General features: G+C 42.0%; 1 protein-coding gene across 3 annotated transcripts; it reads left to right on the top strand.

Moving 5' to 3' along the window:
* Positions 1-16,597: 16,597 nt before the first annotated feature.
* LOC308634928 (phosphatidylinositol 4,5-bisphosphate 3-kinase catalytic subunit delta isoform-like) lies at positions 16,598-27,104 on the top strand (the record flags this gene model as incomplete). 3 transcript variants are annotated; one of them, XM_081269129.1, is made up of 22 exons in its annotated part: positions 16,598-16,741; positions 18,216-18,444; positions 18,542-18,774; positions 19,178-19,357; positions 19,598-19,660; positions 20,043-20,132; positions 20,766-20,987; positions 21,627-21,723; positions 21,811-21,941; positions 22,324-22,374; positions 22,447-22,614; positions 22,701-22,822; positions 23,018-23,161; positions 23,311-23,410; positions 23,528-23,706; positions 23,806-23,918; positions 24,079-24,157; positions 24,627-24,794; positions 25,354-25,477; positions 25,649-25,794; positions 26,140-26,272; positions 26,888-27,104. In XM_081269129.1, the coding sequence occupies 22 exons, from the start codon at positions 16,598-16,600 to the stop codon at positions 27,023-27,025; spliced, it is 3,054 nt and encodes a 1,017-aa protein (XP_081125255.1). In that variant the 3' UTR covers positions 27,026-27,104. The 3 variants fall into 3 exon arrangements, with proteins under 3 accessions (XP_081125255.1, XP_081125254.1, XP_081125253.1); XM_081269128.1 differs by having other exon boundaries at positions 19,511-19,660; positions 22,450-22,614; XM_081269127.1 differs by having other exon boundaries at positions 19,511-19,660.
* Between the last annotated feature and the right edge of the window lie 44,985 nt (positions 27,105-72,089).

The following is a 72,089-nucleotide window of genomic DNA, read 5'->3' as shown; positions in this document are numbered from 1 at the left end:
CTTCACTTATCATCTCTCTGATGGAAGCTCAGCATACAGTGACTGCCAAAGCAGATTCCCTGGTTATGTATACAACTCTTTCCTGGTTTCTGTTGTTTGTGTTGCTCTAAGGGACCTTGAGTACATCATCCTCTCCCTATTTCTCTTATCTATTTTTGTGCTCTGGCCTCCAGACTAGTATTTAAGTTGTTTTTGAGAAGTCTGATAACACTCTGGTCGAAGAAGGTATTGGCCATGCCATCATTTGCAACTCACCAAGCTTCAGAATAAAGGCATAGTAGTAATAGCTACCTTAAGTTGGAACTTGGGTTTCCTCATTCACCATAGCCCAAGGTACTTTCTATTTTTCTTTCAAAGTCAAGGTCACATTTTTATTTGACTCTAAAATTGAATTTCATATCCAATACCTATGATTTAAGAATATGGGCTCTTAATAACAAAACCCTAAGGTCATAAAGTTCAGATACACTCTTGTGCTCGTTCCCTGCACAACTAGTGGGTCTTGTCCTTGAAGCTTCTCTCTCTACCAGTGTCAATCTTATTCGTGGTGGTCACAATAAACCTGGGTACCTGATTGCACTGTCCCAAATGGTAACAATAGTAACCATTTATTGATCACTTAGCTATTGCAACTCCTGAAGTTTTGCATTTCTGGTTTAATCCTCACACAACCTTATGAGATATATAATATATCATATTGCAGATAAGAAAACAGGTTAATTCTCAGTCAATAGTGCTTGACACATGGTTAATAACAAGTGTAAGCTGGGATTGTCACCACCTTTATTATGAAAGATTCATAGTCTTTCCCATTTTAGCAGCAACATAAACTGTCTTTTTCTTGTATGTCAGGTATGATTTGATTTGAAACCAAAGAGCCTGTTTTTTTTCTGTTAACTCATCCCTAGTATTTTTAATAATTATTGATCAGTGTAATTGATCAAGTGCTTACATATATACACAAATGTCTTCAGTAATCAAAGTTGACAAATTTTAAATTGAGCTAATATGCAGTAATATGTTTTCTAAAGTTGTTTTAATTACATAATTTGAATATTCTTCATTTATAACAAAACTCAATTATTTTAGGCACAATTTCCACAGTCTTAATATCATTGAAATAATTCAGAATCACCTTATATTAGTGATTGTCCCATATAAAACCTGCTCTATGTCCTTTACCACTTGTAGGACTGAATGGATGGTTTATCATAACTGCTGTTCCTACTCTTAGTCAATAAGTATTTGAAGATTCTCAGTTATGGAGAAGGATGCATCATAGTGTAATCATATCAGTAGGCCTCTACCTAGGATTAGGTTTGAAGAGTTGAGGTAATCTCATTTAGCAAGTATTTTAGAGAGCTCATTTTGCTTTACTAGTACCCTAACTTCCTTTAGAGAGATAAATGACACATGAAGCAGTCATGGTTGTCAGAGATTTACAGTTATTTGGAAAGTGATGCTCTTGTGAAAAGGTGTGATCATGTTCAGCATAGGAGATGATTGAGCTTAGAGTGCTGGTGAGTCCTTTGGAAAATAGGGTGAGGGGGGGAAACCTGCTGTTTACTGGAGCAATTCCTGGAGCCAAGCCTTGGGGAGGAAGTAGTGGGTGATAGGGTATTGTTAAGTCAGAATGAACAAAGGACTCTTTCGTCTGCAATATCAGGTATTTCAGTTTTATTGATATTCTAATCTGGAGTTGGAAAAATCTCAAATCTGCCTACTGGCTTTGCAACTTGATGTCATTATCTGGTAAACTAAACATTAAGGAATACTTCTTCTCATTTAAAATTTTGCAAACAAGGTGGCAATTCTATTGGGTATGGGGGTGCATGCTTCTTATCACAGTGATTCAGGAAACTAAGACAGGAGAATCGATAGTTTGAGGCCAGCCTCTGCAATTTAGCAAGACCCTATCTCAATGTAAAACAACAATAACAACAACAACAAAGGTTGGAGATGTAGCTAAGTGGTAGAACACTCCTTGATTCAATCCCCATTTCTGCAAAAAGAACAACATAAAAACAATTGGGAAGATCCTTGTTTATGTATATATCTTGTTTTTTCTTGTCCACTTTTCTAATTTCATTTTGGCATTTTTAGTCACCCATCCTCCCTTTGTATCTATTTAAATTTCTTTTTTCTGTATCCTGTAAGTGTTTCTCTCCCTCTCTTTTCACTCATTCCTTTTTCCACATTCCCTTTAGTTGGCTATAATCAGTATTCCTATTTCTTTTTTACTTGTCAATACCTGTGAAGTGATGTGGAATACACTGCCCTTTTTCTCATGGCATTTACTTTGCATTTTTCTCTTAATTTCTGCTTGTTGCATTCTTACCCCTCCCTTAAAGAACAGGTTAAGCTCCATCTCCTCCTTCAAACTTTGTGGCTTTGGTGGGATCTTCCTTGTGGCCATTTTCTCTGGATGGAAAAGGATCCCCTAATCCTGTGGTAGGTAGGTAGTAGGGAACTATTGAGATTTGGCACTTGAAGATGCACAATACTGGAGAACATTTAGGACAGTTGGAGAGAATCCCATACACTGGGAATGGGAAGGTGGAGGTGGTAGAAGGAAGAGTGCAAAGTTGACTCTACATAGAATCATTGAAGTCCCTGGAAGGAAAGCACTGCCCGGATGCTGCCTGTAATTTAAAACAGGATAGCAGAGATGATGTGAGTATGATGGAAAGTACTATGGGGGTGGAATTTAAACTTATAATTTAAAAATAACTAATTTTTTTATGCTTCAGGCATTATTTTAGTAAATTTTCTTATGGAAAAATTTTATATATATATAATTATCCATAAGGTTTGAACATAAAAGAGGCTTGGTAGATCACCAGCCTTCACACACTTTGCAAATGGCACCTTCTGTCTGGTTTTAAGGCACCAAGATCAGGATCATTGTGCATTGAGTCCCAAGTCCTGCTCCTGCTCTGGGTATTGGGATTTGAATAAAGAACTCCAAAGGCCCGGCCTTGAGCAACGGGTCTTGGAAGACTGAGTTACTTTGTTTGGTCAGCACTTTGCTTAGTTGAGGGTGTGAGCATTTGCTGGTGACACCAGAAGTGGGTGGGCTCTGGTCCCACACCTGCCGCAGGACACCTGCCCTGGGCCACATATCCTGGGCCATGTCCTTCCTCCAAAGCCCTCTTATTGCTTGCACCTCTCCCTTCAGGCCTGCCCCAGGCCCTGTGGTTTCCATCCCAACACTAATGTTGGCAACCTCTGGTCTCTCCAGGACCCAACTACTATGTGTAAGCATATCCAAGGAGACCAAACCCAGCCTCAGGCTCCGACACTTGGTAGAAATCACAACTGTGAGGATCTCTGTGGGTTCCCAGCACCCTCTTTCACATAATGCCCACTGTTGGGCTTTTTCAGCCCAGGATGTGTGGAACGGGAGAATGTGGACATCTGCTGTATAGAGGCTAGGGGAGGTTGGGGCATCCCCCAGAGTGGACACAACCCCACTGAGGATACCAACAGGTGCAGGAGGTCACAACTGGAGGCAGGAGGTTGCAACCACACTGTGATTGTCTGGACAAGTGCAATGTTCTCCTCTCCTACTCTGATCACATCCTTTTTGCCTACCAGGTGATAGAATCCCCAGAGTCTTGACCACTGCCCTTGATGGGATGAGCCAGGTCCTCAGCAATCTCAAGATAAGGATGCCTTGTTTGGGACAAGAGGGACCAAGCAGTTCTGCATGGGTCATCCCCTCTCCTACCTCAATTCTGGACCTAGCCTGCTCTGCTCAGTACCTCACTAGCATTTCCTACTAAACTTTTCCCTTGAACCTGGTGGGGTTAGAGGAGGGCAGACCTGGTCCAGAGACTGGGGCCAGCTCCCTGCCAGGAGATGTCTTTCCCCTGACCACACTCTTATGATTTCTTTCCTGGATCCTCATTTCCTGACCTGAATTCTTGAGGATGAATTCTTTTCTTGCCTTCTTTGTCTCTTCCTTTTCTTGGTTCCATCACATATTTTGCCGTGTCCTTCCTGTTCTAAAAGCACGTTCCTGTGATCCCTCTCATTTCCCTGTGCCCATTCTTATGTGTTTTGGTGCCATGGACAATGTGCTATTCTTGCAGGATCTGGCCAGGGGCAATGGGGAATAGAAAATAAAATACTCCCACATGCAGATTTTGAAGATTAATTGCTGGGATCAGTTGGAGTGCTTCTCTCTGATGGAGAAGCAGATACCCAGCAGTCTTTATTTATATATGTCTAATTTTCAGGTTAAAGACTACACAAGCCTTATTCTTTGTACTCAGACAGTAAATGGGCTAGAAACATTTATGCAGCTTTTCCACAGTTGCAATCCACAGTTGCAATGTGCCATGTTAAGGGCTTTGTGCAGTGCTCAAGAAAGTCCATTGTTTAAAGTGACAGTTAAATGGGCCACCTCAGAAATGGAACTTTGTGGTTGTCTAGCAGGAGAGTTCCTCTATGCCCAGGAGCTATGTGCCTGAGTTTAAGGTTGAGGCCGATAAGACTTTTGCACAGAGCCTCCTCATACAGGGCATTGCCATAGCAGCTAAGCATCCTGTGCCGTTGCACAGGAACATTCTCAGGCACCAGGCGTGCAACAGCCATGAGGTCATTAGAGACACCAAACTCAGACACTGCTCTCCATTCAGTGTCACTGCTCTCCACATTTGGGTATCTCCAACATTTCTCTCTCTCTCTGTTGATCAGCAGTGGCAGTTATTTGTTCCTTATCCCTTAGTACTGGCCTCCAATTCCTCCCCCAGAAATGTCTTGGCAAGTCCTGGCTATCCTCCTTCAATGTTGAGGGAAGGGATCATCCACTCCCACTTTCCTCTGCTCTTGCAGCAGGGTCCCTAGAGCATCCTTCCAGGAACTGGGCTGGCAGCCCAGAAGGCTCTAGCTTGGCCCCTGGGAAATGTGCTGGTTTAGCACATGCCTCTTCCAGTAGGTTTCTAATGTTCTGCTTGCATCTCATAGAGAAGCCCTGTTTTAGGGTTGTGGCTCTTAAGAAGCCCTCCCCAGCACACCTGCTGGGTCCAGGCTGACTGTGCAGGTAGCTGTGCCCAGGGCCAGGGTTGGGAGAAGGGACAGATTCTTCTGGAATTCACCCAGTTGGGTTGGAGCTCTGGTGTTTTGTCAGGTCTTTTCTTTCTTCCTCTGTTTCTTTCCACTCTTTGTGATCAGAGTATTTCCAGAAGTTCCCAAGGTGGAGGAAGTAACACCACAAATTCAGTGAGCAGGTGACCCCTCCCTCACATCCTTTCATTTCATCTCCAGCCCAACAGGAATGAATTTTCCTTTAGATTGGGCTTTGAAAACAGATCCACATGGTCAAATTCTCAAGTTTCTCAATCTACTTTCTGCAGCTATCAACCTGAATTAGAACCCAGGCATGGCTCTGATCAATTAGTTTCCTCTAAAAAAATAAATAAAATTAGCAAACAACTCTAAAAAATTCATCTGAGTCATCCGTATGACCCTGTTCCAGGGTCTGGAAATACCCCTGTGGTATGCTTTAGTACCACCAAAGTTAGCAGTGGATGGCACTGGCAAAGGCCGTGAGAAGGGCCAGTCATTCAACATGGGAGTGGCATGCAGGAAGGGAAACAGGGGTGAAGAAGTTGCAGTTAGGCTAAAGTCCTGTAAGAGCTTGCACTGGAGGTTTCTGAGATTCTGTTTTACATGTTATGTTTTTTTTTTCTTTTTTTCCCCAACAAATAAGCAGCTCAGAGTCAGGCAAGAGTGGGATGATGCTCAGTGCCACCAAAGCACATTTGAGCTGCCAGGCAGCAGGGATTTTGCTAGTGGTCTTTCATGGCTCATTCTGGAGAGGTAAGTTGGGGAAGAAAGCAGTGTTTGGGGGAAGGGAGGAGAAATATGTTTTTGCAGTTAATAATTTGGAGAAGGTCCAATCTCCCTGACACTCTAGCCAAAATAGGTCGTCTTCATAGGAATAGCAGTCCCAAAAGAAGAAAATGACCCGAACTTCGGCGAACAACTGAGGATGTAGACTAGCCTTTAGGCAAATTCTAAAGAGAAGGATGCAGCTGCCTGGAATGGATTTGTACCAAGGAGCTCCAGAGCCAGTTAGTGAGCTGCAGCCTTTGGATGAGGCAGGAGGATGACTTAAGCTGGAGAGTTTAAGACAAGCATGAGCAATGTAGTGAGACCCTTTCTCGAAAAACAAAATGAAACAAAATGCCTCCAGAAGTAGAAGTAACCTCACCAGACGGGAAAATGCTGCATACTGATCAAAGAACAGATTTACCATGGACTTTTTCAAAAGCAAAAGAAACACTAAAAGCTATACGAAAATGGATAGATGTTTCAAATTCCAAGGAAAATGAATTTCAAACTCGGAATTCTTTCATCATTTAAGTAAAATAGTACATTAGATACAGGTTTAGATGTGAATTTTCTTCGCTTTCTTTCTTTCTTCCTGTGTGTGTGTGTGTGTGTGTGTGTGTGTGTGAGAGAGAGAGAGAGAGAGAGAGAGAGAGAGAGAGAGAGAGAAGGGGGGGGAGGATTGATTGATTGATTCTGAGGATTGAATCAGGTTGTTTTACCTCTGAGCCACATCCCCCAGCCTTTTTTTATTTTATTTTTGAGACAGGGTCTCACTGAATTGCCCAGGCTGACCTCAAACTTGCATTTCACCCGTCTCAGCCTCCTGAGTTGCTGGATTACAAGTGTGCACCACTGTGCCCAGTTAGATGTGCATTTTCAAAAATTCCAACGCTCTTTGCATCTCTTTGCAAGGAAGCCTCAGGGGGATGTTCTCTACTAACATCAGAAAGTAAATGAGGAAAGAAGTGGATGCAGTTTCTCTAATTCTCATTAGGCCCAGCTGTTAAATGGCTTTCCATGCATAGTTCAGCTATTAGTATGTTGAATAGTCTTAGGAGAAGGCAGAAACAATAACACTATAGTAGGCTGTATTTATAACTAGATACATGGACCCGGATACTTATGAAGCAAAGAGGTTTATTGAGTTCACAGTTTTAGAACTTGAAAATTCAAGATGGGACAGCCCCATCAGTTTAACCTCTGGTGAGGGACTAATGGCAGATGGCATCATGGAAGAAGTGCCTGTAAGAGGGAGAGGGCACATCAGAAAGCTGCAGGCCACCATGAGGGGGAGGTGCTGCGCTCATATTTTGTAACACCTCTTTCCTGAGAACTCATTCCAGGAGAACAGCATTCCCTTCAAGGCAGCCCCACCATGAGTTAAGGGCCTCACACCAGGACTCACCTCCTTTTTGTTGGGGGTATTGGAGGTTGAACTCAGGAGCACTCTAGCACTGAGCCAAATCTCCAGCCCTTTATATTTTGAGAGAGGGTCTCACTAAGTTGCTGAGGCTGGCCTCAAATTTGTGACCCTCCTGCCTCTGCTTCCAGAGTAGCTGGGATTAGAGGCATGTGCCATTGCTCCCAGTTTAGGCCACACCACTTAATATCACCACAGAGTACCAGGATTTCAGCACATAAGTTTGGAATAGACTTTATCCATAGCAAATACCTACCCATCATGGTAACTGCAAAATTTTGGCCTCTCTTATAGCCAGGACTTGTAGCCTGACCCAATTGATGAGATGTGTCTGTGTTACATTAAGACAGTGAACACGGCTGAGGAGGGTGATCTATCCTTGGCTCTGGAGTGGCAGCATTAACACACTGCAAGGCTGAGATCCTGGCACAGAAGTGCCAGGGGTACAAACTGGAATCCAGAATCTGTATGAAATAGCAGCAGTTTTGACATGCACAGTGGTGTCCACTCAGTGCACCTGAGTTGTATGTCTTTTCTTGTTGCACTTTGTGTTTTTCCTGGACTTGGCAATTCTCCCAACTTTTTATTTACTTTGTCTTCATTTTACTAATTATGAATTTTTCCTCATACTCTTTTATTTTGTGTGGGGGAGGGGATCACTCAACCACATACCTACCACTTTTTGTATTTTATTTAGAGACTGGACTCTCTGAGTTACTTGGCATCTCACCAAAGCTGAGGCTGGCTTTGAACTCACCATCTTCCTGCCAAAGCCTCCTGAGCCTCTAGGATTACAGGCTGGCACCACTTTGCCCAGGTCTTCCACATACTCTTCAACAGGATCATGATTTTTTTTACAATGCAGCAGATATTTCATCATCTTTGAACTCCCTCCCTGCTTAATGAGTGAAAGTCCACTTTTGTTTATATTCTTCCAGTGTTGGGGATTGAACTCAGGGACACTGTACCACTGAGCTACATCTTAGTACTTATTACTTCTGTAATTTTGAGACAGGATCCCCCATATTTCTAAGGCTATCTTCAAACTTGTGATCCTCCTTCCTTAGCTTCCCCAGTAGCTGAGATTTCAGGTGTGTACCCTTGCGCCCAACTGTTACCACTTGATTCTTGGTTGCAAATAAAGCTGCTGACTCGGGGCTGGGAAGTAGCTCAGCCTCACATGCGTGAGACCACAAAACACAAGGCCTTGTGTTTAAGAATAATAGTACATCTAGCCTAGATATATCCTTTAGGGGGGCCCTGCACTATTTATTTCTCCTGACTTGTACTTCAGGTCAAGAAGTTGGTAAGGACAGCAGAAGTACAGCCTGCTGGGACATCTGCTCCTCTGCTTGTTGAAGTAGAGGATTCAGGTGTATTGGGCTTGTGGGCCAGAGTTCTTTCTTCCCCTGGTTAATCTCTCCCTTGTCTGCTTTTGCCTGGGGTTTTGCTGTCCTCTCCTGCTTCCATCCTGAACCCCCTTTCTTCCACTTCTCTTACTGCAGCCAAAGCCATCTTCCTTGTACAGGAACAAACAGGCCAAGTCTGACCCCTGCCTAAAATCCTCCCATGGGCTCCCGTTGCAGTTATAGCAAAGCCTGGAATCCTGGCTGTGGCACCAGGGCCCTGCAGGATCACATGCTTGCTGTCATCTCCCCATTCCCAGTCACCTGTCTTGGGGCCTTTGCACTCCCATCCTGCTGCCTGGAACCCTATGGTTACTCCCATGTCTTGGGTCTTTGTTAGCTTGTCTCTCATCAGGGCCTCACCTATTCAGTGTAACCTCCCCTGATGACCGTCTCCTGCCCACCCTTTCTCTTTTCCACATTCTAGGTATTTTCTTCTTTGAAATCATCTTGTTTATTCATTTCCTTCCTTTTAAAATTTGTCTGTTTCTATTAGACTACAACTTCTCTAGGAGAAGGGGTGGTGCCTGTGCAGCGCCTAGTGGGAAACTAGAAGGTGCTCACAGAAATGCCTGCTGAAGAACTGGGCCAAGGAGGGGGCCTCCTCCATCCCCCTACTCCTGGGGTCTCCAGGAGGCTGTGGTGGTTGAAAGGTCTTTGTGCTTTTTCTGGTAGACAGAGCCAGATGGCAGTTTCTGGGACCTTCCTGGCGAGTGTCTAGGAGTTCTGCTGGGAACTGGGCCCCCTGGCAAACACCTTCTGACCCTGAAGTGCCCACTCACTTGTCCACAGAGGTTGGACAATGGGAAAAGTGTCAATTTCAGTTAGGAAGGGCATCTTTATATTGAACCCAGGTCAAGGAGCCAGCCCAGACACTGCTGGCTCAGCATGGTGCAACAGGTTGGCCTCTGTGATCATTGGTCACATACCTCACAAGTACCTCTGCAGGGTTTTCTCTTTCTCCTTGGTTGAGGAGGCTGTTGGTCTTGTATCCTCCCAGCTTGGGTGTGGGGTAGACACTTGGACTGTGTGAATTTCTGCCTTCTCAATGTTTCTGTGACTGAGGCCCCTTTTCTCAGGTTAGTTGGGTTGTGAATTCTGGCTCTGGTATCCAGAAAGGAGATGATATCTTGTCACTGGGTTCAGACTCATAGGATGGCTCCTGTGCTTGAGCAGCTCATGGATACTCCATAGGCGACGTGGAGGGAACATGGCACACATCACCTGGGGTTCCCTCAGGGAGATGTTTGTCACACAAATGGTCAGGACACATCTTCACTTCTTTCTCTCAGGGCCTGTCCACTATGCCTGGAGTGACTCATGTGTTCCCCTGGAAAGCCATTGCCCAGGACATGTAACTGAAGGTCCCAAAGCCTGTCTTTACATCATCAGAGGCTGGGCGGCACTGCCTGGTCAGTTAGTCACGTTTGAAATGGCCAGGGAAAAGCAGTAGAGTCTACCAGACTGGGGAGGTTCTGGCCCAGAGCCCTGGCAGAGGTTTAGGATAAAGAAAGGGAATCCCTCAGGTATCCGGGGCTCAGCCAGGCCACCAGGCAGTGGGACTGTCAGCCTAGAGGGGCAGTCAATGGTTGCAGCTTCAGCTGGCAGAAGGATCTTCAGTTTTGGTGTATGTCCCTACTTGCCCTCCCTCAGAAGGCACAGAGCATTCCTGCTCCTGGCAGTGAGGCCTGTGGGCCACAGTGTGTTCCTTAAGATGTTTGTGGAGATTACTTTGCTGCATCTGCAAGGCTCAGGTCAGACCCCCACATGTTCCTTAGCCTTGGGCTAGAGAAAGAACAGCCAACAGGGACACTCCATGACACTGGAAGGGATGACAGGGTTTCCTGAGATGGAGACCCACAAGTATCTCTGCTGTCCTTCAGCTGCCTTTTTGGACCTAGTGGCCAAGAGGTGGGAGGAACTGAGTCTGTGCTCTGCTACTTCTATGATGCTCTCTGAATGTCAGGCTTGGACAGAACAGTCAGCTTGGGAAGGCAGAGGCCTGGGAGGGAGGGATTGCTAAAGTTTCATCCTGGAATGATGCCACCCTTACTCCTGGGGTGCCCCTGGCCTTCTTTGACCCTCTGTCTAGGCCATCTCACCCGCTCCCATGGGTCTCCATTTGTCACATGCTGGCTCCAGATTAAATCTCTGCAACCCACAGATGGCTCCCATGGGTTCTGGACCAGGTCACTTGGCCTCTGACAGGGGCACACCTGTCTTTATTGGTGTCAATCAGCAGTTCAGATTTCATCTGTCTGAGATGGACCATCTGTTGCCTCATCACCAGGGCTCTGTATCACCCTCTGCTTCCCTGGGCAGGCAATGACCATCAGCCCTGCAGACTCCCAGGCCCAAACCCATAGCTATCCATGGTTCCTCTCCACCTGAACCCTTTCCTCTTGGGAGCATGTTGGGTTCTGCTTGATGTTCAGTGCTGGGTCAAGAAAACTCACTGATGCTCACCCACTGCCTCCTCGACTTGATTCTCATCAGTCCCTCCATAGCACTGCCAGTGGCTTTGTCTTGGATGAAAGTCACATCCCATCATTGATTTTCCAAAAACCCTCCTAGGCCACCCATCTCACTAAGAGCAGAAACCAGGTGATTTTCCAAAAAACCCTCCTAGGTCTCCCATCTCACTAAGAGCAGAAACCAGGTGCTGCCCTGTTCTCCAGGATGTGCAGGATTCGGACCCTCATGACCTTGACCCCCATCTCCACCATGTTTCCCCTCCACTCTCTGGCCCTCACTCCAGGTCCTCTCCATGGGGGTCTTTCCTAGCCTACTACATGTGGTGTCACTGCCCCCGAGCTACTCTCCATGACAGCACCATGTGGCACTGTTCTCCCCTACATTTGGGCCATGTGTGGGCACTCTGCTTCCCTGCCTATGTACTTGTGGACCAGTGTCTCCCTGTGGAGTGTGAGCTCTGTCAGGGCCATCACCACCCTATTCCCAGCTCCTCCTGCAATCCCTAGCACTTAATCAGGATTCATACTTACTAGTGGAATTAAGGAATGTATCCAAGAGTGAATGATACATATAAAATAAAAAATCCAGTAATGCATGAATGCAAGTTATGAGATGAAGCTATTAAAGATAGCCATGAGTTCTTGAATTCATAAATCAGGTAATTGTTCCTGGACAGGTGTACAGAATGTGGCTTACATTGACAAATGCCAGGAGGGCTGGCCAGCAAGCTCAGCGATGCGGACAGCAAGAAAGTTTTCTGGGGACTAGGGAAGTGTTGTGGCACACTTTTAGACTCTGCAGGAGTTTGGTACCTGAAACATTCTTCTACAATTTGTTCCTAGAGGCCTCTCTCTAGCCACACATTACCACTACCTTTCCCTGTTCTCATTATGAAACTGTTTCCAGACACTTTGGGCAAAGTTTGGAATTCTGAGCTAACCAGATGCTCTAGATGGGGTCTTCCATCAGTGACAGTGGTCAGGCGGATTGCCTGTTTGCCTCTAGATGGAAGTACAGAGGACACAGGTTGGCTCACAGAGGCAGGGCACCTTCCCAGAAAAGGACTTTCTAGACACTAGAAACTTCCAAAAAGGAAACGTGGCTGCACTCATGGAAAGATACGGCAAGTGGCAGAAAACCCAACTGAAACATCTCTGGAGAGAAGAGAGAGTGAGACGGGAAAGGAAGAAGGGACAAGCTACAGACATGGCCAGGTCCAGAGACTCAGTGACATCCTCGTGCCCATGCTTGTGTTCTCCATTTCCGTTTGGAGTTCTGCTTTCCTATGTTGGTCTCTTCTCAGTTTCTGCCCCTAAGGGCAGTGGACAGTTCCTAGAAGCTTCATGTCAATAGTAGATCTTTTCTGCTACTCCAGAAGGAAGTCTGGACATTGAAACCTAGTCAATGGACTTGATATTCACATGCCCTTCCTGGGATTATTGGAGTCAGGGAGGCGACATCCAGGGATGGGTTGGGCCTGAGTTCCATTCCTGTGTCCCAACTGACCCACAGTTGAGGGGAAACTCTGACTTCTGATTGGCTGGGCCTGTGCCTCATGCCATCTTAGTGGCTAGGAGTGAAGTCAGCCCATCTGAACCACGTTGACCAATGTGTGAGGCACTTGTCAAAAGTCTCCAGATAGAAAACCAAAATGCTTTCAACACCCAGAAGCCCCTCAGGCCCTCAGGCTGGGGTAACTCTGCTGCCAAGATAGATGAGTGGTTCTCCCTTGTCATTCTCCATGTGGTTGAAATCATGAGCACCTGGTTTTGGTTCCAGGATGCTTTTGTTCCCCCTTATGTCTGTGAGATTCATTTACATTGTGAAATTGTGTGTGCCTTTGCAGATTATTCATCCTCTCTGTGATATAACATTATACTTAGAAAGAATAACCGTAGTTTATTTCCCCACCATACTGCTGATGTCAGTTTGTCAGCCTCTCCCAAGCAGTGATGTCACAGTCACTCTCATGTGTCTCTGGGCCCATCTGTTGAGGAGTGGATGTGTTGGTGCAGGGCACAGGTGTGTTCACCTTTCATAGATTCTGCCAGAGACTTTTCCAAGGTGGTTATATCAGTTTTCATTCTTGGACAGTTCTGAAGTCCCTGAATTTGCTGACATCTGTGAGAGAGAGAGTGATGGGTCTGGGCTTTGTCCAGAGCAGAGGGTTCAGGCTTTTTGGCTGATGAACTCTGAGTCCTGGGAACAGAGAGAGGGAAGGAGATCTGGCTTTCTCCTGTCCTGTCTCCTGTTCACTCTCTATCCTGCACAAGTCTTCATGGGTCTTCCACTTTTTCACTTTCTGTAGAATTATTTCCCTGCCACCTAGCTGGGGAAGTATGGTTGAAGACTTCACTTCCAGGGTGCTGAGGGCAGGGGAGCAGGAATGCATTTTCTCAGAACACAGGCCTTTTGTTCAGAGCTCCTGGTAGGTCTTCCCTTGTGTGCTCATCTCGGCCTCACCAGATTAGGTGACCCAGTGTGTCCCACTGACTTCCCCACTTGGCCAAAGAACATATGGCATCATAGACAGATTCTCCAGGATTCCTGATAGTCCCCCAGGTTTTGAATAATAAAGGAATCTTTGGCTTGGCCATTCTAAGAGGAACCTAAAATAGGATGTGGTTTCACAATCCAAGGAATCGTCTGCCAGCAGCAGTGCCCTGGGATGACAAAGCAATGTGTGAATCACACTGCTCTAAGCCACTTCCGCATACCACCAGGGATGCCTGGCCCCAGCTGGCACTGCCACCAGAGATTATCACTCTTAAATTAAACATGTCTGTAGCTGGGCACCACAACACATGCTTGTCATCCCCACTACTCAGGAGGCTGAGGCAGGAGGATCGCATGATTGCATTCAATCTGGGCTACATAGTGAAGCACTCTCTCAAAACAAATGAAAACTGAATGTCCTTTCAACTACTTTCAAAAGTCATTTAAATACAGGAGCTGTGATGTTGCAGTAGGTAGGGAAGTTGCATGGGATAGCTTTCCTTTTTTTTGTAGTGCTGGGAATGGAACCCAGGGTCTTGTGCATGCTAATTATCTCTAATACTGAGTGACCTCCTCCAAAAACATTGATATATTTTATTGCATTAATAATAAAAACTTTTATTTACCAAAAAGAGATCATATACCAAGAGAAAAGATGACTCGGAGTAGGAAAAAAAACATTTCCACTTCATTTAATCCACAAAGGAATAGAATGTAGAATATATAGATTCTATAAAGTAACAAGAATAAGATAAATAACCCCACAGGACACATGCCAAGGTTACAAATAGGATTTCTGCAAAAGCTAAACATTTTGTGAATTATCAGCGAAAAGCAATTTAAGCAAAGTAAGCCAATTTCATACCCATCAGATTGGCAAAAATGAGTAAGTTTGACAATAGCAAATGCTGAGGGTAATTTGGAGATCAAGCATGAACTCACGATGGGCAGCACCATGTTGAGGAAAACATGGGGGTACTTGAGCAAGTGAATGATGGATTTATACCTATCATAGGTTTCACTACATGGAACTCTTGGTCACTTGAAATGTAGATAGTGCACAATTAAGGAATGAACTTCAAAACTTTCTGTTTGTTTGGGAGGCAGCTCAGTAGTAGAGCAATTGTTTCACATGCACAAGGCCCTGGGTGCCATCCTCAGAATTGCACCTCATCCAATGCCCAAAATAACCCACAGTATATTTAATTTACATTAATAGAAATTTAGAAGTTGATACCTGGTCTTTATCAGAAAAGCTTTATTTGTTTGGGACAACTTGGGTTGGTGAATATTTTTAACCTATAAATTGTGTGAAAATTGAGTAGACAAAATAATTCTTGTGGTATTTGTTTGGGTTGGGCTGGGGATAGAACCCAGGGGCTTGAACATGTTAGGTAAGTGCTCTGACACTGAGCTAAACCACCATCCAAGGCCAGTCATTTCTGATTAAAATCTGAAAGTGAAATGGCAGAAAACAAAAAGAAAAAGAAAAGCTGGCAATGAAATAAGCATAAACTATACAAAAGATTTCAAAGATCAATACTAAAAATAGTTGGAGTATCTCTAGTATTTTTCCCTGTGTTGATTTCTTGTCAACATGATGATAATTTGGATACATTGGATTAAATAAAATGCATTCTGAACCTTAATTTTACCTGTCTTTTCCCTTTTAATGTGTATATTTTTCCTTGACACCAAACATGAGGTTCACATACTGCTCTTGGACCAGCCTCCTCTCTGCTCCCAGGTGCAAGCTATGAACCCAGTATAGGAATATACATTGTAGCATCTTTTGTAACAACTAAGGAAAATAGAAACAAACCTTCCCAGTTTATCACCATGATCAGGGCAAATACAAGGTGCTTTATTTATACAGTGAAACACCTTGCAGGAGTTAAAATGAATGTACTATTGCTACATGTATTCATCCACATGGATGGATCTAAGGAACATTGAGTAGCCAAAGCAGGTTGCAGAAGATTCACTAGTTTAGGAAGGTTTAAGGCATTCAAAAATATTAGGACTTCTTTGTGGATACAAATTAGTAGTAAAAACACTGATGGAGGCTATAGATAAACAGATTCTAGATGGTGGTGACCTGGAGGGGGAAGCTGGGAGTGAGGGAAGTAAGGGGCTGATCTGGTTCTGGAGTGTATGGAAGACAAAATTTCTCTGTAATGTTTTGTTATGTATGTGGTGGGGGCAGGTTTGGGGCTCAGTTCAATCAATATATCTCACCAAATCTTACACACGCACACACACACACACACAAGCACACACTCTGGGGTGCACACCTGTTACTTCAATTGCTTGGGAAGCTGAGACAGGAGGATTTCAAGTTCAAAGAGAGCTTCAGAAACTTATCAAGGCCCTAAATACCTCATGGAGACCTTGTGTCTAAATAAAATATAAATATAGGCTGGGGATGGGGCTCAGTAGTTACATTCCCTTGGGTTCTATCCCTGTGGAGGAAAAAAATCAATAAAAAGGATGGGGGATGTAGTTCAGTGTTAGAGTGTCCCTGGCTTAAATTCCTAGTGTAAAAAATAAAAAAAATACAAATTTTGTCCAGTCATAGCCTTTGGCCTTTCTCGAGTCCTGAGTTGTACACCCAGCCATACTGCCATTTGTCCTTGCCAGGTGGTGGCCATGATAGCGTCTCCCTGATGCGTAATTTCCAGAGGAAAATTATTTGGTCTATGGCTCTGGGCCTGCTGTGAGGGAGGCAGATGTGTCCACCAGAGTGAGAGGCAGCCGAGTGCAGACAGTTATCTGGGGCAGTAGGAGCAGCAGCTACCTGGGCAGTGGGGGCCCTGTGGGAGGAGAACACCATGTGCCCACCTGGGAGCCCTCAGCCCTGAGCCTCACATTGCCCGAGGCCCCCATATACTACTCTCAAGGACTCTCTGCCTTTGCTTCCTTTACATGTCACATGGCCACAGAGAAATAACAAAGCAGAATGCCCTTGGGGATTGACTGTCCCATGGAATTCTGGACCGAGGTGGAGAAGAATCAGAGTGTGGTGGTTGACTTCCTTCTGCCCACAGGGATCTACCTGAGCTTCCCTGTGTCCCGCAATGCCAACCTCAGCACCATAAAGCAGGTACTGCCTGGTCTCCTGTCAGCCCTGGGAGCTCAGAAAGACAGAGGCATTGATCCTCACACTTGAGAACCTCAGATATAAATTTTGAAAAATATACAATATCAAGAACTTGTATAAAAGGGGTGGTTAAACTCCACTTACTATTCAAATTCAGCTTACCCCATGGCAATGTGTTCCCCTCCCTAGTTACCAGAGGGCCAGCTACTAGCGACCACGGTCTGCTCGCAGCCACATAAGGGTCTTGCAGGAATTTGTCTTTAAAACTGTTGCCAACATAGTGCCCATCATCCTTGGAAAGAGTCCTCAGGTTCATTGAATAAATTTCAGGATGAATTACTGAGTCACAGCATGAACATCTGCTTTGGTAGATGCTGTCCTATGGCTTTCAATGGGGTTGTGCCACTTACAAACTAGGGTTTAATGGGTCATGCCTTGGACTGCCCGAGGGCAAAAATTTATTTCACAATTTTAAAAGCTATTATTGAGAACAAGAAAAAAAATGATAGAAGCAATGGACCACACTTGAGGGATTTTTTTTAATGTCCTGGAAAATTTCTCTCTGCCTTCCTTCTATCCTTCCTTAAAATTTTCTACTTCAAAAGTATCTGGGTGTGTCCCCAAATGTTCCGGTGGCTGAGTCAAGAGGATTGTAAGTTCAAAGCCAGCCCTCAACAACATAGTGATATTTGAAGCAATTAAGTGAGAACCTGTCACTAAATAAAATACAAAAAAGGCTGAGGGTATGGCTCTGTAGTTCAGTGTCCCTGAGTTCAATAATAATATTGGCCCATAAAGTTTTGGAAAATAAGAATGAGAAGGAAGAGACCTGCCTCTGATCCTGCCATAGAAGACAGCCACAGGCACTACCTTAGCCATTTCCTGTTTTCTAACCACATTATAACTAAATTCTGATTATGAACTTTCATGACTTGTTTTTCTGAGTGACCACAGTAACATTTTGTTTATATTCTAGTTCCTGTAAACATCATTATATGGTTCACTTGATGTGCTTACAGAACTTCAAACAATGTGCCTAAAGTTGAAACACTACAGTAGCAGACTTGTCCCTGGGGTCCCATCTCTCACTTCATTGTGGTTTTGGTTTCTTCATATTTTTATTGATATGAAGCTTTGTGGGCTATGTGTTATGTGTCACAGTGGTTCAGTTCTGCCATGGCTCAAGGCCACCATTGCCTTGGTGGGGTGAAAGCAGCCCTAGATAATGTGTCTAAGGCAGGCGTGGCTGCTCAGTCCCCAATCTCCACACATCAAGTCCTTCACAGAGCATAGGGACAGGAAGCTTGCTGACTAGCCGGTTGGTCCCAAGGGCCAAAGGGTTCCTAGGAAGTGATGTTGGGGTATCCCTTTGCCCTCTATGTGGTTCATGCAGAGTGGGATGCCCAGACTAGAGGCCTCTGTCTGCCTCCCAGCAGCTGTCATGGCCAGCAAGGCTGACCATAACCATTCCTCCCAGATGCTGTGGCACGAAGCCCAGAATGAGCCCCTCTTCCACATGCTCAGTGACCCCGAGGCCTACGTGTTCACCTGTGTCAACCAGACCGCAGAGCAGCAGGAGCTAGAGGATGAGCAGCAGCGGCTATGTGATGTCCGGCCCTTCCTGCCCATGCTGCGCCTGGTGACCCGCCAGGGTGACCGCATGGAGAAGCTCATCAACTCACAGATCAGCCTCCTCATCGGCAAAGGTAGGGCTCGCAGATCAGCCCCCACCTCAGCAAGGTAGGGCACACATGGGTGGCTGGTGCCACATGCACCTGCACTGAGCCTGCTCCTGCCCTACAGGCCTCCATGAGTTCGACTGTCTACAAGACCCAGAAGTAAATGACTTCCGCACTAAGATGCGCCAGTTCAGCGAGGAGGCGGCTGCCCGCCGGCAGCAGCTGGGCTGGGAGGCCTGGCTGCAATACAGTTTTCCCCTTCAGCTGGAGCCCTCGACCAGGAGCTGGGGGGACAGCAACACCTCTCAAATCTCCAACCCAGACCTGCTGGTCAATGTCAAATTTGAGGGCAGCAGGGTGAGCCCATAGCCCATGTCCTAGGGAGGCTGCTCCAGCTGTGGCACATGGACTGCTGTGCCCATGGAGACCTTCCACTGATAAGACACTCCAGTGTCCCAGGCCCCCAAATTTCCCTTCACTCACTGGCATTACACAGCATTTGCCAGGTATGCAGGCATGCAAGGGGTGTAGTCAAGCATCCCACCAGGTAAGCTCACCAAGGCTGAATTGGTCCCTTAATTCACTGGACAAGTATTTCCTGGGTGTCTGCTGTTACTTTCACCAGTGAATGACCCAGGCCCTGCCCTTGTGGGGCTCACACTTGGGGATACCCAATAAAGGCAGGCATGTGGCCTTGCCCCCTTTCCCCAGAAGCCCATGGGCCTGAGAGCAGCATGCCAACTCTCCCTCCTCCCCACAGGAGAGCTTCACCATCCAGGTGTCCACCAAGGATGTGCCCCTAGCGCTGATGGCCTGCGCCCTCCAGAAGAAGGCCAAGGTATACCAACACCTCACAATGGAGCAGCCTGAGGACTATGTGCTGCAGGTGAATGGGCGGCATGAGTACCTCTATGGCAGCTACCTGCTCTGTCAGTTCAAGGTGAGGCCTTCAAGGAGCCCTCTGCACTCTGGGATCCCTGCCACTCTAGAAGGAGCCAGCATAGGAGTGAGAGAGCCAGACTGTGGGTCTCTCTTGGTTCCAGGGAATGGATATACCACCCATTGACAGTTCAATCTTACACTCTCATCTCAGTACATATGCAGCTGCCTGCACAGTGGACAGACCCCCCACCTGACCATGGTGCACTCCTCTTCCATCCTTGCCATGCGGGATGAGCAGAGCAAACCGGCCCCTCAGGTCCAGAAACCACACACCAAACCGCCCCCCATTCCCATGAAGAAGGTGAGATGATGTCCTCCCCTTTCTTACCCTCTTTCTCTTCCTACCTCCTTTTGGCTAATCCTAGAGCCTCTTGGGCAGCACTAGGGCTAGGCGTTGATCCAGGGGACTTTGGATGGTGCAGTCCTTTTGGAGAGTCAGGGCCTTGAGCTGACACCCAGGGTAGGGTCCTGTCTGAGCTACTGCGATCCCAGATTGCCTACTTCTCTGCAGATCTCAGGGGGGCTGGGGCCCCTGGGCCCCTGTGTGGCAGATTGGTAAAGGATGGTGTTAAAGACAGGTTTCTGAACCTTGCCACAAATTTGGGACCCTCTCCCCCTCTCCCCAGCCTTTCAGCAGCCAGGGGAATGAGCTGGGATTTAAGCCCCTCTCCTCTCCTCTCTAGCCCTCCTCTGTGTCCCTGTGGTCACTGGGGCAGCCTTTCTGCATTGAGCTGATCCAGGGCAGCAAAATCAATGCTGATGATCAGATGAAGGTAGGGGCTCGGGTACCAGGTGAGTGGACAGTTTGTTTGTTTGTTTTTTCACAAACAGGGTGTGCTGTAGCCTGGAGGGGCAGCAGAGAAAGAAGAGTGGGAGGGTGTCACACAAAAGTCACCTGGACACATTACTCATTATCTCTGCCTGGATTGGCTGTGAGCCACATCCAAACAATAAGAGGGGAGGGGAGCAGGCCAGCAGGCCAGGGAGGCCAATTAATGGAAACCTGGGCCAAGCAACTTGTGGATATTTGACTTTGGTGGAGCTTGTGGAATCAGGTACAGCCTATTGAAGTAGGAGGCCCAGTCAGAGATGTGTAAGGCACCATAGAAGCTGGCTGCAGCTGGGCTGAGGTGCTTCCAGGGGTTACCAACCCAGGGGTGCCCAGAGTCTGGGGGACACTGCAAATGGTTCCCCCTGGAAGCTGAGCCCCCATGGGCTTGGGGAACAGTGCCCTGTTGTCTCTTCAAAAAGCACTTTCATGGCTCCTCTGCACTCAGAACCACCTGCAGAGGTGGATTTATTATCCCACTTCTGGGAGGTGATGCCTGTCTGGGTCCACAGAGTGTAGCATGTCTTGTCTGGGTCTCTGTTTTGGCATTACTTTACAATCTGTACCCCTTCCCCAGCTGGTGGTGCAGGCTGGGCTCTTCCATGGCAATGAGATGCTGTGCAAGATGATGTCCAGCTTGGAGGTGAGCATGTGCTCAGAGCCCATGTGGAAGCAGCATCTGGAGTTTGACATCAACATCTGTGACCTGCCGCGCATGGCTCGGCTCTGCTTTGCACTCTATGCCGTGATGGAGAAGGCCAAGAAGGCATATCCTAGCAAGAAAAAGTCCAAGAAGGAGGTGGGTTGTGCTGACTGGGAGAGGCCCAGGCCTCAGACACCCAGTGAAACCCCTTACTGGGGCCTCTTGCAATCCTGCTCCCACAGGCAGGCACCCTGAGAACAGGGTTCTGGGAGAGCCTGGGGACCCCAGTCTCTCTGCCTGCCCTACTCTGGCTCCTTAGTCTTGCTTCCTATGCTGCCTGAGCAACAGCTCATGAGTTGCCTGACTTGAAATATCTAGCCCAGACCTGTGGTCCTTAGGTATCCTGGAGGCAGCTCCCTTGGTGGAAGGACAGTGTTCTCAGGGGGACAGAAATGATGAGTTAGTGGCTGCCTGGGGAGAGTGTGGCTGGGCCCCAAGTCACTAGACCCAGGATGTGACTTGCCCCTGGTCCTGGGCCAGCTATGGGACTGGTGGGCTTACTCAAGTGTCTCTGGATGCTGGGTGTGAAGATGCAGGCAGCCAGGAAGGGATCTTGCTGGCTTAATTACTGAAACTCTGATAGGAAAGAGATAGCAGGTCCTTCCCCTCCTCCTGGGTCTAACTTGGAGACCTTCCATGCAGTCTGGATCTTCTCTCCTGGTTGGCCTGGAGACTGGTTCCATTCTGCATATGAACAAGAAGAGGCTCACTCTGATCTGTAGTATCCTTCTCCAGGACTGCCCAATTGCCTGGGCCAACCTCATGCTGTTTGACTACAAGGACCAGCTCAAGACTGGGGAGCTCTGCCTCTACATGTGGCCCTCTGTCCCAGGTGGACCCAGGCCCAGCAGGGAGAGGCTCTTGGAGGGTGAGGCATCCAGAACTGGTTCCCCTACAACTACATCTTTCCTGCCTTCAGATGAGAAAGGAGACCTGCTAAACCCCATGGGTTCCGTGCATAGCAATCCCAACACAGAGAGTGCTGTCACCCTGGTCATCTACCTGCCCAAGGTGGCCCCTCACCCTGTGTACTACCCTGCCCTGGAGAAGGTCAGTGAGGTCCTTCTTGGAAGCTGAGCGCTAACCAGGAGCTTTCCTGGAGGTCCTCAGACGGGGCCCCTGGCCACCCCAGGCTTTGCCCATTGCTGGGGGCTGCGTCATCATGCTGATTTGAGGCCTTCCAGTAGCTATGTGGCCCACCAGGGGATGTTGGTGATGTCTGATGACATTTTGCTGTCACAGCCAATGGGAGAGGTGCTACTGGCCTGTGGCAGGCTGAGCCTGGAGATGCTACTGAATGCCCTGCAGTGTGCAGGAGGGCTCCCACCAGCAAGAGTGGTTGGCAGTAGTGCTGAGGTGCAGACGCCCTGCCTAGAGCCCTGCCAGTGCTGGCCCAGGCCTGGGGAGCTCACAGCAGGGACACTTGTTGCAGATTCTAGAGCTGGGACGTCACAGGGAGCATGGGCCTACCACCAAGGAGGAGGTGAGCTGGGGTGCTGGTGGGGCATGGAGCCAGGTGCTGGGCTGGAGGCCTCACTCTGCCTGCGCCCCTTAGAAGCTGCAGCTGCAGGGAATCCTGGAGCAGCGGGGGTCAGGAGAGCTGTATGAACATGAGAAGGACCTGGTGTGGAAGATGCGGCATGAAGTGCAGGAGCACTTCCCAGAGGCTCTGGCCCACCTGCTGCTTGTGACCAAGTGGAACAAGCACGAGGATGTGGCCCAGGTGGGTGGAGAGGGGCACCAGGGGCACAGCTGGAATAGAGAGATAGCGGTGGGCCCCCCACCACCTGACTGCAAAGCGCCCTCCAGATGCTCTACCTGCTGTGCTCCTGGCCTGAGCTTCCAGTCCTGAATGCTCTGGAGCTGCTGGACTTCAGCTTCCCCGACTGCCACGTGGGATCCTTTGCCATCAGGTCCCTGCGGAAACTGACGTGAGTCCCAGCTGGGCACTGAGGCCCACAGGCTGCCAGCTCCTCACTAAGACAGCTTGCCCTGGCAACCTGGAAGTGGGTGCTGGGTGGAGATGAGCCTAGGCTGGCCTCACCCTCTTTCCAGTCACCTGCCAGCTGGAGCCCTCTGTCCTGAGTTTCAGAACCCCAGACTCAACCAGCCTTCCTCCCCTACAGGGACGATGAGCTTTTCCAGTGCTTGCTGCAGCTGGTGCAGGTCCTCAAGTACAAGTCCTACCTGGACTGCGAACTGACCCAATTCTTGTTGGACCGGGCTCTGGCCAACCGAAAGATTGGCCACTTCCTATTCTGGCATCTTCGGTAGCTGGATGCACCCCTGCTGATTCCTTGGGAACCTAGAAAAGCCATGGGGGATGAGGGTCTCCTGGCCTGCTGACCTCATGTTTACTGGGCTGGGGAGGGGCTATGTGCCACTCCTGGCCATTCTCAGCCCCATCTTCTCCCTCCAGCTCTGAGATGCATGTGCCGTCCGTGGCCTTGCGTTTTGGCCTCATCATGGAGGCCTACTTCAGGGGCAGCACCCACCACATGAAGGTGCTGATGAAGCAGGTGAGGCTCAGAGTGCCTGTGCCTGAGGCGGGCTCCCCTTCCAGGCCCCTTCACAGTCATACTCCTGGTTCTGGCTCAGGCTCATGTGCACTGCTGCTACTCCATTCTGCCCACCAGGTGGAAGCACTGAGCAAGCTGAAGGCCCTGAGCGACTTTGTGAAGGTGAGCTCCCAGAAGACCACCAAGCCCCAAACTAAGGAGCTGATGCACTTGTACATGCGCCAGGATACTTTCCTAGAAGCCCTTTCACACTTGCAGTCCCCATTGGACCCCAGCACGATGCTGGAAGAAGTCTGGTGAGCCCCAGGCCTAGCCCCACCTGGAGCCAGGCCCTAATCCCCCTCCCCTGCCCTAAGCCCCCAACCGCCCAGGCCAACACTGCCCTCTGCCTGCAGTGTGGAAAGGTGCACCTTCATGGACTCCAAGATGAAACCCCTGTGGATCATGTACAGCAGTGAGGAGGCAGGCCGTGCTGACAGCGTTGGCATCATCTTTAAGAACGGGGATGGTGAGCCAGGCTGGGCAGGGGACATGCTGAGGCCTTGGCCTTCTCACCTAGGCCCATACTGTTCTGTGGTCGGCCCCAGGGGGTTCCCTGAGAAGACAGAGCTCAGATACTCTGAGCCTTGCTGGGGTGTATAACCCACTAGAAACGCCTGCCCTTCCAGACCTCCGCCAGGACATGCTGACTCTGCAGATGATCCAGCTCATGGACGCCCTGTGGAAGCAGGAGGGCCTGGACCTAAGGTGGGGCCTCTACCCAACACCTGTTTGTTTGGGTCTGTAACAGGCCTCAGAGCCTGCTCCTGGAGGAGTTCCTGGTCTAAACTGACACCTCCCTGTTGGCTGTGAGAGTGGCTGTTCTCACAAGAGGGGTAGGGCAGCTGGAGGGGTTTGGGTAAGGCCATTCCTGGTGCTCAGCTCCTATTTCCTGGCTTCCTACCCCTTGGGGAGCAGTGCCACCTTCTTCCAAGCCCACTGACTCATTCTCTTCAGAGCAAACATGAGCCCAGCCAAGGTGTGCTCTGCAACTTGGGTGCCAGTTCTGTGTCTCTGAGGCACCTTCCCCAGAGCCCCACACCCCGTCTGGCATCCTCAGGGATTTGAGCCGTGTTCCCTGTGGTTTTGTTGGGTGCCTCAATTTCCAGGGGGTTCCAGTAGCCCCAGAGAATGTCCTTAACCATAGTGACTGCCTGTGCCTCTTCTCATGTGCTAGGATGACCCCCTATGGCTGCCTTCCCACTGGTGACTGCATGGGCCTCATTGAGGCGGTGCAGCACTCGGACACCATTGCCAACATCCAGCTGAACCAGAGCAACCTGGCTGCCATGGCTGCCTTCAACAAGGATGCCCTGCTCAACTGGCTCAAGTCCAAGAACCCTGGGTAGGCTTTCTTATTCCTGGGAGAGGCTCCATAGAGTGAAAGGTGAGGGAAGGCCTGTGACAGTTTCCATGGCTGCTTGGCTCAGCTGAGCACTGGCCCATATCTGATTTGGGGCAGGACATAAAAGGTCACTGTTCCCGGGTGTCCATTTTTCATGGCTGTGTTATGCTACTCAACTCTTTGGGCATTAAAACCACCACCGTGTTTAGTCACAGATATGTAGCTTGAGTGGGTTCTGCTGAGTGTTTCTGCTGTGGTTTGAAATAGCTGGTGCTATGGCTAGCATCTGTGATATTGCCTGAGCCCAGAGCATCTACCAAGGGCCCAGTCACACACCTAGGCACTTGGCTGTCAGTTGTGCCTCTTTATGCAGCCTCTCTTCATCTAACACATAGTCCTTGTCTTCTCTGAACGGTATTGTGTGGAAGAAGGGGGCAATTTCAAGCTGGGCATGGTGACCTATGCTCCAGAATAATGCCCTCCTTGTTGATTAACACAAGGCCAGATTCAAGAGGAGGGAAAATATAAGGAGCCCTGGTTTTCAATCTTCCCCACTCAGAGAAGCCCTGGATCGAGCCATTGAGGCGTTCACCCTCTCTTGTGCCGGCTACTGTGTGGCCACATATGTGCTGGGCATCGGTGACCGGCACAGTGACAACATCATGATCCGTGAGAATGGGCAGGTAAGGGGCACTGTGTTCAGCTGCCCGGTAAGCTTGTCCTACATGCCTGGCCCAGGGGCCTCTCTGCACTTCCCACAGCTCCCAGAAGAGTGCCCCAAGTCCTGCTGACTTCCTCTAAACAGAACCTCTCTTTGTGAAGCCTGTTCAGTAGCAGCCCTTCATTCCCCTCAGCTATTTCATATTGACTTTGGCCACTTTCTGGGGAATTTCAAGACCAAGTTTGGAATCAACCGTGAGCGAGTCCCATTCATCCTCACCCATGACTTTGTCCACGTGATTCAGCAGGGAAAGGCTAGTGATAATGAGAAGTTTGAAAGGTGAGGGTGCCCAGGGCCCTGGTGAGGGGACAGTGTCCAGCCAGGGGCAGGGATGGGGACATACTCTCAGCCTAACTCCTGCCTCCACCCTGGGGGTGCTGCCTTCTCTGCAGGTGCACCCCAATCCCAGAGTACCCTGTTGGGCAGTGCAAACAGGAGGTCCATGGGAGGTGTAGGAGGCAGGCCCAGGCAGGGGCATTGGTTAGAGTATCTGGGTACACCCATAATACGACCAGGGGCAGACACTCAGGGGCAGGTGCTGGCTGGATGCAGAGCCTCTGCTGGTTTGGGGCTGGGGGTGGCAGGGAGGACCCAGGGCTGTACCTATTTCCTCCACCTCTGCAGGTTTCGAGGCTACTGTGAACAGGCCTACAGCATTCTGCAGCGCCATGGGCTCCTCTTCCTCCAACTCTTTGCTCTGATGCAGGCAGCAGGCCTGCCTGAGCTCAGCTCCTCCAAAGACATCCAGTATTTGAAGGTATGCCAGCACAGGGCCACACCAGACTAGAGGCCAGAGTCCACCACAAACTTCCCAAAGCCTGCCTGAACCTCTACAGCTGCGGACGAGCCTGTCTGCCATATGTATAGTATAAAAAATGAGCTTGGCAGAGCTCATCCTGGTCAGAGTGCATCTTGCCCGAACAGCTCAGGGACCTAGGAAATTCACCTGACAGATGGGGGCCCTCATGCCGTCCCAGGCCCAGCATTGCAGTATGGTGCGAAGTGGCCAGAATGTTGCACTCCCTGGGCCTACTCCCGCCCAATTGAAGGTGAACTGTGATCTTGTTTGGTCATCCCATGTGTCCTCAGTGTCTTTCATGCATGAGATAAAGTCTCTTGTAGGTTTGCAAGACACTTTCCATTCCTGTCTTTTCAGTTGGTGAGAGGCAGAGTGGGAGGGGGTGTATTCCCTAAAGCTTCTCCTGCCTTTCTCTCAGCTAAGATGAGGCCGCCTGACCATCTGCTTGCAGTTCTTTTAGGAAGGAATTTCAACAACCCAAGGGGGCAGGAGTACAGGGAGGCAGAAGGGATTGCAGATACAGCAGGGTCAGGACCCCTGAATGTTGATGCAGTTGTGATGATTCTGTCCCAGGATACTCTGGCGCTGGGGAAGACAGAGGAGGAGGGGCTGAAGCACTTCCGGGTGAAGTTCAATGAAGCCCTGAGGGAGAGCTGGAAGACCAAAGTGAACTGGCTGGCACACAACCTGACCAAAGACAACCGGCAATAGTGGCCACCTCTGAGCTGCCACAGGCTGACAAACCTGTTCTGAGGACAGCTACCCTGGGTTGTCCTAGATGGGGCCTCACACCTGAACTACACCTCATGGTAAAGAAAAACACAATTGCATTTTGTTTACACTAGTTATTTAGATAGACAGGAAATGTTTAGACAGACAGGAAATGTTTCAAGATGATGGGGGAATGTGATGGACATTATTATCCAAAGTAGATGTACAAAGACAAAAATTGGTGTAAATATACTTTGTATACAACAAGAGATATGAAAAATTGTGTTTTATTTGTGTAATAAGAATTGTAATATATTCTGCTGTCATATAAAAAAAACTATTATAAAGAACCAAACAGCCAGGGCTGGGGTTGTAAGCTCAGTAGTAGAGTGCTTGCTTCGCATGTGCGAGGTGCTGGTTTCAATCTTCAGCACCACATAAAAATAAATTAAAAATAAAGGTATTTGTCCATCTACAAGTGAAAAATAACAAAAAGAACAAAACACCATAAATGCAAACACACCCAAGTGCAGAGGAGGGGTGCTGCACTGTGTCCAAGCACTGTGAGTTGGGCACCTTGAGGTTGTACCTTGCTCTTGTCTTAGGATGGGCATTCCAGGTCTTCCAGCTGGTGGATCTTGCCCAGCAAAGACTGACCTCCTCTTGGGGAAGCCTTGTTCCCAGGCTCCCCACCTAGCAGTTACTTGGCCTCCTGTCCATTTAGGACACCTCAATCCCCAGATCACCTTCTGCCACCTGTGTGCCCCCCCCTGCATGTTCTCCATTGACCAAGTCCTGGGCAGCTCCCAAAGAAGCCAGGGCACCCTCCAGACACAGGGATGCTTACTCTTCACTGCTAAAGTGACTCTCAGGTAGAGGATGCCCTCACCTCTTTCACCTTCAGGTAAGAAAATAATACCACTCTATTTACTGAACCTCTACAGCTGCAGAGGAGCCTGCCTCCCCTATGTGTAGTATAAAAAATGAGCTTGGCAGAGCTCCTCTTGGTCAGGGTGAAAGGTCAGAGAGGGTCTGTGTGGTGATGTGTGAATAGGCTCCCTGCTCTGGAAGGTTTAAGTGAGGGATGGGGCTTGATGTCCCCCAGGGCTCACCTTTGAGGAACCATCTGGGAATAATCTTGGGCCATGTGAGGCAGGGTCTTTCTCTCTGAGGGCACTTACACTGAGATAGTCCAAGTTTAGCCTCAGTAATCCCAAAGGGCTACACAAGAGAAACTGTCCCTACTGCAGGATCCTGTGCCTCTTTCAGCTTTCTGAAGCCCGCTGTAGTGAAGCATCCAGGACTTGGGCTTTTAGAAACCCACAGTGGGATGGGGCCAGAGCCCAGTCATAGAGCATGTGCTGAGTATGCATGAGGACCTGGGTTTGATCTCTAGCAGTGTAAACAAAAAAATATGAAGAAGGTCCTGATAATCCTGATGCACATTTAGCTCACTCAGGACCTTCTGGGCTCACTGCTGATCTCTCAGGTGTCTCCCAAGACTTGGCAGAGCCAGCAGACTCTGGCCCTTAGCAGCAGAGGTGCACAGCTTAAAAGGAATTCCAGATGCCAGCTCTCTGCATTTTCAATAGCTGTTGGGCCACCAGAGCACCTGTCTCATCTGCAGTAGCCAGAGATGACACTATTGTTCCCAAATAAATGCTGAATTTAATCAGGCCACCTGCCTCCTTTACAGTAGGAAAAACCACACACATGTCTATGTATTATGCTTCAAGGCGTGGTCACAGACCTTGCACAACCTCAGCGATTTCTGGGTGTATGGTCTGTTGCCCAGTGAGAACAGCTTCTATTTGTTTTCAATTATTTCATGTTGCAAGTTAAATATCACTGATGTGGGTTGAGTCTGCAGTCTTCTGTCACAAGACAGAAAGGCAAGTGGAAAGAAATTAAAGCCTTTCTATGGTCTTATGTTCTTGGCTCAAAAAGAAATCAAAGGAAAACAAAGTTTAAACAAGGCAGTAAACAGGCATCACTCCAGCTGGAGATAGAAACAAAACTTTACTGTAGTGTACACACTTCCCCACCTAGCATCAATGCATGCATCTGGGCAGGAACATCAAGGCACTACAGACTATATGAGGACATCCCTCTCTGTTAGCTTCTACCACTGTCTAGAAGGCATCTACACAGACTGCATGTGGATGGGCAGCCACACAACAGCACAGCCATCCTTAAGACTGGCAGTGAGGACACAGGGGCAGTGTGCAGGATGACCCCCAGGTTTACAGTCTAGCTTCTGACATGTACATGAAGAGCAAAGTTCTTTGTGGCTCTATCCCCAACTTCTTTCTCTCCTTGACCTTCCCATGGATCAGAGCAGCAGGACTCCTGGCTACTGGAGTGAGGATCTGACCCCAATGCAGGGGCATTCTGCAGGAGCAACCCACAGAGGCTGGGGTGGGGTAGATGCAGACTGTTTTGGAACATTGTAGCACTCTGCCTTCCTCCATTATGAGTGCAGATCCCTCAGGAAACCACTGCTATCTCCCAAACCAAGTGGTCAAGGGATCTGCACCACAGCTTTCGGTTTCAATGAACCACAGAGAACTTCACCAGCAGGAAAATGTACATTTATGAAGCCTCAGTACAGGAACACAAAGCCTGGGTGACAGAAAAGGAAGCTTCTGGTCCTGAGAGGAGTGCACAAGAAGCCAGGGACCCCACAGCATCCATCCCAAACATGATGCTAGAAGTGTGCAGAACCCCAAAGACGAAGACCCATTTCCAATCTTCAAACACAAACCACTACTCTGTTCCCAAACAGCACACCAAATCCTACATAGCCTCATGCCTAGACCAGAGTGAGTAGGCCTCCCCTCCTAGTTTCCCGAGGGAGAGGGAACAGAAGCAGAGTCACTGAACTTGGCATCCTAGTCCTGAGTACACTAGCACAAAGGACACAGAGAATCACAATGTATTTACAAAGCATTAAAAAGTCAGTTGATCATCTACATATTAACCCCATTCTACCACTTGTAAAAGCACTAGTTTGGAAAAAATAAAGACCTTCAAAAAGAAAAAGAAAAAAATGATTACTAATTTTTACTCTTTGTCAGCTAGTCTAGTCACTGCAACTTTTCTGGAGGTGCAAGAGGTGGGCAACTCACTGGATGGCAGGAGCCTGGAGTGCTGCAGCCCCTGAGCTGGCAGGATGTGGCAGGGAGGTAGAGTCAGCTCCTGGATTTTGGGAAAAAGAGATCCAGCAGGGGTGGGCAGGTGGTGGGATCCTACAGTCCCACACACTGGGAATGGAAGGATAATTAGCAATGGGAGTCCACAGACCTGCTGGCTGAAGATATTTTTTACATGGAGGACATGCTGGCTGGGAGATGGGTAGCAGATATTCTGAGGTGGGGATACAAGAGTCCAGATTGCACTCAGTAGCTGAGTGTGGAGTCTTCCCAATTCAGCTGCTGATGCTGGTTGGAGTTCTGACTGTCCCCAGGGCCAACCTCCTTCTCCTTGAAGCTCTCCCACTGGTCGATAATGATGTCTTCCTCCTCCTCCTCTCCAGCCTCACACTGCTCTTCCTCTTCCTCCTCCTTCTCCTCACCACTGTGCTAGTACTGGTAGGTCTGCGAGTCCAGCTCATGGCCAAGTCATCCAGTGTCCACCTTCCAGGAGCAGCAGCAGAAGGGAGATGTTCCCCAGTGAGGGAGACTGTCCAGGGAAAGGGGCCTAGGCCTCGCTGGAAGTGGCCTCTCCATGGAGTCCAGGCATGCAGAGAGCTCCTGGATGGGGGTGCTCAGTTCCCTCCTTGGAGCACTGTCTCTGCATAGAGTGGGAGTAGCACCAGCCTGAAGCCAGCTCATCTCTGCACTTACACTTACTGGGTTGTAAGAACTTCAGTAAAGCCTCACTGAGCCTCAGATTACCCCCCTGGATTTGAGGATCCTAGCTCACCAAGGTGTGTGATCATAAGGTGGAGGCACATGGACATGGAGCAGCCTGGCCTACAGTGCTCTGCAGCCTGGGGCCTTTTCTGCTCCTATCTACCTGGAGCTCATGGTGATGGTCAAGGCAGAGTCATTGCCATCCACCTCATTCTCCTTCCCCGTGTCCTGGTCCCATGAGGTTCACTGATGTGCAGCCCAGATCTGAAACACCCCCAGGATGATCATAAACACCAGGAAGTAAATACAAAAAACAATCACCATGGTGGCAGGATTCAGGATGACTGTCAAGGGAGAAAAAAGGACAAACAGGGCTGCAGAGAGGTCACCCAGATTGAGGCTTCCCACCTGTCATTGGCTGTCCTAGGTTGGCACACTCCTCCTGACCCTCAGAGACTAGAAAGTGCCAGGAGCAGCTTTGCATGGTCACAAATTGCTCGGTCACTGTGGCTGTGGGCAGGCAATCATTTCCTTGTGTGTGATGGGGAGTGGGAACGGTGCTGCCATGCTCCCAGCCAGGTGGGTCAGGGATATCTGCCTAAGCTCTGTGTGATGCTTAGTGTTTGCACCTAGGTGCCTCCCAAGTCCTTCCTGTAAATGATTGAGGACTGAGCAGGTTGTGGCCTGACAGGTAAACAAAGAAAGCATTGCTTAGGGTGAACAAACTGTGGTCGGGCAGCCATGTGGCTGGCATGTTCCACAGGATTGGCAGCATGGATCATGTTACCTGCAGTGGACAGGAAGAAAGGACCACTAGGGATGAGCATCCTGACTGTTTTCAAGAGGAGAAAAGGGGCAGCAGCTGTGAACAAGGCTAGTCTGAGTAGCCCCTGGGCCCTTGTAAGAAGTTAGAAACCACTGTAAATCTGATGTTGTTCATGTCCAAGAAACAGCACTTTTCTATTTTTTATTTTTTATTTTATTTAAAGAGAAAGAGAGAGAGAGAGAGAGAGAGAGAGAGAGAGAGAGAGAGAGAGAGAGAGAGAGAATTTTTTTAATAATTATTTTTTAGGGGCTGGGGATGTGGCTCAAGCTGTAGCGCGCTCGCCTGGCATGCGTGCGGCCCGGGTTCGATCCTCAGCACCACATACCAACAAAGATGTTGTGTCCACCGAGAACTAAAAAATAAATATTAAAAAATTCTCTCTCTCTCTCTCTCTCTCTCTCTCTCTCTCTCTCTCTCTCTCTCCCTCTATCACTCGCTCTTTCAAAAAAAATTATTTTTTAGTTTTCGGCGGACACAACATCTTTGTATGTGGTGCTGAGGATCGAACCTGGGCCGCATGCATGCCAGGTGAGCGCACTACCACTTGAGCCACATCCCCAGCCCAGCACTTTTCTAATAACAACAAACAAACAAACAAAGACAAAAAAAAAACAAAGAAAACACTTGTAAGCACTTAGAAACCACTGTAAATCTGATGTTGTTCCATGTCCAAGAAACAGCACTTTTCTAATAATTCCTTTATAGTTAACTTTATAAAATAATCCATCCATGAGAGCAGAGTGGCAAAGCAACCTCAGGTCCTAGTCACTTGGGAAGTGGATGGTTTAGACATTTCCCCTGCCTTACCCCAAAACCTAGAAACTGGAAAGATGACACAATTCAAAATCTTTTATTTCCTTTCATGGTAAAGAATGTCAGTTGCTAATAACAACCCTGGATCCAATTCCCTAGACCACAGAGCCCTTGAGCAACAAGAAAGCCACAGAAGATGGTGATGAAGGCTTCAGAGCAGGGTGCTGCTCTCCCTGCTGTGGTCTGACAGTGACCACTGCCAGCTAGGGCACTGTTAGCCCTGTGTGCGGTGGGTCCCTGCATCAGTCCAAGGTCCCATCTTCACTGCCAACAGATCCAGTGACCTGACACCACTACAAGGATCCTTTAGTTAACCAGCTGCTTTTCTTTATAGAAGAGCATCCTTGTGTCTCCTGTGTGAAAACTTCAGCAACAACCTTGTCCCTTCCTGTGGTATTCCCTGACACTTGCTCTCTATCACCTCCCTCCAGGGTTCCTCAGGCTCTCACTCAGAATGCAGCAGATGGTGGAATGGAGCAGCAGCCCAACCTGTCAGTACAGACTGCACAGGTCTATCCACATCAGGCCAGGCTGAAAAAGGCCACCACTCCTGGGGTAAGCCTCATTTGCCATGATGAGTGTGCTAAAGTGTGTCTACAAACATCAGGGCCAAGAAACAGGACCCTCTGTCACCACCACAGCTGGCTCTTCTGGGTAGGAGCCCTATACTTACCTCCTCCTTAAGTTCATTGCTGAGGTAGCAGACATTTAGCTCAGAGCAGATGAGAATGAACTACCAGTTGGTCAGTTGAACCACCAGTTGGTCAATGAACTACCAGGTATGCCAGTTCCAGTAGCACAGGAGTTACAAAACCTTTTGGTAGCTGGCCATGGTGCCACACCTGCAGGGTTAAGAATATACCAGGTGGCTCAAGTTAGGAAGCTGGGTGGGGCCAGAGCCAGGGCCCCAGTCGCTAAAGGTAGGCACCTGGGTTGCTGAGCCAGCAGGCCAAATGCATGTGGTTTTCCAATTGAGGAAACAAACAACATGATTGGCGTTGTAGAGGCATATGCTAGTCCTTTGTAAGTTAGTGCCACATGTCCCCTTCTTGTTCAGAAGGGTGACACTGTGCAACAATGCTGGCTCTCCACAAGTTTGCAGATGGTGGGAGCCAGGTGGCCTCCAGCTGGATCTGGCCTCTCACCTGTGAAAACCATGCCCAGGTCAGAGGGGTTCACTTCAATGCCCTTCTGCTGCAGGTGGGCTGTGTCCACCTCCAGGCTCTCCTGCTCTGGTTTTGGTTTCCCTCTCTCCTCCATATGCAACCACCTCAGATAGCAGGGAGCCTGTGGGGCCCACCAAAGCTGGTCATAGCTAATGGACACCCAACTCAGGCTCCAGCTCACAAACCCCTTTTCAGGAAAGCAAGAGAGGTAAGGGAGAGTCAAATAAAAGAACTGGGGGCTGCTGAGGGTGTGGCTCAGTGGTAGAGCATGCCCTTAGCACACACAGGACCCTGGGTTTGATCCCAGTGTGAAATAAACAAAGCAAACAAACAAATGGGAGCACTGCACAAATCCTGGGCAACAACAGCAGGAACTCTGTCCTCTTATGGAGTGAGCCGAAAGACATAGCTCAGAGCCACAGATCAGTCAGGGAAAGGTGGAAAGACCCTGAATTGGTTTCCAAAGAGCATGATGACACCAGGCAAGTAAGAAGCCCTCTCAGGAACAGGATCTCCCAAAACCTCAAAGGGAAAGAAGGTGGGTACATCAGCGGCAATAAGGAGTGTCCGGGAAGGTAAGGGGGCCTCCCGAAGCAGAGCGGCTGTTACCCTGGGGTCTTCAGATTCATCCCTCAGGAGCTACACTTCTCATGTGATTGTGCTGATGATTACAAGCTCAGGGAACAGGAAAACCCATAAGAGCTCTGAAATTTAGAAGCAGTTCAGGCAAAGCAGTGGACTCCACTCTGGTTGATCCTGGGCTCTTCCAGCTACAAAATCATGATGTAGCTTTGGACTGGGGGGACTGCAATGCAGGGCACCTTATTAAAACACCTGCCACCAAGAATGAGGCTATCAGGGCTCTGAAAACCACCTGGGAACCCACAGGTGCAAATGATGGTGGAGGGGGACCACACAGGTTCTCACTACCTTGGGACAGAAGACTGAGGCCCCTCCAGGAACCCCAGCCATCAGCACAGCTCCCACCCCCACCATGTGGAGTGTGGTGCTGGCCAACTTGGAAAAATATCATAATTATCATGCGAAGTTACAGAAGTTACACACAATGTCTGCATGCTGTAGGCTTTCATTTAGGTAAAGCACTAGAAAATACAAAATAATGTATGGCAACAGAGAAGAGACCAGTGGTTGCTTTGGGGTGGGTGGCTGGGGAGTGGGGGCTTAGCAAGGCACTAGGAAAGGGGAGAGAAATGTTTGGGATAATAAGAGAGGGGTTCACTATGATTGTGGCAAAATAAATCATGGGTATATACATATATCAAATTTACCAAACTGCACACTCCTAAATATGTGAAGTCTATTGTATGTCAATGATATTTCAACAAACACATCTTTAGAAAATACAAGGGGAAGAAAAGTTTCCTGCCCTCTGGAACCTGTGTCTGTCCAGCAGAGTGAATTCCTCACATCCATGGACTCCCCAGCCCACATAGGGCCAAAAGCCTCACCTGTAGAGGTCCCCTTAGGGGCCACTGCCAACCATGGGGAGGAGCTCGAGATCTGCCCCAGAGTCTGCCTCAGGACTTCAGAAGAAGGCTGAGGAGGGGCCTCTCTCTCAGCTCTGGGCCGGTCCCACCTGCCCAGCCTGAGTGCCCTGACTCCTGCTACCAAGCATGAAGGGTGCCACTTCCCAGCAAGGAGCCTCAGCCTGAAGCTCTGCCTCCAGGAGGAACAAGGGAAAGCCCGGTGGGCCTGGCAGGCTCCAACCAGCAGCAACCCAGCACCTTCCGTCCCTCCCGCGGGAGCTGAGGAACATGGGCCAGGAAGGCTCCCAGCGCCCTGCAGCCTCTTTTGTGCTGTGGCTACTATCGCTCCCCTGACACTTGCTGCTGCCACGCCCAGCCTGCCATCCTCAGGCGCAGGGACAGCACAGTACCTGAGAGGACGGCCCATCTTTGACTGCCTTCCAGGCCCTAATTCCTCTGCAGAGCCCTCAGACCTGGGTGTCTGGGTGAAGGGGGGAGCTCCCCCCCCGCATCCAGGGGAGAGGGCCCTCTCCCCTCCGCGGGAGGACCTTGGGAACTGGGTGCTGGGGTGGCGGCGAGAACTCCACCACCCCTCGCACCCAGGGGAGAGGGCACTCTCCCCTACAGGGGGGAGGCCCCTCTAACCTGGGTGTCAGGGGGGAAAGCTCTCCCCTCCGCACACAGGGTGTTGGGGTGGGGGGGGAGCTCCACCACCCCATACCCAAGGGAGAGGGCACTCCCCCTTTCCGGGGGGGAGGCCCCTGGGACCTGGATTTCGGGGTGAGGGGAGCTCTCTCCTCATCCTCCCCGCACCCAGGGGAGAGGGCACTCCCCCCTACAGGGGGGAGGCCCCTCTAACCTGCGTGTCAGGGGGGAAAGCTCTCCCCTCCGCACACAGGGGAGAGGGCACTACCCCCTCCACAGGGGAGGCCCCTCTTAACTGGGTTTGTGGAGGGAGCTCACCCCTGCACCCAGGGGAGAGGGCACTCTCGACTCCAGGGGGGGGGCCCCTCTAACCTGGGTGACAGGGGGGAGGAGCTCCCTGGCACTGCACCCAGGAGAGAGGGTACTCCCCCTTCCAGGGGGGCGACCCTTCTAACCTGGGTGTGGTGGGGGAGCTCGCCCCCTCCGCACCCAGGGGAGGGGCCACTCCACCGTCCAGGAGGGAGGCCCCTCTAACCTGGCTATCAGGGGTAGCTCCCCAGCGTACCCAGGGCAGAGGGGCACTCCGTTCTCCAGGGGGGAGGCCCCTCTAAGCTGGGGGTCCGGGGGATCTCCCCAGTGCACCCAGGGCAGAGGGGCACTCCCCCCTCTAACCCTAACCCTAACCCTCCTGGGGGAGGCCCCTGGAAACTGGATGTCAGAGTGGGGAGGTGAGCCCCCCCCACCGTGCACCCAGGGCAGAGGGCACTCACCCCTCCGCAGGAGAGGCCCCACCAACCTGGGTGTCAGGGTGGGGGGAGCTCCCAACCCTCACCCCGCACCTAGGGGAGAGGGCAGTCCCCCCTCTGGGGGGATGCCCCACTAACCTGGGTGTGTGGGGGGGAGTCCTGCCTCCATACCCAGGGGAGAGGGCACTACCCCCTGGGGGGATGAGGCCTCTCCATCCTGGGTGTTGGGGTGGGGGGAGGAGCTCCCGCCCCTAACCCCTCACCTAGGGGAGAGGGCACTCCCCAGTCTGGGGAGGAGGCCCCTCCGACATGGGTGTTGCGGGGGTGGGAGCTCCACCTCAGCACGCAGGGGAGAGGGCTCTCCCAACTCCAGGGGCAAGGCCCATCTAACCTGGGTGTGTGGGGGGGAAATGCCCCCTCTGCACCCAGGATAGAGGGCACTCCCCCCTCCAGGGGCTAGGCCCCTCTAACCTGGGTGTCCAGGGGAGCTCCCCAGTGCACCCAGCATAGAGAGCACTGCCCCCTCCAGGGTGGCGGCCTCTCTAACCTGGGTGTCAGGAAGAGCTCCCCAGTGTACCCAGGGCATTTCCAAACTCATGAGAGTAGCATTACCTTGATATTAAAGAGGCAATAGCAAAACGGAAATTATAGAGCTCTCTCTCCTGATCAAGTGAGACTTATTCCAGATACACAACGTGGCTTAATATTTGGAAATCATTCAATGTAATATAATTCAATGTTTTATATATTTATATATATTTTAGTTTCAAATAAAAGAGAAAATCGTTTTTTTTATTTTCTAATTTTTTTATTATTGTTCAAAACATTCTTTATGATGATTCATACCTCCTTTATTCTTTTTAATTTTCCTACAACATTACATACTTTCTTTTCTCTCCAGACCAAGAAGTATTTTCTGCAAAGGACCCAAATGGGATTATTTTAAACTCTGCAAGTCACAAAATGTGTCACAACTACTTAATGTTGCCATTATGGTGGGAAAGCAGCAACAGACTTTATGTAAATGAATGAGCATGGCTCTGTTCCAACACAAAGTCAGTTACAAAAGTAGGCATCAGGATGGGTTTGGCTCATGGGCCAAAGTTAACTAACCCCTGCTCTAGACTAGTGAATAACAAAATGAATAAAATCTTCATGATTAACTAGAAGAAATGAAAAATTCCCAACCAGCCTGTTTTCATGCATGAAACTTCTTTGAATGTTTTAGAAAGAGTAGATATGCCTTAAAATTGCTAACTCACCAAAGTTCATAATACAAATAAATTGAATACAGTACTCCAAATCCTTGTGCAGTATCCTGTAAGGGGCTAAAATTTGTCTCACTAATTATCTAATAATTGAACCTAACATCTAGAAACTAGGATTGATATAGAAATAAATCCTAGTCCCAATTTTGTGTTTTGACCCAGAAAAAAATCATTTTTTCCTCAAAGTTAATTGAAGAAAATGAGTCCCTAAATTAAAGAGTAAAATCTCATTTTATTTCATGTTAATAGAAAAATGATTTTTGGTAGTATTCTTGCTTAGATTGAAATTTACCAAACAACTTTGTGAATTTGCCTCAGTTTTTGTGGGAAATGAAAGTTTAAATCTTCTCTTTTTTCCCCTCAGTTTATCTGAAGATTTGTTCATTCTATCTTTCAACAAAATCCAGTAATGGTTTTGTTGATCTTTTCTGTTGTCCTTCTAGAATTTATATAGGTTCTAATATTTGCTATTTCCCTCCTCCTGTTAACTTTGAACTTAGTTGTTTGGTTTTTTTATTTTGTTTTTTATTAAGATCCTTGAGGGCTGGGGATGTGGCTCAGGCGGTAGTGCGCTCGCCTGGCATGAGTGCGACCCGGGTTCGATCCTCAGCACCACATACCAACAAAGATGTTGTGTCCGCCGAGAACTAAGAAATAAATATTAAAAATTCTCTCTCTCTCTCTCTCCCCCCTCTATCACTCTCTCTTAAAAAAATACTTAAAAAAGATCCTTGAGGTATAACATTAGAGCCACTTCCCCAATCCTTTTTTAAATTTTATTTTGAAACAGGGTGTCCCTAAGTTGTTCATGTCCTCATCAAGTTGGTGAGGCTGGATTTGAACTTGTGAGCCTCCTACTTGAGTCTCCCAAGCCACTGGGAGTTATAGGCATGCACCATCATGCCCAGCATTATCTTCATTTTTAATGCAGGCATTTTTGCTATAAAATTCTGTCACATGATTGCTTTTGCCACATCCCCTAACTTTTAGGATATTGTCTTTCCATTTTCATTTGCTTCTAGATTATTTCCCTTTAAATTTCTCCTTCCACTCATTGATTATACAGGAACATGTTTAATTTTCATGTATTTGTGAGTATTCCAAATTTCCTCCTAGTATAGATGCCTAAGGGCTACTAGCAAAAGATATGTAATATGTTTTTAATTTTCTTAAATTTATTAAGACTTGTTTTATCTACTCTATGATCTATCCTACAGAATATTCCATGTGTATTGGGAAAAAAGTATATTCCTCTGCTGTAGAATGGAATGTTCTGTGTATGTCTGTCTGTTGGGTCCATTTCCTGATTTTCTGTTTGTAAGATCTATTAATTGTTGAAAGTGGGGTTTTGAAGTTCTCTACTATCATGGTATTACTGTCTGTCTAGCTCTCCCTTCAGATCTATTGACTTTGAATACTTAAGAGTTTCAATATTGTATTTTTATAATTGTTATATCTTCCTGATAAATTGATCTCTTTATCATTATATAGTACTACCATTTTTGCCCATTTTTACTTTTTTTTTAACTCACAGTCTATTTGTCCAATATAAATATAGCTACCCCAACTCTCTTCTGTTTTCTACTTACCTGGAATATCTTTTTTTATTCCTTCACTTTCAGAATATATATGTCCTTAATGCTGACATGAGTCTTTTGTAGGCAATATATCATTATTTCCCCTCACCCCCAACCATTCTGTCTTTTGATTGAAGACTTTAATACATTTACATTCAAGGTAATTACTGATTAATAAGGAGTCACTACCACTATTGCACTGTTTGTTTTTTGGTTTTTTGTAGCTCCTTTATCCATTTTTTCCTCTCTTGCTGTCTTCTTTTACGGTTTGATGGTCTTCTATAGTAATATACTTTGAATCTTTTCTATTTTTACTTTGTGTTTCTACTAATGATTTTGCTTTGTAGTTACCATGAATCTTACACAGAGTATTTTACACTTACAACCGGCTATTTCAAGCTGATAGAAACTTCAATTTGGTTGCATGTAACAACTTTACACTTTCACCTGCCCCCCCAAATATTTTATGTTTCCAATGTCACAATTTACATCTTTTATATATAAAATTGTAGCTATTGATATTTTTGTAACTTCTTAAACCTGTAGACTAGAGATATAACTAACTTATGCAACACCACTATTTGAGGATTAGGAATTTGACTATGCCTTTATCTTTACCAGACAGTTTTTATTTTGGTATGTTTCATGTTATCAACTTGCATGCTTGTGTTTCAATTTGAAGTGCTCCTTTCCTCATCTCTTGTAAGGCAGGGTTAGGGGTGTTAAGCTCTTTCTCTGCTTTTATGTATCTCTAATTTCTGAAGAACAGCTTTGTCAGGTATAATATTCTTGGTTGTTAGATTTCTCCTTTTAGCCTATTTGAATCTATCATCCCACTCCCACCTGACTTGCCAAGTCTCTATAGAGAAGTCTTCTGATAGCCTAATGGAGATTCCATTGGATATGACAAATCTCATATCTTGATGCTTTCAAGATTCTCTCTGAGAACTTTTGACAATTTGATAATAATGTGATTCAGAGTATTGTTCTTTGTATTGTTCTTGCTTGGGGTCCTTAAAAGCTTATGAATCTAGATGTCCAAATTCCTGCCGAGATTTGGGAAGTTTTTGGACAATATTTCCTTAAATGACCTTTTGGAGCCCTTCCTGATCTCTTCTCCCATAGCTTCTACAATTTGTAAATCCCTGTGCTTGTTGGGATCCTGTGGGTCCTTTATTTTATTTTTTTCAGAGTAGAAATTAGAAGTTTATTAAAGGACAGCAGAAAAGACTTCTCCCGGAGGAAGAAAGGGACCCAAGAGGTGGAATCCCCTTTATTTTTCTTTTATTCTTTTTCATTCTTCTTTTTCTTTTTGTTCCTCTGATTGGCAGATTTCGAATGACTTGTCTTTAAGTCTGCCAATTCTTTATTTTGCATATTTGAGTCTGCTGCTGAATCTCTGTATTGAATTTTTTCAGTTTTGTCATTGTATTTTTCAGTTCCAAAATTTCCATTTGCTATATTTTCATGGTTTCCTCTTTTATTATTAAAACTTCTCATTTTGTTTATGCATTGCTTCTCTACTGCCTATCCATGTTTTCTTGTTGAGTTTCTTTAAGATGAGTTTCTTTAAGATGGTATCACACCTGGCATATGTAAGGCTCTGGGTTTGATCTCTCTGGGAAAAATATATATTTTATTTTGAATTTTCTTTCCAGCAGCTCACATATCTCCATTTCTTTGTGGTCAGCTGCTAGACCTTTATTAGTTTCCTATGCTGGTTTCATATTTGCCTGATTCTTCATTAGCCATGTAGATTTGTATTGGCATCTGTGTATTTGAAGGAGAAAACATTCTGTCCAGTCTTTGTAGACTGGTTTTGACAAGTTAAAACCTTCTATTAGATTATTAGATTCCTGGTCTGAGGGATTACTGTCAGAACTATTTGGGATTGGTGCTAGGTCATATGGCTATTGTTGGTCTACAGAGAGGTCTGTGGTTGGGGGACCTGTTACCAGGGTCTTTAGTGAGTATTAATTCTATCTGGTCACTGGGTAGACTGAACTATCTCCAGGACCTTGTTGTTTCAGACTGGCACTGAGATTTTGGTACACTTCAGGTATAAAGATAGTGGGCTTGTTATCAGATCATGGGTAGATATTCTCATGATTCTCTTGGAGCACTCTTTCTAGATCACTATATGATTCTCTAGCCATGTAGCACTGCCATGATTGTATCTGAGAGAGACTAGAACCAAGTCGCAGGGCTACTTTAGAGTTTATAGTCAAGACCCAAGTCTTTGAACATGTGTCTGAGATTCACAAATGAATATCTCGTTTGGCAGGACCCTGAGCAAGCAGGCCTGCGCTTACAATGCAGTTGAGAGTGATCCAAGGTGAATATTAAGGTCTTTTGAAGACACATACAGTGGAATCAAATCAGTAGATCAGCCGAAAAGGGCACTGACAGGGATGTCTCTCTTCATGTCCCTGTATAAGCAGAGCTACTCTTAAACTTCAGCTGAGAGGAATGGAGGTAAGTTTCAGAGCCTTTTCAGGGTTTGCTATAGGACCTAGTTCAGCTGGCATACCTTTGGAGTGTGGATGAGTGTGTCTCCCTCTGAATCCCTAGGTGGTCAGAACTCTCTGACTAAAGCTAAGAGGAGCTAGGGCCAAGATTCAGGATTATTTCAGGATCTGCTGTGGGACTGAGTTAGAAAAATCTGTTCCTAGGACTCAGATAGCCATGTCTCCCTTTGGATCTTTGTGCAAACAGAACTGATCCTTGGGCCATAGTTTTGAAGAGGCTAGGACCATGTTATAGCATAATTAGTGGGTTGTCGTGAAGACCAAGGTGGATGGTCTCTCTCCCAAGCAGATGCCTTGGCAGATGGTTTTGGTAGCAGGACCAAAGTCAAACAGAGCTGTAGCTGAGTCTGAAGATATGGGGCCATTTCTAGGTCTGGAACCAAAACCTATAGCTGATGCGTTTACCATATGCATGTGGCTCTTCCCTCTCAGAATGGTTCTCCTAGGACTTGAGTTCAACTGGGGTTTCACAGACTCCTTGCTGAATCCTAAGGCTCCCACAAATCTCATTTGCCCTGGGTGGATAGGAAGGGCTGCAATGGCTTTGGAGCACCTCCCCAGCAAACTAAAAGACCCAGGTGGTCCTGGGCATGCAGGGATGTGAGGAGCTCTTTCCTGAAATAATTCTGCCTTGGCAGGTCTCTAAAACAAATTTTCATGTCTAGGTCTCCAGCCCTGTCATGGGAGGGGTGGCCCTGTAGAACTCCGAGCTGCCCCCAACACCTTTCTCCAACTGTCCTGCTGATAAGCATAAGGTCCCCTTTATCCATCCTAACCTCTTAGCAAGTGGCAGCTCATTCACCCCCTTCTAAACCACACATTTGCCTCCTCACATATTTTGTTGCTGTTGTTTTTCCCCTTCCCTCAAATATTCTCAATCTTCCTGCTTATTTTTGTTCCTCACACTCACGGCAAAACTGAATTAAAGCAGCTAGTAATATTCATACCTCAGCCCAATTGCTTTGCTGTTTCAAAATCTCCTCTGCCTAATAAACTAATCCATCATTCTTAAATTAAGCTTCCATGAAGTCGTAAGGCATGGACACAATGCAGCTGGATTCTCCATCACAGTATAACAAGATTGGCCTTTGGTCCAATTTCCAATAGAATTCTCATTTCCATCTGAGAATCTCATTTCTACGGCCTTTGCCGGTCACATTTCTATCAGTATTCTGATCACAACTACTTACCTATCCAATTGCTAAGATGTTCTAGCTCTTTTCTAGTCTCCTAGTTTTCTGATCTATCTCCAAAAATCACCTATAATGCCTTGCTTGGGATGCTAGAAAGCATTCTAAGCTTTCTCTGACCTGTTTCTCCAAATTCTTCCAACCCTACTTAACCAGTTCCAAAGCCTGCTCCATATTTGCAAGTATGGTTACAGTAACAACTCCAGTCTTCAGTACCAATTTTCTGTATTAGTCAGCTTTTCATTTCCATGACAAAAATGCCTGAGATAAACTGTCTTTTAAGAAATAGTTTGGAGGTATGACGACTAGAACATAGCTCAGTGGTAGAACGCACAGTGCACAAGGTCTTTGGTTGATCTCCAGTGCTGCAAAAAGGGAAAAAGAAAATGAACATCACACAGATTTGGAGGCTGAAAGTTTAAATGTCAGGGTGCAAGATCTGTCCCCATGACAGATGGCAGGTGGTGGAGTGTGTGTAGAGGAAGGATCACTTCTCAAGCCAGGAAGCAGACAAATCGAGAGAGACCAGGGTTGCTCCTTTTATAACAACCTTCTCGTGAAAACAACCAAGGAGTCACACAAGAACGCCCTCATTCCTCATTTTTTAAAGCTTCCACCAATTTCCTCTAATGACACCCTGGGGACCAAGCTTACAATCACATAGGCCCTTGAGAGATACTCAAATGATATCCAAACACTAGTGTTTACACTTGAATGTAATCACTCTCCAGGATTCTTTTTATTTTGCAAAGTTGAAATTTTATATCCATTCAAAAACAACTTTCCATTTTCCTCCTCCCCCAGCCCCCAGCAACCCCCATTCTACTTGTGCCTCTGTGAATTTGTCTATTTCATGTACCCATCAGTGAAATCATATAGTATTTGTCATTTTGTGACTGGCTTATTGTGTTTATCATAATAGCCTGAAGATTCATCCATGTAATATGATTTTCTTTCTTTTTAAGACTGAGCAATATTCTATTGTATATAAATACATTTTTGTAATGCATTCATCCATTGAGGGACAAAGGGTTTCTTTTACCTTTTAGCTATTGTGAATGATGCTGCTATGAACATGAGTGCACAAATGTCTCTATTAGAAATTATACTTTAGTTCTTTTAAAGAATTAAAGAAATGGATTGCTGAATCAAAGAGTAATTTTATTTATAATTTTTTGAGGAAATGCTATACTGTTTTTCATTGTAAATGTAGCAGTTTATGTTCCCCTCAATAGAGCAAAAGAATTCCAATTTCTCCACATCTTTCCTAAGACTTATCATATTTCCTCTCTCTCTCTCTCCTTCTGTCCTTGTCTTGGGTGTGCTTGGGTGTGTGGGTGTATTTTAATGAAAGCCATGCTATGGGGGTGAGGTGATATCAAACAAGTTTTGATTTGCATTTTCCTAATGATTAGTGATGTTGAGCATAGTTTCTTGTGATTGTTGGCTATTTGAGTGTCTCCTTTGCAGAAAGGTCTATATAAGTTCTTTACCTACTTCTGGATCAGGCTGCCTACTTTCTTATTGAGTTATACATGCTGGATATTGACCATTAATATGAACATAAGGGCTGGGGTTGTGGCTTAGCGGTAGAGCACTCACCTAGCACGCACAAGGCCCTAGGTTCGATCCTCAGCACCACATATAAATTAATAAAATAAAGGTATTGTATCCAACTACAATTAAAAAATAAATATTAAGAAATATATAAATATGATTTGCAAGTATTTTTCCCATTCCTCAGGACGCAATTTTCACTCCGTTGGTTGTTTCCATGGATGCACAGCATACTCTTTTTATGCAGTCAAATTTATCGGTTTTCCCATTTGCTGACTGTGCTTTAATTATTACATCCAAGGGATCATTACCAAAACCAATGTCATGAAGTTTCTCCCTCTATATTTTCATCTAGGGTTTTCTTACTTTTAATTTAATCACGGTGTATCTTATGTTGTTTGTGTCAACATATTGGATGTATTTTTGTAAGTTGGGTACATTACCTTAAATTCATTCCTGAGCAAGATAGAAGATATATACAAATACATTTTTTAATTATCCAACTATTTTTCATACCATTTATTAAACCTTCTTCAAAGCAAGAGGCAGGATATATATATATAAAATATTCAATTGGTTTTGTTATATATTTGAATCTTCATGCATAACTGTTTATTCTAGGTTAAGATATGCCTTAATATGCTTCACATCTCAAAAGCTTTGACTTAGAACATTAGCATAGCAAAGTAGCTAAGTAATTTTATTTTCTATGAAACTATAGAATAAATCATTACTAGGGTACATAACATTTCCAAAACCACAGATATCTAGGCTCCTCTCTAAAAAATACAGTAGGTATGAACATAAATACATTTTCTTTTTTATTCCCTTTCCTGCTCTTTTTTCTATTCTTTGTTTTCTTCTTTTGTTTCTTTTTTTTTTCTCGTCTTCTCTTAGCTTTTTCCTTTCCAGTCTTTTCTCCATTACCAACTTTGCTCTACTTCCTTATATTTATTTTTCGACTTATTAATCTATTATCTTTCTTTTTATGTCCTTCTGACTTTTATCTACATTCCCTTTTTCATCCTATATAAAAAAATACTTTATAATCCCTTATCTTGAACATAAAGATGTTTTTTGCTTCTATGGCCTCCAATTTGTGTTTTTCCACCACTATTGTCAAATTAAACTTTTAATTCTTATCTAATTTATTTGATGAATAAAAATAAATAAACTTATTTCAAACAGAATGAATAGAACAACAGATTGCAACCCGTTAAGCTGTTTAAGTCAATGAATTTTGATTTAAACATTGCCACAGTCAAGACACTGAACATTTCTGTCAACTTCCTAAAACTCTTTGGACTCCCATGGAGTCAATTTTCCCCTCTTTCCGCCTCTGCCCCTAGCAACCTCTAATATGACTTGAGTCACTATAGAAGCATTTGCTTTATAAATGGGATTTCACTGTATGTGCTCTTGTAACTGGATTCTTTCACTCAGCATAATTATTTTAGATTTCAACTCTGATGTTGCATATATCCACCGTTTCTTTTCTGCTGAATAGTATTTAACAGTATGAATAGGCCATTTCTCTTATCTATTGACCTATTGTTGCAGATCTTGGTTTATTATGGTTTGGACCTATTGTGAAGTAAAGCTGCTATCTCTAAACATTTGTATAATTATTGGTGTGGGTAGATACCTGTTTTAATTAGTCTTGGGTAAATACATAGGAGTAGAATGACTAGATCATGGTAGGTTTATCTAAATTTATATGAAAGCTCCAAATGGTTTTCATTTTTACAATTCCTCCAACAATGTACAGAAGTTCCAGTAGCTCTGTATCCTTTTTGGTACTTGACACCATTAGCACTTTTAATTGTAGCTTTTCTAATGGGTACATAGAGATATGTCATTGTGGCTTTAATTTCCATTTCACTGATGATTAATGACTTGAGGCAGCTTTTCCTAGGCACATAGAAAATCATATGTCTTTTCAAATGTCTTCTCAAATACTTACACCATTTTTGGTGAATTGCCTATATATATATATATATATATATATATATATATATATATATATATATATATATATATATCACTGATTTATAAAAGTGTAGAATTCTTTATGTATTTCCAATACAAGTTCTTTATCCAATATTATACTTTTCATTTTCTCTTTCTTTGTGTCTGAGAGAAAAAGTTTTTAATTTTTATAAAGTCTGATTTATCAACATTTTGTTTTATGAGTTGTGTGCTGTTTGTGTCTTTTCTAAAAAATCGATTCTTACTCCAAGGTCAGTGATTTTCACCTATGTTCTGTTCTAGGAGTTTTATAATGTTTAGTGTTTAGTTTTATAAATCACTTCAAGTGAATTTTTTATATGTGGTAAGGTAAGGGTTGAGACTCATTTTCTTCCATGTAGCTATGCATTTCTTCCAGAACCAGTAAAAGAAAGAAAGACATTTCTTTCCTTGTTAAGTTATCTTGGCAGTTTTGTAATTAATCAATTGACCATGTCATCTAGGTCTATTTCTGTGCTCTTTATTCTATCCCACTGATGAATTAGTATATTTCTCAGGGTTTGAGTGCTATGGTAAGGTCAATTTTCTTTGATCTTATTTTCTGATAGATTATTCTTTTTAAAAGGACATCTATCATCATTGTTTTATTCAGAACCTTTCACTGATTACCCACAAACAAGGTAGAATATGTAACCTGACACCACCCAATGTTGTGGAAAATATTTTTTTTTTACAGATTTGTCACCTGCCTCCTATTCCCAATTAAATTATTTATTCATTGTTCCAAATGTGTATTCCAGGCTTGTATATTTCAAATGTATATTCCAAACATACATAATGTGGAAAAAAGACCAAATGGGGTACAAAAAAATGGTATATTTGAGCATCAATAAGAAATAAATGTTATGATATGAAAAGACTTACACATTAAGCAAATGCAGAGTGGCTTTGGAGGGTAAACACAGGACTCTTGCTGGAAATGACAGACGAACAGTCTTCCATATAATGCTAAGATGATGTAGTTAGAGCACTCTGAAAATGCAAGGGACATTCTCAGGAGATGGTGAATTCCCTGTTACTAGCAGGGGCCAGATGATCACCTATGGAGAATTGTGAATGGGATAATAGTGTCAGATGGGGGTTAGATCAGGGCACCTTTATAAGGTTCCCTCCAGTGTTGAGACTGCATAAATACACATTCAAAATTTATTTATCTTTCTGTTGTTAAATATCATTTCACAGCCAGAAGAGTCTTCCAAATCATTTTTGGCTAAACCAGTGAAATATTCCATTTAAAACTTCATTCTTCAACATGCTACTCATGAACTACTGCTGAAATTAATGGGAGCTTAAAAAAAAGAGAGAGCTTCTACTACCACATTTCCCATCTGCAGTTCTAGAATCATGATTCATGGGACATTATTAATGTATCACTAAATAAGAGAAGCCATTTGTAAATGATTGTGCACGATTATTCTTTGTCATATCCATAAATTATATATCGGGCTCTCCTAGTTGAGTGGATCTAAACCGGTCAGGGCAGCAAGAAGCAAGAGCTTTAGAATCTTTTGAGACGATAATTAATTTTCAAAATGCCAAGGCCAATTGGCAATAGTTAACATTACCCCCAGAGCACAATCATGGCCTAGATGCCACGGAGACAAGTTGCCCTGTATTGCCTATAAATGGATTCTCAGAAAACCTAATTTGAAATTACTGCCTTTAATTATACTGCTGATATAAATAACTTTGATAAAATTAGTGCAGCTGGCCTCCTGTTTGTTTTTCCCATTTAAATGCACTGTACAATGTAATCATCTGAAATAAACATCCATTACAAAAAATGCTTCATTTCAAAGAACATATTATTCTGCTCATCCAGCCAATTGTTATTTTCCCCTCCCCAGCCCCATTTCAATCTTGCACCTATTAAAGGGATGAACAAATTACCAAGCTCTCATAATGTACCAACTAGCGAATTAAAACAATACATTGCTGCTGAATAGGGCCATGCATTTAAAAGATTTTAATTCATTTTTATCCTCAATTACCACGTTTTCTCTTTAAACAGGCCCTGCCTGTTTCCAAATTGTTAAAAAGACATGTTCTTCTCTACATAATATAATTATTTCATTCCCTAAATAGAAATCCATATCTTTAGAAGGAAATAGAAGGTGAGCATTCATTTGTTGTAATCAAGAAGTAAAACAACAGCTGTAAATTTTAGAACTAACCTCCAGGGATAAGTGTACTCTCAAGCCCTTAGCTTGTGCTTCAGGTTAACTTCCTCAAAAAGCACTCCACGGGACAGATCTGCTGCCATCAGTTCTTATCGACTTTTTATCATCCATATGGTTTTTTTGTTTGTTTTTATTTATATATGACAGCAGAATGCATTACAATTCTTTTTTTTAAATTGCTTTTATTTTTTAAATACACGACTGCAGAATGCATCACAATTCTTATTACACATATAGAACACAATTTTTAACTCAATAACACAATTAACAACCTAGACTTAATTGACATATATAGAATATACCACCCAACATCAAGCAGTTACACTTTTTTCTCAGCAGCACATGGATCCTTCTCAAAAATAGATGATATATTATGTCACAGGGCAACTCTTAGACAATATAAAGGAGTAGAGATAATACCATGCATCTTATCTGATCATAATGGAATGAAACTGAAAATAAAAGAAGGAAGGAAAAATCATGCATCACTTGGAGAATGAACCATATGGTTTTTGTTTATTTGTTTTGGTTGGTTTAAAGACGGTGGTCCTATGATAAAAGGGGGAAATATTCCCTGGGGATCTGAGAGTGATACAAATGATTAGATACAAGGCTATAATGAAGCCCAGGCTGTGTTAGTAATGAGGCACATTGCTCAATCCAGTTCTCAAAATTAACATATTGATTTTTTTTTCTTTTTTGTATGTGACATGTTTTTACCAGGAACACATATTTTGATATATTTTGAGTAAGTAAAAACAGATATTACTATTAGATATGCTCCCATTGAACCTGATCCATGTTATTTGACTCAAAATTTTAAACTTACTTCTCTTTAATAATGTGAAACCATGTTGGTAGCTGAATGTTCTTTGCTGCCATTAAAAAAATAATTTCTCTGTTGCTGTTGCATGAAAGATATCACCATGTATTTTATCATCAACTTTTGTCTGTCATGTTCTATTATCCTAATACCATAGAAATATATTAACATAATTATTTTACTCAGAATAATTCTCCTTTTGACATATCCTGCAGTTTCAGTCTAGTAAGTAACAAGATTATCTATTAGGAAGAAAAAAATTCTTAAGGGAAGTCTTGACAGTTTTAAAGTTAGAAAATGTACCAGAATTAATATAAAGTAGATGCCAAAGACAAAATTTATAATAATACTTAAGCAAATAATGAGAGCTGTGAAATCTGAGTTGAAAGGAAAGACAACATTGAAATAACAATATATTTGACTTGTATAACTTCTCATGTGGTTTAAATTCAGAGTATAGTTCTTTTTTTTTTCATTACTTGAACAAATTGTTTAGACAGTTGGTTCCTTTCATTTCCTTTGGGGTCCAACAAGATCTTAATATAAGTCATTATATTAATTCTCTTTTTCTGAAATCTATATGAGTAATTGGGAGGATGATGTGTCAAAAGTCTGCGTTTTGTTTCCAAGTTGTAGAATGCCATATTTTTTTATATATATATAGCTAGCCCAATGGCACAAAACTGAATTCTACCATACTGCTCTAGTCTTACATACCTCATAGATTACTTTCTTTGACAATGACGGTATCCAGGGAAATATGTAGCTTTAACAGTCTTGTGCAACTTTTTGCTGTGGGGGAATTTATGTGGAACAAGTAAGCACCAGATGCTGTACACAGCACACAAGTAACAAACACTCTTTAGTTTTGAAAGTAAGAACAGACTTGGAAGACACTTTCCTTTGATTTGTATAAGAGAATCTTAAAGATCCTGATCAAAGTGATCTGTGTATGGAAATTTTTCAAAGGACATAAGGAAACATAAAGGATACCCGTTACCCCGTCTAAGCCTGATGGATGTTGTTTAGGTTCAGGTAGATTTTCTCCAAACCTTAGTATTTTTAAGGAAATAAAATCATTTCTAAGAATGATTTTCTGACAGACTGTGTTAGTCCATTTTTTGTTGCTATAACACAATAATGAGGCTGGATACTTTATAAATTAAAAAGGGTTAATTTAGCTCATAATTTTTAAGGCTAAATTGCCAAAATTAGAAGGGCCCATTTGCTCAGTCTCTAGTGAGGGCCTCATGGTGATTCACATCATAATGGTGTAGGGGGAAACTTATGCAGAAGAGCATAAAGGACAACAGTGGGCCAGAGGGACGCAGGGTCCAGGCTTGCTCTTTTTATAAAAAGTCATTCTTGCAGCATCTGAGTTCTGGGAGAACTACATTAATCCCTTCTGAGGATACTGTCCCCAATGACCTTCCACAGTCTCCACTACCTAAAAGTGTACTGCCTCTCAGCACTACCATACTGAGGACCAAGTTTCCAGAACATGAACTTCTTTTTTTTTTTTTCTTTTTGGTACTGGGAATTGAACCTAGAGCTGCTTTGCCACTGAGCGACATTCCCAGTCATATTTATTATTTATTTTAAGACAGGGTCTCACTAAGTTGCTGAAGCTGACCTGGAATTTAGGACCCTCCTGCCTCAGCTTTTCAAGTCACTGGAATCACAGGCATGGGCCACCACATCTTACCCAGCACATGAACTTTCAAGAAGCATACTCAAGCCTTATTCAAACTATAGAAGACTCCATAATGCTTTCTTTTGTGCCTCAAATCTTCTATATTTTAAATTGGTAATGTGCATATGCTAACAGAATTTCAGAGTTAGAAAAAATTAACACAAAAATGATTCTCAGTTTTACCCACATACACAATCCTCTGGTTCTCTTCCTAGGAGGAAACTGCTATAGGGCATTTCTTATGTGTATTTTCAGATTATATTGGGAATTGTGGGGTGTGTGTGTGTGTGTGTGTGTGTGTGTGAGAGAGAGAGAGAGAGAGAGAGAGAGAGAGAGAGAGAGGTTGTTGGGAAAGACATAAATAAATGGAAGTCCTTTGATTTCAAAATATCAGAAGATATCCACTAAAGAATGACCAGATCCTAAATAATGTAATGTCTCTAAGCTGTGCATTTACCTCCAGAAAATGACTTAGATACCAGAGAAAGTAGAGTGTATTCTTCAAGTAAGTATGTATTCTTTCAGAAAAAAAAAATTGGACTTTTATTAGCAAGTATTGCTTTCAGCAGCTAGCAGAAATCTGAATAAAAATGCACTTTAGCATAATGAAAATTACCTGAGTTTTAAGATAACCCTTGAGATTGAGGAAATATGCACCAATCAATTGTTCTGGCAAAGAAAAATCAATGACTACTCTGTTGTAAATGTGTTTGGAAAGCAATTTGGAAGCAAATGGAGAAACTGCTTCCTTGGATCCATTCATAAAATTTCATTGTACTATATAACTGAAAAGATTTTAGAAAGATAAAAAATCTATATAAAACAGTCCAAAAGGACAAATTGTCATAACTGATTATCGAAATGGAATGACTTTGAAAAAAAATTGAATTGGCTTATACTACTTATGGGACACTATGCTAGGATTATAAAACACCTTTGAGAAATTTTCAATATAGCTAGAAAATTATATATATATATAATATATATATAAATTATATATACATAATATATATATAAAGTATAATCTTTAGTATCTGTTTACAAAATCAGACAATATTAAGTGGACCTTGTGAATCAGGTTCTCATCAGACCTATGCCACTTTTGGTCTCTTTTGCAAAGTGACTAGGGAGATGAGAGTGCCTTTGGCAACTATGTAGATGGGTAATGGCTCCTGCCATATGAGCCAGATTCTCTGTTAGCATATGTCAGGTTTTTTAAACATGCATTAATTGTACAAATTTATGGATTTCACTGTGGCATTTTCATGAAAAAGCACATATCAAATTTGAACTTAAGTTCACTTTTTGGCTTTACTTCTTTACTTTGGCTTTAGCCCTTCTCACAACAATGAAATGTTTTACTAGTCCACAAGGAGTTGCAGAATTTTGTTAATTTTGTTCTATTGGCTGTTCTGTGAAGGATTTCTTACTATTAGAAGTCAGTATTAATAGTAATTCATAATGTTCTATTTATATGTAGGATTCATAAATGAATATTCTCATGTAATTATTCTGGTGAAAACGACTAAGTCAGTCAATGCATTCCTGTAAAATGTATTTGCTTTTCTTAATAGAAATTTGTATGGCAAATATCACATGTATTCAGTACACAGATTTCACTTAAGGAATTACATTTTTATGTAAAGCAAGCTAATTCACTGAGACCTCTCAGGAGTTATCCTAATTAAAATGGTATCTGGTTTATGGTATATTCACAGGCTTCTTGGAGTAACAGGCACAGGAAACAAGTTTGCAAACAAGTATATCAGCAGCAGAATTTTAAAAGGTTTGCTATTCTCTTTGATTCATTGTAGAGTCTCCAGATTCAGATCTTTGGGCAATCACAGATAGTGTCCTACTCTGTTTACCTATAATCATAAGAAAGAGGAAAGTATAAATTCATATTAGTAAAACATGATATTAATTAGTTTTTCTCAACCAGTTCTTAGAAATGTTTCCTTGAAGAGCATTAGGATATCATTATTAAAACTGCTCTCTCAAGTTTTAAAACAAATGAGGTTTACAATTATGGGGTTTGTATTTCCAAATGCCAAGTGTAATTTGCTCTGACAGGAGACTTTTCTTCTTGTAGACAAATGTACAACTTCTATTGTTTATGGCAAATTAAATAGAAAACTTTTCATTTCATACCTGCATGTACTTTATTTAGCTTCCACCCATCTGCTCAGAAAATGCTCTTATAAAACTGTCTCCCATGGCAACCCTCGACTGCATTTTATCTCCATGTCTCCCAACTGAGCTCATCCCTCCCAGGGAAACTACCTTAGCACTTCAAGGAAAGCAGTTCTCAATTCAGAAGGGGTTTGGTTTGATAGCCTCCTCTTCACAATTTCCATTGTAGGACCTAGATATTACATACATTTTCCTTTATACTTATGTGAAAATACCTAATTTTTACATGGTTTATGAACCATGTTTCAATCTTAATGAGGACAATGAGTCAGGTTATTTCATAATATCACTACTCTCCTGTCTGCAAATGAATAAATGACAGATAATCATTTTTATCAATGTAAAGGAAATATTCTATCCTTGAAGATACTTGAAATAGAAGCTTCTTAGATTTAGAATTTTAGTGGGAAGAGAAAAATTCAGGTCTATTTACTTAGTATTTTAACATATAACTGCATCAATTAGGTTGTTACTTATGCTGAGGGAATTGAAACTATATTGGGAAAATAATTTGACAAATCCAGCACAAGGGGGCTACTTACAGCCCTGACATTTAGAGAAGGCATTTCATCCGTATAAGCCTCAATTTTCCAGTTCAGAAAATGGGTGAAACTTCCCAGGGTGTTCTGAAGATGTTATGAGATTCTTGCAAAAGCTCTTTGTTAATGACAAAGTACTAGTTAATAGGGTGCTTAACTGTTATACTCTCTGCCTCTTCATTTTATTATTGCAAGCATCATCTACATACAATTTAATATTGTAACTTGAAGTACGTTTATTCAAAATAGTAAAACAAAATACTAAATGAGATCATGGTTAATATTTGGAATCTCAAGGAGTCGGCAAGGAATATACTCTGCTCTCTGCACAGCCTTTTTTCTAAAACCAAACCTCTCCTCCTTACAACATTCAGTATCTGAATTCAGAGTTGCTTTTGTGCCTTAATATATACATCCCCATTTTAATAACCATGTTCAAGTGTAATTATTTGGAAAAAATGCATTAAATTTCTACTATGATAAACTGCCGTGGAGAAACTAAAGGCCATGTGAGCTTATGTATGTTTATTTTAAAATATTTTATTCCATTTCTCCTTCTAGATATTATCATTATTCCTCAATTTTAGAATAATAATATTTATTGAAGTCTTGCGTTAGTTTTGGCATCTTACTGAATCTTATTCAGCCATTATTTTAATGTGTTGCAAATGTCTTTTTGCTGTATGAATCATAAACTGCAAACATTTGATCGAAATTCAGTAATATGGTGTGTACTTTCAAAAGTCAATGTAGTGTTAGAAAAATTTTCCAGATATTTATTTAGAATGGTAATTTTAACTAAAAAGCATTCAACACTTGATTATATTCACTTCTATAGAAGAGACCATGGAGAAAAATCTGCACTGAGCCAATACTTCTTGTTGAACTGATGTATGTATGACCAAACCATATAATCAACTAATTGAAAGGAAATTTCATATAAGTAGTTGAAAATGATTATCCTTTCATTTTCAATGGCCAATTCTCTGAGACTATGCTATCCCTTTTGTTAATTTATTCTCAAATAAATCATTCAAGCTTTAATATTTAAAGGAGAGTCTGGTATAGCTTCTTATTTTTGCATAATTACAACCACAGAAAGGTCAGTACAAATTCATGGTAGTATAAGACTATGTTTATTCAAATTTCTTAAGAAGTTCTTCAAATTACATGTTTTCTGAAAGAGCATCATCAAGCCATTACAAAGCAAGTTTTAAAATAATTTAAATTTACAATCATGAGTTTGTATTTCTAAATGACAAATTGAATTTGAAGCAACAAAAGTTCATTCTTTCTTCCTCTTTATTCTTATTCAACAATAGGGAAAAAAACATCAAAAATCTGCAATTCCAGGTAGATTATGCTAACATAATACTTTCATTTCCTCACTGTTAACCATTTTCCTAAGGAGAGATATTTAAAAATCAAGATATGCCCTTTTTATCTCCCCTTCCTTGATTTCAGTTTTCTTTGCTTTATAGACAATTCGGTTCAAAAGCCACTGGTTGGGACTTGGCAGTGTAGTCATTTGGATGTGGGCAGGGGGCAGAGTTGCAGTTCGGAAAAGCGAAGAGGTAGCTTCATGGTGGGGCTTGGCCTCCTGTGAGGTACTGCAGTCTGAGTGACGCTTCATGGTGGAGCCACACTCAGGGGAATCCAATGCTGGATTTTGGAGCCCAGTAGCATGAGAAGACCACAAGGGGATGCAGAGGAGAACATGCAAGTTGTTTCACATTTTCAGAGAGGTCTCATCAGTGTAGTGTAGGATTACTAGACACACACACACACACAAACACACAATACAAATCTGTATTTTAAAAATTTGTTATATCTGTATTTTCTTTGATTTTTGGTAGTTTTTATGTCATTGTTAGAAAAATTTACCTACAGATTAGATTATAAAGAATAAACTGTGTGTGTGTGTGTGTGTGTGTGTGTGTGTGTGTGTGTGAGTGAGAGAGAGAGAGAGAGAGAGAGAGAGAGAGAGAGAAGTAAGTATCTGGAAGTCTGAGCTACTTAAAGTAATTCTGATCTGTGCTACATGCTTATAATCCAATTTTATGGTTTTTCAAATAGCTACACATTTTAAACATATCTATTTATTTATAAAGTCTGTTTTCTCCCAGAATTATACTGATGGACCCAATTCTTAAATTCCTACCCAGTGTCTTTTCATGGGCCCATATTATATTACTTTAATTATGGAAGCTTCATGGTGGGTCTTAATGATTTCTAGGGCTGAACTGCCTGCGTTCTTTTCTTTTGCAGGTTGTCCTCCCATTCTTCATCTCATTTTTCTACTTTAATATCAATGTATCTAATTTCAAAAGGAAAACAACAACAACAAGGCCCTTAGTCTTTTGGAGGGATAATTTCAAATATCTATATATTACCTTGAATACAAATCATGATCTTGTTGACTTTGTATCTTTTATAAGTTATTTTAATGTTTTCTTCATGGAGATTGTGTTCTTCTCTTGAGAGTTATTCCCAATCACTTGATCTTTGTATGTTGTTTTGGAGTCTCAAATAGGGGAGGTATGCCTTTCTATGCTGTCATCTATCTGGAAATATACATAAGGCCATTGATTTTAAATGTCAATTTCATATTTCTCTATCTTACTAAATGTGTTGCTTTGACATGTGGTTTCACTGTTTCAGCTCTTGTGTAGTCTGTGCATTTTATCATCTGCAAATAAATATGATTGACCTCTCTCTTTTCAATGTTTATCTCATTTTTTTTTAAATCTGATTGTATTAGCTAATAAATCTAAGGAGTAAACCCCATTTTTATTACTTTCAATATGGATACGTTTCATATTGTTCTCTAGGCCTGGATTCTTAAACACAACTTGGATGTCCATAAAAATCACTGTGTTATGCCATTCATTGACTTCATATTTTTATATTTATATAATGTCCATAAAATAATAATATATTTTACTTATAAATATAGATATAATGAATCTTTCTATCACATTCTTTAGTTTTCTCATTTGTATGTTTCTTTTTAGATCTATACAATCAATTTTGTTTCCTCGGGAATCATTTCTTTGTGCTTTATGCCCAGAAATTCTCAAAAATCCAGTGATTTTACCAGGATATTTATTACACTATGTCTTGGTGTTTTCTACTTTCCCTAGTACAAGTTGACACTTTTAATATATAAAGAATGTTTTCTTATTTCTCAATTGTTATTCTTTGGTATATTTAAAATATTGCTTCCATTTCATTATTTTTTTAAATCTTTTGGGTTTTTTAAAAAAAAATTTAGTTGTTGATGGACCTTTATTTTATTCATTTTTATGTAGTGCTGAGAATTGAACCCAGTCTCTCACACATGCTAGGCAAACGCTCTACCACTGTGCTACAACCCCAGCCCTCCATTTCATTATTTTATTTTTCTTCTTCAGTGACCTCACTTACATGTGTTTTGGATGGGTTGCCATATTTATGTCTTGGCTTTAACTTTCTTTTTCTATTGTTATGATTATGAACTCTGGCTGACGTCTTCCCTGTTCCCTCTTCACTAGGATCCACTTCATGAACTTCACTTCTCTATTTCTAAGCTACCTCTGATTGGACTTAGTTCTATTAATGTTCAGTTCAAATATTCATTGCCATATTATTGGAGGTTTTGTGATAAATTGTCTGAGAATAGGTTATAAATATATGGTTGATGTTATTTTATATTTTTGATGGTTTCCATTCATTGGGAGAGACATAAAATTCAAATTTAGATTGAGGACATTTTGTTAGGGCAACCAAAAGTCCACAATTTTTTGTGACCATTTTAACATTTCTATGTTATAGGAATCAATTTTCTGTATTGAAGGTTGGTATAGTCAGCCATTTTCTTACAGACAAGTTGTTTCTAATTTTTAATTTTTGCTTCTTTTGTTACTTTTTGAAATATGTTTAATTAATTTTTAATTTAAATTTACTTTAATATACATAAAAACAAAAATATTCACATTAATGTGGTACTATGTGACTTTTTGATAGATGTAAACATTGTATGATTTTTAAACTGTTTAAAATATGTCCATCTCCTCACTTTTATAGTGAAAACATTTAAAGTCCTCTGAGCTTTTTCAAATAAACCGTACATTTTCATTATCTATAATCACTGCACTGTGCAGCAGCATGCTAAGACTTCCCACTCCTATCAAAATGTAATTTGGTACCCACTGATCAACCCTCCTTGCAGGTCTCCCCAGCCTCTGGGGACCACCATTTCTGTAACATCAACTCTTTTAGGTTTCACCTACAAATGTGATCATGCACTTTTTGTCTTTCTATGACTGCTTATTTCGCTTAACATAATGGTGTCCAATTCCATCCAGGCTTTCCTGAATGACAGGATTTCATCCTTTTAATGACTGAGTTGTATTTTTTTGTGTATTGGAGCACATTGTTTCTGCCTGTTCATTAGTTGATGAACACTTAGGTTTCCGTTTCTTGACCAATGGAAAATAGCGTATTTTGCAAATGATTCTGAAAATGTTGAGTCTATTCTAAGAAAACTTTTAAAGTTGATTTGGCAAATTATTAACTACAAATATTTTATAGTACTTTGTGCTACATTTTGAAGAAAAGCTTACCTTTTTCAGTTCCTGATAGATTGATTTCTTATTAATACATATTATTGTCAGTTTAAATCAATATTAACTGGAAGTGTTTCATTCACTTACATATCAGTTCATCACACGGCATGCATCACCGTGAAACCTGACGTATCTATGTCCAGGGACCAGGTGTTTAAAGCATTACCTAGGAAATTATTAAAGATGCAGAATTTGTAGCCTGATTCAGGCCTACAAAGTCAGAGTCTACATTTTAAAATGTTTCTAGATGGAATTTATGCACATTAAATGGGACAAGCATTGATTTAAAATAATAAAAAAAGTTATTTTTATTATTATAACATTTTCTCTTAAAGCAGAAATTATTTTACAATTCAAAAGACACAATAATTTAGAATATTGACATGGATTTTAATTTTCCATTTAAAAATGGGCTAATAAGAATATTCATAGTTAAATACCTTAGTTCTGGCATTTTCTATGACAGAAATTATCAGGATTGTCAAGTGATCCAACCATTCTTATTTGATATTTCCTAGTGTGTTTAAGGGACAAATACAACCCCTCCACACACATACACATTTACTTCTTGAATATTTTTCTGAATAATAGAACTGTTCCATAGAAGTTGATATTGATGCGTTTTATCTGTAGAGTTAAATACAGTGCTACATACAACTATTGAATGCTAATAATTATGAAGAAATTGAGAGGTTTTAATTTGATTTAATTTTAACTATTTAAATTTGAATTTACAAGTAGTTATGGAAAACTTGGAATACAGCTAGTGCATCTGAGAAACTGAATTTTCTTTCCTTCTTTTTTTTTTTTGATGCCAATTATTGAACCCAGGGGCATTCAACCACTGAGCCACATTCCCAGCCCCTCACACCCCCCACACACTTCTCTCTCTATTTTTTTTAAAACAGGGTATTGCTTAATTATTTAGGGCCTTGCTAAGGCTTTGAACTTGTGATCCTCCTGCATTCACCTCTGAAGTCACTGGGATTATAAACCTGTGCCACCATGCCCAGCAAAACTGAATTTTTTACTTGATTTAATTTTAATTACTTATATTAAAATTTACATGTGACTAGTGGGTATTGTATTGAACAACAAAACTCTGTAACAAGGATTAGTGAACTATGGTCTGCTTTTCTATGGTCCATGAGCTAAGAATAATTTTTCCATCTTTAAAAGATTGTAAACACAAACACATACACACAAACAAACACTTGTGCACACAAACACACAAACAAGCATATGTAATGCAACACAAGCTGCAGGTAGGCCTGTAAAGACTAAAATATTTGTTACTTGACTCTTTATTGAAAAGTTTGCAGACTCCTGCCCTAAAATGTTAATAAAACATGCACAATTAGTAAATAAATTTAAAGCTAGATATTTTGGAAAATATACCATATTATAGCATTCTAGAATTTATATATTTAGTATAATATTTTAATATCATTAAGAAATATATAAAGCAAATAATTGCATGATAGTTTTGAGGTTTTAGTGATATAAAGACATCAGTTTAACTTTCCTATAGATATTTATACTGCTCTTATATTAATGATTGACAATTATCAATATCATCTAAATTTTAATGAAACCAATGAAAATTATATAGATTTTCAAATTAACAAAATCAGTGATGTTCCAAGAAATTTTTTCTCTCTCATTAATATTTGTGCTTAAAGACTGAACAGCAAAATTTTAAACTTAGAATTTCTTAAATTTTATTTTGAGTACCTTCTACTAAAAGCAATTATGTTTTTTGTTCACATTTGTGGCAGGCATGATATCTTCCAAGTTCTGAAATCATACCTTTTCCCTATTTTCTGGATTTTAAGAATTTATAACAATTGTATCTTGTTTCATCTCCTGACCATTGCTCTCAAAAGTCTTCACAGAAAAATATTGAAAAATTTTAAAAATGAATTTCATATTAATTATAGTTATTTATACCAAACAGATCATAAGTTGCATCTGAAATAATTTGAACTACATTTATGATTTCTTTCCTTCCAAATGACTGATTTCTTCATTTCAATAATAAATCGATTGAGTTTTGTATATAATTTTTAAAATTATGTGTAATATTACTTGATGCCAATGTTTTTACTCTGAATAAGTTTTCTTTCACAATATTATCAAGTTTTACTCTAGTCTCTGCCAAATGCAGGAAATTTCCATTATCACTCTCATAAACTTTCTTGGATCATCTTCTTAACTTGTTTGTCTTGCCAGAACCAAAATTATGTATATTGTGTATTCAGCAACAACATGCCATCTCTTCATTAGTCTGTTCTTGAACAAGTACAGTTATTGATTTTTCCAAATTAGATTTCAATTTTAAATATCTAACACTGTGATTTGGTGTCCAGTTTACTTTATTCATGTTTAGTTACTGCTCAAAATCAGTTACTGCCCATTCTCAAGTATTGCTTGATTTATTTGAACCCTGAAGAAATTTATACTGAATTCAAGATCACGTGCATAAAGTAGCTATAATATATTTTTTTTATTTGAAAAATATCAGAAGATAATAAATATTTTAAAACTTCCAACCTTTCTGTCTTTTGTAAGGTTAGACTTTCGTTTGTCAGATGAATAATTTTTAGAAAGAATGGCTCATTGCTGAATACTGAAAACTATGTCCACATTGTAGGATTGTAAAGGAATATATTTTACTTAGAGGATTTTTTGGTTATTTTTTTCTCCTCTGTTAAATTTTCTTAAAAATCAGTAGTTGTGTACCTAGAAGTGAGAAAAAAATTCATATCCTCCTCCATCAGTAGTAATTTGCTGAAAAATCATAGCTCTGAATTCTCTTCTGCCTTTATTTTTGGAGGTACATTCAGCATTCTTCAATTTTTTTAATGTTTAAAATAGTTTTGTGTGTGTGTATAAAATTTCCTATTTTTTCCTTATTTCAATATTTGTTATGATAAAAGAAGTTTTTCCCTATATTTTTATTTGTGTGTTATAGTTGTACATATTGATGGATTTATTGTTACACATTTGTACATGCACACGATATAACAGCATTTATCCCCTTGCTCCCTACTACCCACCCTTTGGTCTCTTTTCTCTAGTGATCTTAAAGGATCACTTTTATTTTATTTTTTTAATGACCAAATTTCCACACTAAAATGACTAAAAGAATGAGTGAATCATTATATATATATATATATATATATATATATATATATATATATATATATATATGGTTTTATATATATGTGTGTGTATCATATGCATATAATCATTATTATGTGTATACACACACATATATAATTTAATCCCCTGTTAATATTTGCTTCTTGATTATTAATGCATGACTCATAATATTGCTTATATCATGATCTGCCTCATACTGGAAGTATCTTTTACTTAAATAGGGGACTCAGCAATACCTTTGTATTATATTAAACAAATAGATGCTAAGAATTATAATAAAAATATACTAACTATAAGCAGGGCATTAACACCAATGAGTTATTCTATTTTGTTCTTGAACAAGTACAGTTATTGATTTTAATACCTAAATTCCATATGTGTATATGCATACTACAGTAGTTGAATTAGTTAGGTAGGTTGATTAACGGAGTTATTGATAGGTATGTGTTTTAGTCAGCTTTTTTCTATTGGGACCAAAAGACTTGACAAGAATAATTAAAGGAGGGAAAGTTCATTTGGAGGCTCATGGTATCAGAGGTCTCAGTCCAAAGATGGAGGGCTCCATTCCTTGGGGTGCAATGTGAGGGAACATCTTGGCAGAAGAGTGTGGCAGAGGAAAGCAGCTGGGGACATGGCATGAGAGAGCATAGAGAGAGCTCAGTTCAGTAAGAACAAAATATAAACCCCCAAATCATGTGTCCAGGGACTTACCTCCTCCAGCCACCTCCCACCTGCCCACAGTTACAACCAAGTTAACCCCTATGAGGGGATTGAAGCACCGATCAAGTTAAGACTCTCATAACCCAATCATTTCGCCTCTAAACCTTCTCACATTGTCTCACACAGGAGCTTTTGGAGGATACCAAATATCTAAACCATAGCAGTAGGTAACAGATTTATTGATAGCTTGATAAATCAGTTTAAAGCTTATAGTTACTTGATCAGAAGCACAGATTATCATATATGTTGTGAAATCAACACTGTTTTTTGGTTAATAAATCTTTAGTTTGCCAAACTTATTCCTCAATTGTAAGCCCAAGTGGAATGATGTGTATTGACTCACTATAATCAAACACTGTCCCATATGTTGAAAGTTTGTCATAATAAACATACAAGTCTTCTGTTTTTTGATGAAGTAGTTACAATAAAATATAAAAATAAAAAGTTGTTTAAAAGGAGTGAGGCACTATTAGATGTGCTGAGCATAATCCAAATAATCCAAACTGTTGAACATTTCTAGTGAAGCAATTTCACTTTTTACTTACATCCTTCCAATTTCCAAAACAATCTGTAATGAGTCACAAGAGACTGGGTTCAAAGCTAAATCTCATGTCTCATCATTATTTACCATCTGTTGTTTGAATCATGATATCCCCCTACTCCTACATGAATAATTTATTTCTAGGATAAATGTATCTATATAAATTTCTACTAACTTCATTCTCCCTCAGGATTCTCCTTGTTCATATTATGAGGTTTTTGGCATACACTGTAACAAAAAAAAAAATCCCCCAAATGTAGGAGCCACCAGTAGTGACCAGAGTTGAGTCTTGAGCACCCTCCTTTCTGCAGAGTTCTTTATTCAAACATCCTTTGTTCCTTTTTCCTCTCTCCCTTCCTCCCTCTCCTTTTGTCTACTCCTCAGTAGTTCCCTTCCTGCCTTTATTGTCTTTCATGCCATATTACAAAAAAGGAAGTAACTGTTAGACAGGTACCTATAAAGGGAGAAAGCATCAGATTTATTAAGTTTTCCAAAAGCTATATGGAGAACCCAAATGAGGAAGCACTAGAACAGATAATCTTAATCTCTCTGTTCAAAGACAATATAATGTTTGCATATTTCAACATTTCTTTGTTTTTGTTATGCCATTAGATCGATTGATATTTCACAATAGTTACATTTGATACTCAAATTTTAATACCTAAATTCCATTCACATTATGTAATTTATAAAACTGGGTCTTTTGAAACAGAACCTTTTTAAGTTATTCAATTGAATGTAAGTGAAAGTAATCGTAGCCATAATTTAAACTGAACAATGGTAATTGGACTGTTCTGAGAAAAAGAAGGATATCATCCTGTAATTTGTAAATGAATCCATTTGAAATTGCTTAATACGTATGGCATTGTTAATATCCTACTTATTTTAGATATTTAAAAATGCACAATTATAAAAATGTAGTTAGCCAAAGTAGAAATAACAATAATGACTTATTTTTTAAATTTATCACATCGATAGGCCTAAAGACAAGAACCACATGATTATTTCAATAGATGTAGAAAAAGCATATAACAAAATTCAGCATCCATTCATGTTCAAAACACTGGAAAAACTAGAAATAGCAGGAACATATTTCAATACCATTAAAGCTCTATGCTAAACCAAAGGCCAAAGTCATTCTAAATGGAGAAAAATTGGAACATTCCGTTTAAAAACTGGAACAAGACAGGGAAGCCCTCTTTCACCAACTCCTATTCGACATAGATCTTGAAACCCTAGCCAGAGCAATTAGACAAAAGACATTAAAAAGATACGAATAGCAAAAGAAGAGCTCGAATTATACCTATTTGCTGATAACATGATTCTATATTTAGAAGACCCACAAAACTCCACTAGAAAGTATCTTGAACTCATAAATGGATTCAGCAAAGTAGCAAGATATAAAATTAACACCCATAAATCAATTGCTTTCCTATACACCAATGACAAATCAGCTGAAAAAGAAGTCAGGAGAACTATTCCATTCACAATAGCCTTAAAAATAAAAACAGAAAACAAACAAACAAACAAAAAAGCCCCTTGGGAATGAATCAGTCTAATAAAAGAGGTGAAAGACCTATACAATGAAAACTACAGAACATTAAAGAAATTGAAGAAGACCTTAGAAGATGGAAAGATCTCCCATGTTCTTGGATAGGCAGATTAATATTACCAAATGTGATGAAGGCATTCCTGCACCCCTTGTCTGACAGGGTCACAGCATGGGGAATGCTGTGGCAGGGCCGCACCATCTATAAACCAGAACCATGGGGAATATTAAGTGTTTGGTTTATGATACTCATAAAAGTTTTGGTTTATGACATATGGATAATAGGGCATATGTCCATCAACAATAAAAGTACATGTTGTCTGAGATTGCAGGAAAATTCCCAGAATGAAACTAAGGATACAATTAAAACATGCAACAAGGTGTGTTTCGATATCTCTCAGGATACAAACAACAGTGTTATTCCTCAAGAAATTTATGGAACAAAGATTGCAAATCAAGGTTCCTGAGAAAAGCACAACAAAGTGGATCAAGGACCTAAGCATTAGACCACAGACCCTGCTCCTACTAGAAGAAAAAGTAGAATCAAATCTCCATCATGTCAGTTTAGGAACCGAAATTCTTCAACAAGACTCCTAAAGTGCAAGAAGTAAAATCAAGAATAAATAAACGAGATGGCATCAAACTAAAATGTTCACAGAAAAGGAAACAAGAATGTGAACAAGAGCCTACAGAATGGGAAAAAATCTTTACCTCAATGTATACCTCAGATAGAGCAGTGATCTCCTGGATTATATAAAGAACTCAAAAAAATTAACACCAAAAGAATCCCACAAATAACCCAATCAATAAATAGGCAAGGGAACTGAACAGATAATTCACAGAATGAGAAATATGGATGGTCAACAAATATATGAAAAAATGTTCAACATCTCTAGCAATTAGAGAAATGCAAATTAAAACTATACTGAGATTCCATCTTACTTCAATCGGAATGGCAATTATCAAAACACAAGAACAATAAATGTGGGTGAGATTGTGGAAAAAAGGTTCACTGTTACTAAGCTTATGCATCCTTAATTATATATGTAGGTAATTACATTATTTTTAATCTAAATTATCCACTATGGATATTCAGATATTTTTTCTTGTGTAAATAATTTATCTAAAAGCAGAGATATATTAAAATACCTTAACTGAAGTATGAAAGTACAATTCAACTTAATTCACTAAATATTTACTATGTACCTTTATATCTTTAAAAATTGAATTAATTTAACTAGGGAAAATAATATAGAACAATTCATGGCCTCATTACTCAAATAAATGATAATAAATTAATTACTACAAGTTCAACATTTAAAAAATAGAAACTGTTTTTTTTTGCTTATACCTTTGTTTATTTGTTTATATTTATGTGGTGCTGAGGCTCGAACCTAGTGCCTCACACATGTTAGGCAAGCATACTACCACTGAGCTACAACTGCAGCCCAAGATAAGTTGGTTTTTTTTTTTGCCATTATACATGAGCTTTCTTACTTTTTTTTTGCATTACAATTCTTAGTACAGCTTCATACCACAATTTACCATATCTCTATTTGTATATGAAATATGTTGACAAATTCACATCTTCATACATAAATTTGTATAATGATGAGGGTCTCCTTCCACCATCCATGCTATTCCCCTTCCCCCTCCCTTTCCCTCCCACCCCTATTTCCTAGGGAGAGAGAGCATGGAAGGAAGATTACCAAGATAAATTTTTATTATGGAAAATTTGATAGAAGAACTAGTGTAGACATAAACTCACTTACTCATTGTATGACATATGATACTATCATTTTTATGATCCTCAGTTTCTTACCTGTGAAATGGGGTAAATCACAACCTCCCGATACAGTAATGATAATGTAATAAGATAAACAAGCCAAATAATATGCTCAATGATTTTTAGAGGCCTCTTCACTAAGTTATAGAGCCTCTCCTATGGAAGGCTAATGGCCAATTTGTCATTGAAACGAAAAGAAGTTAAAAACAGAAACAAAAGTCATATCCTTAGGTTAAAGCAATTGAAAAGAAGTAGAGTTAATGGCAATACAAAGTACTACAAGTGATTTCTATTTTTGCTGCTGTGCTTTCAGGCTTAATATTTTAGTCTGAAAAGTAATGATTAAGGGTCGTTTTAAGTCTATTGTTCTGTGAAAGTGTGAAATCAGATTTTTAAAATATATATGATGGAAGCAGAATTGGGTGGTACTGACATTTTGCATTAAGGCTTCAAATAATGCTTTTCTCTCTCTGGTTGTAACCTCAAAGATCAGGCCCAGAAGGAGTTTAGAGTTCGGGGGATGCTGGAAGATACAGTTTTCTACTTTATCAAAAATGTGTACTCTTGGAATAATCTCTCCACCTACCATATCTACATTGTTTTCTGCATAAAAGCGAGATATTTCCTTTGCCTAGCTCTTGTCCCTTCCGCCGAGCCTTCGGGACCCATTCCAGGCTGCCCTTCAATAAATCTTGAATAGAGATTTCACTTTTACTTGCTCCTAAAATATTTCTTTAGAAAGCATGTGACTAGATAAGTTATCAATGTGCCCACTTAATTTTGTGTGATATCTAGTGTAAGAAATAGCCAGCTGATCATTAAAAACTTAAACTTTTTAATACTTTTAAATTTCATCTACATCCAACATCATCTGACTTTATGTCACCTTCCTCTGGGCTAGATCCCAAACTTCCTCATTTCTTACTCACCTGAACTCCTTATCTATCTATCTATCTATCTATTTATAGAAGAGACAGTGGAAGCATCACCTGACAAATTCTTTTGTTCCCTTCTTATATAAATGATGTCATGTGCTCTAAGTAAGGGAAAGAAAAGAAGGAAGACTTGTGAATGGGTACACCTTCCCTGTCAAAGCCATCATGTACATCTCTTTTCTAGAAAAATTTGGTGCTATAAATTTCAGCAAATAATTTGAGAAAAAAAAAATTTCTTCAATATATGAGTAGGGCTTTGAGATTTGAGATCCCGGGCAGAATAATGGCAACATGAGTTTTTAATGTTGATTTTAATTTAAGTATTCTACGTGGACGGTATGATTTGTAGCAGTGATTTGTGATGATGTGCTTCATTAAAATCCTGTTTCTCCTCTGCATAAAATGGATTGCAAGTCAGGATGAAGGCACCAAATATGGTTAATTTCAGAAATGATCACATTGCTTGCTTCATGAGTTTGAAAATGAGACACAATTTATGAATTGGTCTATTTTTAGCACATACATTTCTTTCCCATTGCTCTGAATAGAGTGTATGTCTAGTTCCTGGACGTTTTTGTGGAATGGATGCAAAATAATTGGCTAAGATAAAGTACAGATAATGTCTAATGTCTATATGTATGCTTTGTAGGAAATGTGTGAATCTTTTTAATTAAATGAAAATGTACTATATCTTTGTATTTTTTCTCTTTTATTTCTTGTAAAGTTGCCATATTCTAGATCATAAACTAGCTCAAACCCAGATTTAAAGACCTAAAAAGAGGATGGTTAAGTCTAGGTTATTGATTGTGTCATTGAGTTCTATAGTTTCTTTATTCAGCTTTTGTCTGGAAGATCTGTCTAATGGCGAGAGCGGTGTGTTGAAGTCACCTATAATTATTGTGTTGTGGTCAATTTGACTCTTGAACTTGAGGAGAGTTTGTTTTATGAACGTTGCTGCACCATTATTTGGTGCATATAAATTGATAATTGTTATGTCTTGTTGGTGGATAGTTCCTTTTAACAGGATATAGTGTCCTTCTTTATCCCTTTTGATTAACTTAGGTTTAAAGTTGATTTTATTCGATATGAGTATGGCCACTCCTGCTTGCTTCCGAGGGCCATGTGAGTGGTATGTTTTTTCCCAACCTTTCACCTTCAGCCTGTGTATGTCTTTTCCTATCATATGAGTCTCCTGAAGGCAGCATATTGTTGGATTTGTTTTTTTGATCTAGGTTACTAGCCTGTGTCTCTTGATTGGTGAGTTTAGTCCATTAACATTTAAGGTTACAATTGAAATATGATTTGTACTTCCAGCCATGTTTATTTATTTATTTATTTTATTTTGGCTAGTTTTTACTTTTTGGTTGTTTTCTTCCCCCTTTACTGAGATACATCCTGCTGTTGGTTTTGGGCACTATTTTTCCATTCCTCTTCTTGTAGAACTTTGCCCAAAATGCTTTGCAGTGCTGGTTTTCTGGCTGCGAATTCTTTTAGCTTTTGTTTATCATGAAAGATTTTAATTTCATTGTCAAATCTGAAGCTTAATTTTGCTGGATACAGTATTCTTGGTTGGAATCCATTATTTTTCAGCATTTGAAATACATTGTTCCAGGATCTTCTCGCTTACAAAGTCTGTGATGAAAAATCAGCCGTTAACCAAATTGGTTTACCCCTGAGTGTAATCTGCCTCCTTTCCCTCGTAGCTTTTAATATTCTCTCCTTGTTCTGTATGTTGGATATCTTCATATTTATATGTCTTGGAGTTGGTCTATTACAGTTTTGGATGTTTGGGGTCCTGTAGGCTTCCAGGATTTGGCAATCCATTCCATCTTTCATCTCTGGGAAGTTTTTAGGATTATTTCATTTAATAGGGTGTCCATTCCTCGCTTCTCTCTGCTTGCTTTGAGTTCCCCCCCCCCCCGCTAGTTTTTAAGGTGAAATGTCATTGATTTGTGAGCTTTCGTATTTTTTCTTGTAGTTGTTTATAACTATAAATTTCCCCCTAAGCAACCATGACTTTAACTGTATTCTTGTTGTGGTATGTTGTGCTTAACTTCCATTAATCTCAAAATATTTTCTAATTTCTCATGAGTTTTTCCCTCTGGCCCAGTGTGTTGTTAAACTTCACATACTTGTAAATGTCCCAAATCTCCTGCTATTAATTTCTAATATCATTCATTACGTGTGGTAAGAGAATATATTTTGTACTCATGATTCCAGGCTTTTTACATTTACTGAGGCTCGTTTTATTATGTCCTACCAGCTGATTCTGAAACATTTCTTGTGCACTTAACAGTGTGTACTCTCCTGTTCCTGCTTAGGGCTAGTTGACTTATGTTATCTAAACCATCCACATTCTTGATCTTCTGCCTACTGATTGTAGCCATTCTTGAAAGTAGGATATTAACGTTTCTAACTATAATTGTTGAACTGCCCATTTCTTCTTTCAGTGTAAAGTTTTTTGCTTCATGTACTATAAGGATCTGCTAGAAGATGCATTATCTTTAAAACTACTTCTTTCTGGGCTGGGGATGTGGCTCAAGCAGTAGCACACTCGCCTGGCATGTGTGCGGCCCGGGTTCGATCCTCAGCACCACATACAACAAAGATGTTGTGTCCGCTGATAACTAAAAAATAAATATTAAAAAGTTCTCTCTCTCTCTCTCCTCTCACTCTATCTTTAAAAAAAAACTACTTCTTTCTGATGAACTGACCCATTCATGATTATAACATGCCTTTTTTGTCTCTAATCCCATTTTAAATAAAAGTCTATTTATACACTTCCTAGTATAGACTTTTAGCCCTCTTTTGATTACTGTTTGCATGTTCTCTCTCTTCCACCCATTGGCTTTCAATGTATTTGACTTTAATTGAATGTGTATCTCTTACAGATAACATATGGCTGGATGACATTGTCTTAAAGATCCATTCTGCAAATTCCTGACAATTTTGATTAGTCCTTAGTCCATTTACATTTAATATTATTACCAATAAGGTATGATTTATATCTGCCATTTTGTTATTTGTTTTCTATACGTATTATGTCTTTTTTTGTTCCTCTATTATTCTTCTACTGTCTTCTTTACGTATATAAGATATATACCTTATATATATTAACACCCTTAACTCCAAATAACCTACTTTGAATTAAAATCAACTTAATGTATAATATATACTTTATATACTGAGGTATATATATTTTATATATACATATAAAAAGATAGTAAGACTTAAGTATATATTATAGGGGCTGGGATTGTAGCTCAGTGATAGAGCAATAGCCTTGCATACATGTGGTGCTGGGTTCAATCCTCAGCACCACATAAAAATAAATTAAGAGCTGGGTGTGGTGGCGCTCGCCTGTAATCCCTACCGCTCAGGAGGCTGAGTCAGGAGGATCAAGAGTTCAAAACCAGCCTCAGCAACAGCAAGGCCCTAAGCAACTCAGTGAGACCCTGTCTCTAAATACAATACAAAATAGGGCTGGGGATGTGGCTCATGGTGGAGTGCCTCCGAGTTCAATCCCCGGTACCAAAAACAAAACCAGAAACACCACAATGAGATGTCACCTCATCCTAGTCATATAATGGTTATAATAAAAAAGACAAAAAAAATAACAAATGCTGGTGAGGATGCAGAGAAAGGGGAACTGTCTCACACTGGTGATGGGAATGTAAATTAGTACAGCCATTATGAAACAGAATGCAGGTTCCTCAAAAAACTAAAAATAGTACCAACAGTGGATCCGGCTATCTCACTACTAGGTATATAGTAAAAGGAAATCAATCCATCTAAGAGATACCTGCACTCCCATGTTTATGGCAGGATTATTCACAACAGCCAGGATAGGAAATCAGTTGTAGTGTCCTGTAGCAGATGAATGGATGAGGAAAATGTGGTGTGTCTACAATATGGAGGACTAGAGATGTACTTGGTGGTAAAGCACTTGCCTAACCTGGGTTTGATCCCAGCAATGCGGGGGGTGAAGTGGGGATGGAAAATGGAGTGGTATTCAGCCATGAAAGAAAAAACTGAAATCCTGTCATTTGTAGTAACATGGATGAAGCTAGATGATATTATGTTAAGTGAAATAAGACAGTCCCAGACACACAAATGCTGCATGCTAAATTAATTTCATAGACTTAGTAGAACAACGGTCACTAGATGCGAGAAATGGTAAGGAGAGAGTAAAGGGTAGTTGCACAATAGGTTTAAAATTTTTTTTCTGCAAATGCTGCATGCTAAATTAATTTCATAGACTTAGTAGAACAACGGTCACTAGATGCGAGAAATGGTAAGGAGAGAGTAAAGGGTAGTTGCACAATAGGTTTAAAATTTTTTTTTCTGCAAAATTTCATTTATAAAACTAAGCATTTTAACATCCCTAAAAAAAAATCACAATTTCAAAGTATTTTATAAAAACTTTGCTTTGATATAGCTCCATTCTGTACTCCTTGCTCTCACTTCCCATGGGTGGAAACAGTTTGTTTGTCTCATAATATTTAAGTGGGACAATTAGGTTGGGCACAGTGATTCATGCCTGTAATCCCAGGTACTTAGAGGCTGAGGCAGGAGGATTATAAATCTGAGGCCTGCTTGGGCAACTTTAGTTAGACCCTGTCTTAAAAAGAGAGCTGGACATGTAGCT

The sequence above is a fragment of the Spermophilus citellus genome, assembly GCF_964194105.1.
Source record: "Spermophilus citellus genome assembly, chromosome: 16".
Lineage (NCBI taxonomy): Eukaryota > Metazoa > Chordata > Mammalia > Rodentia > Sciuridae > Spermophilus > Spermophilus citellus.
Note: the sequence above shows the minus strand (reverse complement) of the source record. Positions and strands in the feature narration are given on the sequence as shown.